The sequence below is a fragment of the Caretta caretta genome, chromosome 15, assembly GCF_965140235.1.
Source record: "Caretta caretta isolate rCarCar2 chromosome 15, rCarCar1.hap1, whole genome shotgun sequence".
In the NCBI taxonomy this organism is placed as follows: domain Eukaryota; kingdom Metazoa; phylum Chordata; order Testudines; family Cheloniidae; genus Caretta; species Caretta caretta.
Window position 1 is genome coordinate 370,474 of NC_134220.1, and position 60,948 is coordinate 431,421.

The 60,948-nt window shown below is 54.1% G+C and overlaps 1 protein-coding gene and 1 long non-coding RNA gene across 4 annotated transcripts; one reads left to right on the forward strand and one right to left on the reverse strand.

Annotated features, from left to right (window-relative positions):
• Nucleotides 1-7,254: 7,254 nt before the first annotated feature.
• Nucleotides 7,255-50,583, reverse strand: SEC14L2 (SEC14 like lipid binding 2). 3 transcript variants are annotated; one of them, XM_048821291.2, is made up of 12 exons: nt 50,430-50,583; nt 37,649-37,724; nt 30,749-30,792; nt 29,889-29,948; nt 29,576-29,764; nt 27,908-28,003; nt 24,954-25,014; nt 24,222-24,305; nt 19,224-19,330; nt 18,828-18,967; nt 18,188-18,357; nt 7,255-9,703 (listed from the first exon to the last, which is right to left on the reverse strand). In XM_048821291.2, the coding sequence occupies exons 1-12, from the start codon at nt 50,481-50,483 to the stop codon at nt 9,549-9,551; spliced, it is 1,236 nt and encodes a 411-aa protein (XP_048677248.2). In that variant the 5' UTR covers nt 50,484-50,583; the 3' UTR covers nt 7,255-9,548. The 3 variants fall into 3 exon arrangements, with proteins under 3 accessions (XP_048677248.2, XP_048677250.1, XP_048677251.2); XM_048821293.2 differs by lacking the exon at nt 50,430-50,583 and adding an exon at nt 38,756-38,887; XM_048821294.2 differs by lacking the exon at nt 18,188-18,357.
• Nucleotides 50,584-50,638: 55 nt separating this feature from the next.
• On the forward strand, nt 50,639-60,361 carry LOC125622842 (uncharacterized). The gene is made up of 3 exons (XR_007352826.2): nt 50,639-50,727; nt 52,290-52,360; nt 59,754-60,361. It is a non-coding gene; the product is annotated as an uncharacterized LOC125622842 (long non-coding RNA).
• The last annotated feature ends 587 nt before the right edge of the window (nt 60,362-60,948 follow it).

The following is a 60,948-nucleotide window of genomic DNA, read 5'->3' on the forward strand; positions in this document are numbered from 1 at the left end:
TGGGGCTGGCGGGGCTCGGGCCCTGGGATATGGGGCTGGGGGAGCTGGGACTGGCCGGGCTCGGGGCCTGGGACATGGGGCTGGGGGAGCCGGGGCTGGCCGGGCTCGGGGCCTGGGATATGGGGCTGGAGGAGCTAGGGCTGGCCGGGCTCGGGGCCTGGGATATGGGGCTGGAGGAGCTGGGGCTGGCCGGGTTCGTGGCCTGGGATATGGGGCTGGAGGAGCCGGGGCTGGCCGGGCTCGTGGCCTGGGATATGGGGCTGGAGGAGCTGGGGCTGGCTGGGTTCGTGGCCTGGGATATAGGGCTGGGGGAGGTGGGGCTGGCCGGGTTCGTGGCCTGGGATATGGGGCTGGAGGAGCTGGGACTGGCCAGGCTCGGGGCCTGGGATATGGGGCTGGAGGAGCTGGGACTGGCCGCGCTCGGGGATGGGGCCTGGGCCCTGGGGGCGGAGGAGCCGGGGCTGGCCGGGCTCGGGCCCTGGGAAATGGGGCTGGAGGAGCCGGGACTGGCCGGGCTCGGGCCCTGGGACATGGGGCTGGAGGAGCCGGGGCTGGCCGGGCTCGGGCCCTGGGACATGGGGCTGGGGGAGCCGGGGCTGGCCGGGCTCGGGGCCTGGGACATGGGGCTGGGGGAGCCGGGGCTGGCCGGGCTCGGGGCCTGGGACATGGGGCTGGGGGAGCCGGGGCTGGCCGGGCTCGGGGCCTGGGACATGGGGCTGGGGGAGCCGGGGCTGGCCGGGCTCGGGCCCTGGGACATGGGGCTGGGGGAGCCGGGGCTGGCCGGGCTCGGGCCCTGGGACATGGGGCTGGGGGAGCCGGGGCTGGCCGGGCTCGGGCCCTGGGACATGGGGCTGGGGGAGCCGGGGCTGGCCGGGCTCGGGCCCTGGGACATGGGGCTGGGGGAGCCGGGGCTGGCCGGGCTCGGGCCCTGGGACATGGGGCTGGGGGAGCCGGGGCTGGCCGGGCTCGGGCCCTGGGACATGGGGCTGGGGGAGCCCGGGCTGGCCGGGCTCGGGCCCTGGGACATGGGGCTGGGGGAGCCCGGGCTGGCCGGGCTCGGGCCCTGGGATAGGGGGCTGGGGGAGCCCGGGCTGGCCGGGCTCGGGCCCTGGGATAGGGGGCTGGGGGAGCCGGGGCTGGCCGGGCTCGGGCCCTGGGATAGGGGGCTGGGGGAGCCGGGGCTGGCCGGGCTCGGGGCCTGGGATATGGGGCTGGGGGAGCCGGGGCTGGCCGGGCTCGGGCCCTGGGATATGGGGCTGGGGGAGCCGGGGCTGGCCGGGCTCGGGGCCTGGGATATGGGGCTGGGGGAGCCGGGGCTGGCCGGGCTCGGGCCCTGGGATATGGGGCTGGGGGAGCCGGGGCTGGCCGGGCTCGGGCCCTGGGATATGGGGCTGGGGGAGCCGGGGCTGGCCGGGCTCGGGGCCTGGGATATGGGGCTGGGGGAGCCGGGGCTGGCCGGGCTCGGGGCCTGGGATATGGGGCTGGGGGAGCCGGGGCTGGCCGGGCTCGGGGCCTGGGATATGGGGCTGGGGGAGCCGGGGCTGGCCGGGCTCGGGCCCTGGGATATGGGGCTGGGGGAGCCGGGGCTGGCCGGGCTCAGGGCCTGGGATATGGGGCTGGGGGAGCCGGGGCTGGCCGGGCTCGGGGCCTGGGATATGGGGCTGGGGGGGCCGGGGCTGGCCGGGCTCGGGGCCTGGGATATGGGGCTGGGGGGGCCGGGGCTGGCCGGGCTCGGGCCCTGGGATATGGGTCTGGGGGAGCCGGGGCTGGCCGGGCTCGGGCCCTGGGATATGGGGCTGGGGGAGCAGGGGCTGGCCGGGCTCGGGGCCTGGGATATGGGGCTGGGGGAGCTGGGGCTGGCCGGGTTCGTGGCCTGGGATATGGGGCTGGGGGAGCCGGGACTGGCCGGGCTCGGGGCCTGGGACATGGGGCTGGGGGAGCCGGGGCTGGCCGGGCTCGGGGCCTGGGATATGGGGCTGGAGGAGCTGGGGCTGGCCGGGCTCGGGGCCTGGGATATGGGGCTGGAGGAGCTGGGGCTGGCCGGGTTCGTGGCCTGGGATATGGGGCTGGAGGAGCCGGGGCTGGCCGGGCTCGTGGCCTGGGATATGGGGCTGGAGGAGCTGGGGCTGGCTGGGTTCGTGGCCTGGGATATAGGGCTGGGGGAGCTGGAGCTGGCCGGGTTCGTGGCCTGGGATATGGGGCTGGAGGAGCTGGGACTGGCCGCGCTCGGGGATGGGGCCTGGGCCCTGGGGGCGGAGGAGCCGGGGCTGGCCGGGCTCGGGCCCTGGGACATGGGGCTGGAGGAGCCGGGACTGGCCGGGCTCGGGCCCTGGGACATGGGGCTGGAGGAGCCGGGGCTGGCCGGGCTCGGGCCCTGGGACATGGGGCTGGGGGAGCCGGGGCTGGCCGGGCTCGGGGCCTGGGACATGGGGCTGGGGGAGCCGGGGCTGGCCGGGCTCGGGGCCTGGGACATGGGGCTGGGGGAGCCGGGGCTGGCCGGGCTCGGGGCCTGGGACATGGGGCTGGGGGAGCCGGGGCTGGCCGGGCTCGGGCCCTGGGACATGGGGCTGGGGGAGCCGGGGCTGGCCGGGCTCGGGCCCTGGGACATGGGGCTGGGGGAGCCGGGGCTGGCCGGGCTCGGGCCCTGGGACATGGGGCTGGGGGAGCCGGGGCTGGCCGGGCTCGGGCCCTGGGACATGGGGCTGGGGGAGCCGGGGCTGGCCGGGCTCGGGCCCTGGGACATGGGGCTGGGGGAGCCGGGGCTGGCCGGGCTCGGGCCCTGGGATATGGGGCTGGGGGAGCCGGGGCTGGCCGGGCTCGGGGCCTGGGATATGGGGCTGGGGGAGCCGGGGCTGGCCGGGCTCGGGGCCTGGGATATGGGTCTGGGGGAGCCGGGGCTGGCCGGGCTCGGGCCCTGGGATATGGGGCTGGGGGAGCCGGGGCTGGCCGGGCTCGGGGCCTGGGATATGGGGCTGGGGGAGCTGGGGCTGGCCGGGTTCGTGGCCTGGGATATGGGGCTGGGGGAGCCGGGACTGGCCGGGCTCGGGGCCTGGGACATGGGGCTGGGGGAGCCGGGGCTGGCCGGGCTCGGGGCCTGGGATATGGGGCTGGAGGAGCTGGGGCTGGCCGGGCTCGGGGCCTGGGATATGGGGCTGGAGGAGCTGGGGCTGGCCGGGTTCGTGGCCTGGGATATGGGGCTGGAGGAGCCGGGGCTGGCCGGGCTCGTGGCCTGGGATATGGGGCTGGAGGAGCTGGGGCTGGCTGGGTTCGTGGCCTGGGATATAGGGCTGGGGGAGCTGGAGCTGGCCGGGTTCGTGGCCTGGGATATGGGGCTGGAGGAGCTGGGACTGGCCGCGCTCGGGGATGGGGCCTGGGCCCTGGGGGCGGAGGAGCCGGGGCTGGCCGGGCTCGGGCCCTGGGACATGGGGCTGGAGGAGCCGGGACTGGCCGGGCTCGGGCCCTGGGACATGGGGCTGGAGGAGCCGGGGCTGGCCGGGCTCGGGCCCTGGGACATGGGGCTGGGGGAGCCGGGGCTGGCCGGGCTCGGGGCCTGGGACATGGGGCTGGGGGAGCCGGGGCTGGCCGGGCTCGGGGCCTGGGACATGGGGCTGGGGGAGCCGGGGCTGGCCGGGCTCGGGGCCTGGGACATGGGGCTGGGGGAGCCGGGGCTGGCCGGGCTCGGGCCCTGGGACATGGGGCTGGGGGAGCCGGGGCTGGCCGGGCTCGGGCCCTGGGACATGGGGCTGGGGGAGCCGGGGCTGGCCGGGCTCGGGCCCTGGGACATGGGGCTGGGGGAGCCGGGGCTGGCCGGGCTCGGGCCCTGGGACATGGGGCTGGGGGAGCCGGGGCTGGCCGGGCTCGGGCCCTGGGACATGGGGCTGGGGGAGCCGGGGCTGGCCGGGCTCGGGCCCTGGGATATGGGGCTGGGGGAGCCGGGGCTGGCCGGGCTCGGGGCCTGGGATATGGGGCTGGGGGAGCCGGGGCTGGCCGGGCTCGGGGCCTGGGATATGGGGCTGGGGGACCCGTGGCTGGCCGGGCTCGGGGCCTGGGATATGGGGCTGGGGGAGCCGGGGTTGGCCGGGCTCGGGGCCTGGGATAGGGGGCTGGGGGAGCTGGGGCTGGCCGGGCTCGGGCCCTGGGATAGGGGGCTGGGGGAGCTGGGACTGGCCGGGCTCGGGCCCTGGGATAGGGGGCTGTGGGAACTGGGGCTGGCGGGGCTCGGGGTGGGGGCGGAGTGGCTGGGGGAGGACACGGGGACCTGGCGAGGAGACAGCGGAGCTGACCGCTGCCCCTGCTGCCCTCCCAGGTTAGGGACACGAATTTTCAGACGGTCCCTAATTACCCCCTCCAATCCCTGCTCTGCGGCCCCGCCCATCCCGAGCGTGGGGGACTTCCGGGCGGAAGAAAGGTGCCTGCCGAGAGTTCCGGCCCTGGCAGCCACGTGACGGGGAAACGCGGCGTGGAACGGTCGCGGGCCACCCCGGAAGCGATGCGCCTGATAGTGCGCACGCGCACATATTTTTCCAGCGGGGGGGGCTGATGCAGCGCTGCCCTGGGGCTAGCGCCCCTCCTCCCCACTGTACGGACCCCCCCTTAAAGACCCCCCCACTGAGGTTGTTTGGAGGGGCCCCAGTTGCACGGAGCCCCTCCCCCCACAGCTCTGGGCCTGCGCGTGCGGGGCCGGGCCGGGTTGTGAGCCCGCAGGCTGGCTTGGGAGGGCGGGGCAGTGCCGGGGGGAGGGGGCGCGGGGATGCGGGTGCTTGGATGGGGGCGGGGGCTGTGGGGGGGTGAGGGGATGCTGGCTGTGTGTGGGGGGGATGCTGGCTGTGTGGGGGGGGGTGTGGGGGTGAGAAGATGCCCGTGTGGGTGGGAGGATGCCATTGTGGGGGGGATGCTGGCTGTGGGGGGGGTGTGGGGGTGAGAAGATGCCAGTGTGGGGGGATGCTGGCTGTGTGGGGGGGTGAGAAGATGCCATTGTGGGGGGGATGGTGGCTGTGTGGGGGGTGGTGTGGGGGTGAGAAGATGCCAGTGTGGGGGGGATGCTGGCTGTATGGTGGGTGGGGGGTGTGGGAGGATGCCATGGTGGGGGGGATGCTGGCTGTGTGGGGGGGTGGTGTGGGGGTGAGAAGATGCCAGTGTGGGGGGGATGCTGGCTGTATGGTGGGTGGGGGGTGTGGGAGGATGCCATTGTGGGGGGGATGCTGGCTGTGTGGGGGGGTGGTGTGGGGGTGAGAAGATGCCAGTGTGGGGGGGATGCTGGCTGTATGGTGGGTGGGAGGATGCCATGGTGGGGGGGATGCTGGCTGTGTGGGGGGGTGGTGTGGGGGTGAGAAGATGCCAGTGTGGGAGGGATGCTGGCTGTATGGTGGGGGGGATGCTGGCTGTGTGGGGGGGTGGTGTGGGGGTGAGCAGATGCCAGTGTGGGGGGGATGCTGGCTGTGTGGGGGGTGGTGTGGGGGCAAGAAGATGCCAGTGTGGGGGGGATGCTGGCTGTGTGGGGGGTGGTGTGGGGGTGAGAAGATGCCTGTGTGGGGGGGATGCTGGCTGTATGGTGGGTGGGGGGGGTGGGAGGATGCCATTGTGGGGGGGATGCTGGCTGTGTGGGGGGGTGGTGTGGGGGTGAGAAGATGCCAGTGTGGGGGGGATGCTGGCTGTGTGGGGGGTGGTGTGGGGGCGAGAAGATGCCATTGTGGGGGGGATGCTGGCTGTGTGGGGGGTGGTGTGGGGGCGAGAAGATGCCAGTGTGGGGGGGAAGCTGGCTGTGGCGGGAAGTCGGATGTTGCTGCAGTAGTAGCTGGTGCCAACCCCAAACATTCGCAATGAGGCCCCCCTAAGCTATGAGATTGGCTTAAACCCCCATGATATTAAACCAACGTGGGGGCTCTCTTGCTGCAGGGAGAGGGGAAGGACTCTCAGCTGGTGTGAGCACAAGGGCCAGGGCTGAAGGCAGGGAGCACAGAAGTCTGGCCACCTTGATCGTTTATGAACCCACCCCCCCAAATGAACAGACGAGACAGTGATCTGTTCAGCCATTTACTAATAAAGCCTGTGAACACCGAGAGATAGCACAAAATATATATTATTCCATCCTATAATTATCCATTGTTATTTCAAACCATCTCACCTCCAATGTTTACCTTGGCACATGAGGATTTGAAAGGGCAGGTGGGCTGGGAGCTAGTGGCTGTGATGGAGGCTCCAGATGGCTCCATCTTTTCCCCTTTCCTATGTGAATTTACTCTCATTTTTCAGAGTAGCAGCCATGTTAGTCTGTATCCACCAAAAGAAAAGGAGTACTTGTGGCACCTTAGACTAACCAATTTATTTGAGCATAAGCTTTCGTGAGCTACAGCTCACTTCATCGGATGCATACTGTGGAAAGTAGAGAAGATCTTTTTATACACACAGAGCATGAAAAAATGGGTGTTTACCACTACAAAAGGTTTTCTCTTCCCCCACCCCACTCTCCTGCTGGTAATAGCTTATCTAAAGTGATCACGCTCCTTACAATGTGTATGATAATCAAGTTGGGCCATTTCCAGCACAAATCCAGGTTTGTAAGGAGAGTGATCACTTTAGATAAGCTATTACCAACAGGAGAATGGGTTTGTGGGGGAGGGGAAGGGGAAGAAAACCTGGATTTGTGCTGGAAATGGCCCAACTTGATTATCATACACATTGTAAGGAGCGTGATCACTTTAGATAAGCTATTACCAGCAGGAGAGTGGGGTGGGGGAAGAGAAAACCTTTTGTAGTGGTAAACACCCATTTTTTCATGCTTTGTGTGTATAAAAAGATCTTCTCTACTTTCCACAGTATGCATCCGATGAAGGGAGCTGTAGCTCACGAAAGCTTATGCTCAAATAAATTGGTTAGTCTCTAAGGTGCCACAAGTACTCCTTTTCTTTTTGCAAATACAGACTAACACAGCTGTTACTCTGAAACCTGCTGGTAATAGCTCACCTTACCTGATCACTGTCATTACAGTGTGTATGGTAACACCCATTGTTTCATGTTCTCTGTGTATATAAATCTCCCCACTGTATTTTCCACTGAATGCATCAGATGAAGTGAGCTGTAGTTCACGGAAGCTTATGCTCAAATAAATTTGTTAGTCTCTAAGGTGCCACAAGTCCTCCTTTTCTTTTTACTCTCATTTTGTAACCTTTCTAGCCTGGAGCTTCTGTAAAGGTTGCAGAGCCAGCAGCCTCCGGATAGCCTTGCCACCTGCTAACAATCATGCTATGCTCATCGTCCTGTAAACATCCCTTCTAAAGACACACAACCTACAGAGCTAGTCATTCCCTGGAAGAAGAGACCTGGTCCCCCTTTAAGACTAGAGTTCCTTTTACCAGTGCAACCTATGTAAGGCACTGATGGGCCGACATAAGCTGGGCTGTATCACCCAGTATGGCCCACCTAGGATGGTCAGAGCCCGAGGCACAGATGGGGTGATACAGTCTAGGCTGCTTAGCCTCATAATGCCCACCCATCACATATTAACTTATTATTTTTCTCTACTGTCCATGATCCAAAGAATAAAAAGTGCCATATCTTTTCCAGCCAACTGAGTGAGTGCTGCAGCCTTCCTTCAAAACTTGGGAGGAATTTGTCCTTCATGAAATCCACCGGTTCCCCCTCTATGGTCAGTGCTTTCCCATATTGACACCATGCTTGGCTGTTCCAGAGATGTCCTCAAAAATCAGAGCTGCGCAGGGACTGTATCCCATCTTTGCTGTCTCTGGGATCTGCTGCACATACAATTTGCACTGGCTGTTTCTCTGTGTTCCAGAACACAGTGCAACTGCATGGGGGACCTCCACTTGCTTGTGGATGCTTGAGCCATCTTGGTTCCAATCTAGAGCTGGCTTTCTGATATGTCTTCGGCTCAGGCCTTTCCACTTGCTCCATTTGCACCCTAATGCAGTGTATAGTCTGCAGTGTATACCTGCTCCTGGCCTCCCCATGCAGTCTTTTTCCTACCCCACCCCCAGTGCCGCTCCCTTTCCCCCGTGGATGGGGATCAGGTCCCGCAAGCTGAGGGTTGGGAAGTCAGTGAAATGAGCAACAGCTGCATTCAGAACCAATGTCCTCATTGCACGTAACTCTGGGCCAGCTGAGGGGTCAGGAATTCAGTGGCCCTGGATCACCCCACCATCTCTTGATGCTGACCTGGAAAATGAGATTGCTGAAAGCTTTGCTGGGTGTGTCTCTCATGGGAACCTCCCCTCCTAGTGCCCCAGGATGGGCTGGAGGTGGCTTTACCATTGGCAGGGGCTAGGCTTCCTGCTGGGACTGAGGGAGTGAGAGGCCAACCATGAGTTTCCTTCCCACAGGGGGAAGATAGGTCAGGCCACCTTCTAAATGCCTGGGTCCTCCTTAAAGTGCGGTGACATGTGTTTATGCCTCAGACCAGCCCTGGGGGCAGGGAGGGGGGCATGAGAGGTGACATTGCCATCTCTGGGATTTGCTCTGTATTATTGATTTTAACATGAAGGGGAAGATGCCCCAAACAAGCCCTTACATCCCACTTTCCCTCCCCCTTTGTCTGTGCTTCCCAGGCCCTGCCCCTTCTCCCTACTGTGATTTGCTTTCTCAAGTTGCCCCACTCCCTTGTAGCTGATTGGTCTTTACGGATCCCTGCCCCTCTAGGGCACACTGGGCCATGGAGCCCAGTGCAAGCCTCACTACAGTGCTATGGGTAGCAATACCCCCTGGGACCGTGGAGCCTGGATCTGCTGGCCCCAGGGAAGCTCCAGCCCTTCGTAAGGTGTGAATGTTAATGAGCAAGGCAGTGAATTACACAAACAAGTGTTGGGGAAGTTTTCAGAGGGGTGGGGAAGAAGGGGCACCCTGCCCTCCTGAAAAGCTCTGCTGGCCTGGATGGCCAGGGCCCTGCCACCAACACCAGCTGCTACCACCCCAAGACTTCGGCTCTCAGCTGTTTCACCTCACTATGCTGTAGGGGACATGCCAAGAAGTGCCCCTTTTCCACCCTGTTTTCAGCTCAGCCCAGGTGGAGGGCAAACCTACTGATAATAGAAGGGGTTTCCCTCCAGAACACCCCATGACCCTCCCACTAGCTCCAGATGCTTAAAGCCTGGAGTTCAGATCAGGGACAGATTAACCTGGCAGATGCTGGCTAGATTGGCAGCCTGAACTGGTGCATGTCAGGGCACAGAGTGCTAGATCCCAGACCCTGGCCATGCTGATATTGACTCCCCAGCTCAGTTATGTTCATTCTCGGCAACTGCAAAGAAGAGATGGGAAACCTTCCACCCTGTAGTATCCATTCCCCTGCCTACAAACACCCCCTCTATGCCCCACGGCCAACCCAGGGCGAGGGAATGCCCGAAAGAACACTCCAGAGAAGCTGCCTGAACATTCTAATGGCAACTAGCAGAAGTTCTCTGGAGAATGGTTCCACTTTCACTTCCCCATGGGAGCTGGCTGGCTGGGTCTGGGAGAAGCCCTGGGTTTGCTTATGAGAAAGAGCTGGGAGTGGGGCTGGTGATGGGGGTCAGACGACGAGGGGGCTCTAAGAGCTGTCACTGGCGGACATCATTAAGGTCCAACTCATTCATGGTCTCCTCCAGGTGCTGGATCTGCTCCTCCGACTTCTTGTCTGGCAGCAGAACCTCCACTGTGTAGCTGACTTTCTTGGCATGGAGGTAGCTGTAGGTGTTGTCAAACCGCAGAACGTCTGAAGGAGGAGGGGAGAGAGGTTATTCCACATTCAGTGCAAAGAAGAGATCCATGGGCCCTGCCCCTAGCTGGACAGAACCAGACCTGTGAATGTGTGTAGTTATTTTGCCCATTAGTGGCTGGAGGATACAGATCTGGGAGATATCAACTCCCCAGAAGAAGGTTGCATTAACACCCTGTTGGTAGTAAATATTCATAGAACAGTTTTTAAACTAAGAGCTGGGGGAAAGCCGACAGGTGTGGAGGAGCACATGGTTCGGCCGGAGGTATCCCTTAGGGGAGGATCTATTAATGGAGATTCTCTATGTCCTAGTAAGGAGGAGAGGATGGAATATAATAAAATATGGGTAGGAGCTGATGAGAAACAGTCAAATTAAAAAGATTCCTATTCAACTACATCATGTAATAGCAGACAGCTAAAAAGTGACACGTTTTTAAAGTACTTATATACCAATGCTGAAAATCTAAATAATACGATGGGTGAACTAGAGTGCCTCGTATCAAATGAGGATATTGATATAATAGGCACCACAGACACTTGGTGGAAAGAGGATAATCAATGGGACACAGTAATACCGGGTACAAAATATACCGGAAGGACAGAACAGGTCATGCTGTGGCGGGAGTGGCATTATATGCGAAAGAAAGCGTAGAATCAAATGAAGTAAAAATCTTAAATGAACCCAACTGTACCACAGAATCTCTATTAATAGTAATTCCATGCTCTAATTATAAGAATATAGCAGTAGGGATAGACTACCAACCCCCTGACCTGTATGGTGATAGTGACTGGGACATGCTCAGGGAAATTAGAGATGCTATAAAAATAAAAAAAATAATAATAGGAGATTTCAACTATCCCCATATTGACTGGGTCCATGTCGCCTCAGGACGGGATGCAGAGATAAAATTTCTTGATGCCTTAAACGGCTGCATCTTGAAGCAGCTAGTTCTGGAACCCACAAGAGGAGAGGCAATTCTTGATTTAGTCGTAAGTGGAGCACAGGATCCGGTCAAGAGGTGACTATAGCTGGACCGCTTGGTAATAGTGACCATAAAATAATTGAATTTAACATCCCTGTGTCGGGGAAAACACCACAGCAGCCCAAGCATTTAATTTCAGAAAGGGGAAACTACACAAAAATGAGGAAGTTAGTTAAACAGAAATTAAAAAGATACAGCACCAAAAGTGAAATTCCTGCAAGCTGCATGGAAACTTTAAAGAAACCATAATAGAGCTCAACTGAAATTTATACCCCAAATTAAAAAACTTAGTAAGAGAACCAAAAAAGAGCCACGGTGGCTGAACAACAAAGTAAAGGAAGCAGTGAGAGGCAAAAAGGCGTCCTTTAAAAAAGGTTTCAGAGTAACAGCCGTGTTAGTCTGTATTCGCAAAAAGAAAAGGAGTACTTGTGGCACCTTAGAGACTAACCAATTTATTTGAGCATGAGCTTTCGTGAGCTACAGCTCACTTCATCGGATGCATCGAAAGCTTATGCTCAAATAAATTGATTAGTCTCTAAGGTGCCACAAGTACTGCTATCCTTTAAAAAGTGGAAGTTAAATCCTAGTGAGGAAAATAGAAAGAAGCATAGACTCTGGCAAATGAAGAAGAAAATATAATTAGAAAGGTCAAAGAAGAATATGAAGAACAGCTAGCCAAAGACTCAAAAAGTAATAGCAAAATAAATTTTAAGTACATCAGAAGCAGGAAACCTGCTAAACAACCAGTGGGGCTGTGACGAAGTAGGGAGTGAGGAGGATTGACCTGGGGATTTTGCATGGGAGTTTTGCAGTTACTGTCTGCATTGGTGATGGGATATCAGGGTGTGACTTCACTTGGGGGACGATACCTGAGCATGTAACCTGAGCCCAGGAGGGGGATGGGGCCAGGTGACACCTTCTGCCCGGGGAAACTGGACAAAGGCTGGAGGAGAGGCTGGAGGGGGGTTTTCAGTTTGGAGCTGGCTGGGGAAATGGAGGGAGGCCAGAATTGGGTCTGGCTCCCTACCCCCCAAGATGGACCTGACTGAGGGATCCTGTTGTCTGTACCTACAAGCTCTGTTTTGGACTATGTTCCTGTCGTCTAATAAACCTTCCGTTTTACTGGCTGGCTGAGAGTCAGGTGGAATCTCAGGAAGTGGGGAAGGTGCAGGGCCCTGTCTCCCCCAAATTTCATGACAGGGGCCACTGGACAATCGAGACGCTAAAGGGGCACTCAAGGATGACAAGGCCATTGCGGAGAAACTAAATGAATTCTTTGCATTGGTCATCATGGCTGAGGATGTGAGGGAGATTCCCAAACCTGAGCCATTCTTTTTAGGTGACAAATCTGAGGAACTGTCCCAGATTGAGGTGTCATTAGAGGAGGTTTTGGAACAAATTGATAAACTAAACAGTAATAAGTCACCAGGACCAGATGGTATTCACCCAAGAGTTCTGAAGGAACTCAAATGTGAAATTACAGAACTACTAAGTAAAAAGAAAAGGAGTACTTGTGGCACCTTAGAGACTAACCAATTTATTTGAGCATGAGCTTTCGTGAGCTACAGCTCACTTCATCAGATGTTTACCGTGGAAACTGCAGCAGACTTTATATACACACAGAGAATATGAAACAATACCTCCTCCCACCCCACTGTCCTGCTGGTAATAGCTTATCTAAAGTGATCAACAGGTGGGCCATTTCCAGCACAAATCCAGGTTTTCTCACCCTCCACCCCCCACACAAATTCACTCTCCTGCTGGTGCTAGCCCATCCAAAGTGACAACTCTTTGCATAATCAAGTCGGGCTATTTCCTGCATAGATCAAGGTTTTCTCACATCCCCCCCACCCCCATACACACACAAACTCACTCTCCTGCTGGTAATAGCTCATCTAAACTGACCACTCTCCAAGTTTAAATCCAAGTTAAACCAGAACAGCTGGGGGGGGGGGGGGTAGGAAAAAACAAGAGGAAACAGGCTACCTTGCATAATGACTTAGCCACTCCCAGTCTCTATTTAAGCCTAAATTAATAGTATCCAATTTGCAAATGAATTCCAATTCAGCAGTTTCTCGCTGGAGTCTGGATTTGAAGTTTTTTTGTTTTAAGATAGCGACCTTCATGTCTGTGATTGCGTGACCAGAGAGATTGAAGTGTTCTCCGACTGGTTTATGAATGTTATAATTCTTGACATCTGATTTGTGTCCATTTATTCTTTTACGTAGAGACTGTCCAGTTTGACCAATGTACATGGCAGAGGGGCATTGCTGGCACATGATGGCATATATCACATTGGTGGATGTGCAGGTGAACGAGCCTCTGATAGTGTGGCTGATGTTATTAGGCCCTGTGATGGTGTCCCCTGAATAGATATGTGGGCACAATTGGCAACGGGCTTTGTTGCAAGGATAAGTTCCTGGGTTAGTGGTTCTGTTGTGTGGTATGTGGTTGTTGGTGAGTATTTGCTTCAGGTTGCGGGGCTGTCTGTAGGCAAGGACTGGCCTGTCTCCCAAGACTTGTGAGAGTGTTGGGTCATCCTTTAGGATAGGTTGTAGATCCTTAATAATGCGTTGGAGGGGTTTTAGTTGGGGGCTGAAGGTGACCGCTAGTGGCGTTCTGTTATTTTCTTTGTTAGGCCTGTCCCGTAGTAGGTAACTTCTGGGAACTCTTCTGGCTCTATCAATCTGTTTCTTTACTTCTGCAGGTGGGTATTGTAGTTGTAAGAAAGCTTGACAGAGATCTTGTAGGTGTTTGTCTCTGTCTGAGGGGTTGGAGCAAATGCGGTTGTATCGCAGAGCTTGGCTGTAGACGATGGATCGTGTGGTGTGGTCAGGGTGAAAGCTGGAGGCATGCAGGTAGGAATAGCGGTCAGTAGGTTTCCGGTATAGGGTGGTGTTTATGTGGCCATTGTTTATTAGCACTGTAGTGTCCAGGAAGTGGATCTCTTGTGTGGACTGGACCAGGCTGAGGTTGGTGGTGGGATGGAAATTGTTGAAGTCGTGGTGGAATTCCTCAAGGGCTTCTTTTCCATGGGTCCAGATGATGAAGATGTCATCAATATAGCGCAAGTAGAGTAGGGGCTTTAGGGGACGAGAGCTGAGGAAGCGTTGTTCTAAATCAGCCATAAAAATGTTGGCATACTGTGGGGCCATGCGGGTACCCATAGCAGTGCCGCTGATCTGAAGGTATACATTGTCCCCAAATGTGAAATAGTTATGGGTAAGGACAAAGTCACAAAGTTCAGCCACCAGGTTAGCCGTGACATTATCGGGGATAGTGTTCTTGACGGCTTGTAGTCCATCTTTGTGTGGAATGTTGGTGTAGAGGGCTTCTACATCCATAGTAGCCAGGATGGTGTTATCAGGAAGATCACCGATGGATTGAAGTTTCCTCAGGAAGTCAGTGGTGTCTCGAAGGTAGCTGGGAGTGCTGGTAGCGTAGGGCCTGAGGAGGGAGTCTACATAGCCAGACAATCCTGCTGTCAGGGTGCCAATGCCTGAGATGATGGGGCGCCCAGGATTTCCAGGTTTATGGATCTTGGGTAGTAGATAGAATATCCCAGGTCGGGGTCCCACAGTATGCCAACATTTTTATGGCTGATTTAGAACAACGCTTCCTCAGCTCTCGTCCCCTAAAGCCCCTACTCTACTTGCGCTATATTGATGACATCTTCATCATCTGGACCCATGGAAAAGAAGCCCTTGAGGAATTCCACCACGACTTCAACAATTTCCATCCCACCACCAACCTCAGCCTGGTCCAGTCCACACAAGAGATCCACTTCCTGGACACTACAGTGCTAATAAACAATGGCCACATAAACACCACCCTATACCGGAAACCTACTGACCGCTATTCCTACCTGCATGCCTCCAGCTTTCACCCTGACCACACCACACGATCCATCGTCTACAGCCAAGCTCTGCGATACAACCGCATTTGCTCCAACCCCTCAGACAGAGACAAACACCTACAAGATCTCTGTCAAGCTTTCTTACAACTACAATACCCACCTGCAGAAGTAAAGAAACAGATTGATAGAGCCAGAAGAGTTCCCAGAAGTTACCTACTACGGGACAGGCCTAACAAAGAAAATAACAGAACGCCACTAGCGGTCACCTTCAGCCCCCAACTAAAACCCCTCCAACGCATTATTAAGGATCTACAACCTATCCTAAAGGATGACCCAACACTCTCACAAGTCTTGGGAGACAGGCCAGTCCTTGCCTACAGACAGCCCCGCAACCTGAAGCAAATACTCACCAACAACCACATACCACACAACAGAACCACTAACCCAGGAACTTATCCTTGCAACAAAGCCCGTTGCCAATTGTGCCCACATATCTATTCAGGGGACACCATCACAGGGCCTAATAACATCAGCCACACTATCAGAGGCTCGTTCACCTGCACATCCACCAATGTGATATATGCCATCATGTGCCAGCAATGCCCCTCTGCCATGTACATTGGTCAAACTGGACAGTCTCTACGTAAAAGAATAAATGGACACAAATCAGATGTCAAGAATTATAACATTCATAAACCAGTCGGAGAACACTTCAATCTCTCTGGTCACGCAATCACAGACATGAAGGTCGCTATCTTAAAACAAAAAAACTTCAAATCCAGACTCCAGCGAGAAACTGCTGAATTGGAATTCATTTGCAAATTGGATACTATTAATTTAGGCTTAAATAGAGACTGGGAGTGGCTAAGTCATTATGCAAGGTAGCCTGTTTCCTCTTGTTTTTTCCTACCCCCCCCCCCCAGCTGTTCTGGTTTAACTTGGATTTAAACTTGGAGAGTGGTCAGTTTGGATGAGCTATTACCAGCAGGAGAGTGAGTTTGTGTGTGTATGGGGGTGGGGGGGATGTGAGAAAACCTGGATCTATGCAGGAAATAGCCCAACTTGATTATGCAAAGAGTTGTCACTTTGGATGGGCTAGCACCAGCAGGAGAGTGAATTTGTGTGGGGGGTGGAGGGTGAGAAAACCTGGATTTGTGCTGGAAATGGCCCACCTGTTGATCACTTTAGATAAGCTATTACCAGCAGGACAGTGGGGTGGGAGGAGGTATTGTTTCATATTCTCTGTGTGTATATAAAGTCTGCTGCAGTTTCCACGGTAAACATCTGATGAAGTGAGCTGTAGCTCACGAAAGCTCATGCTCAAATAAATTGGTTAGTCTCTAAGGTGCCACAAGTACTCCTTTTCTTTTTGCGAATACAGACTAACACGGCTGTTCCTCTGAGAACTACTAAGTGTAATCTGTAACCTATCATTTAAATCAGCTTCTGTACCAAACGACTGAAGGATAGCTAATTTGATGCCAATTTTTAAAAAGGGATCCAGAGGTGATCCCGGCAATTACAGGCCGGTAAGCCTGACTTCAGTCCCGGGCAAACTGGTTGAAACTATAGTAAGGAACAAAATTGTCAGACACATAGATGAACACAATTTGTTGAGGAAGAGTCAACAAGGTTTCTGTAAAGGGAAATCATGCCTCACCAATCTGCTAGAATTCTTTGATGGGACCAACAAGCATGTGGACAAGGGTGATCCAGTGACTACAGTGTACTTAGATTTTCAGAAAGCCTTTGACAAGGTCCCTCACCAAAGGCTCTTAAGCAAAGTAAGCTGTCATGGGATAAGAGAGAAGGTCCTCACATGGATTGGTAACTGGTTCACAGATAGGAAACAAAGGGTAGGAATAAATGGTCAGTTCTCAGAATGGAGAGAGGTGAATAGTGGTGTCCCACAGGGGTCCTTACTGGGCCCAGTCCTATTCAACATATTCATAAATGATCTGGAAAAAGGAATAAGACAGTGAGGTGGCAAAATTTGCAGAGGACACAAAACTACTCAAGATAGTTAAGTCCCAGGCAGACTGCAAAGAGCTATAAAAGGATCTCTCAGAACTGGGTGACTGGGCAACAAAATGGCAGATGAAATTCAATGTTGATAAATGCAAAGTAATGCACATTGGAAAACATAATCCCAACTATACATATAAAATGATGGGGTCTAAATTAGCTGTTACCACTCAAGAGAGATCTTGGAGTCCTTGTGGATAGTTCTTTGAGAACATCCACTCAATGTGCAGCGGCAGCCAAAAAAGCCAACAGAATGTTGGGAATCATTAAGAAAGGGATAGATCATTGGACAGAAAATATCAGATTGCCTCTATATAAATCCATGGTACGCCCACATCTTGAATACTGAGTGCAGATGTGGTTGCCCACTTCAAAAAAGATATATGGGAATTGGAAAAGGTTCAGAAAAGGACAACAAAAATTATTAGGAGTATGGAATGGCTTCCATTTGAGGAGCGATTAATAAGACTGGGACTTTTCAGCTTGGAAAAGAGACAACTTGGGAGGGAAATAAAATCATGACTGGTGTGGAGAAAGTTAATAAGGAAGTGTTATTTACTCCTTCTCATAACACAAGAACTAACAAGAACTAGGGGTCACCAAATGAAATTAATAGGCAGCAGATTTAAAACAAACAAAAGTATTTTTTCCATACAACGCAGTGTCAACCTGTGGAACTCCTTGACAGAAGATGTTGTGAAGACCAAGACTAGAACAGGAGTCAAAAAAGAACTAGATAAGTTCATGAAGGATTTAAAAAATAACTAAATAAGTTCAATGGCTATTCGCCAGTATAGGCAGCGATGGTGTCCCAAGCCTCTGTTTGCCAGAAATTGGGAATGGATGATGGGATGGATCACTTGATTACCTGTTTTCTTCATTCCCTCTGGGGCACCTGGCATTGGCCAGTGTCGGAAGACAGGATACCTGGCTAGATGGACCTTTGGTCTGACCTAGTATGGCCGTTCTTATATTCTTATTTAAATGGCCACGTATTAAATAGTTCTATATAAAGAGATTAGATACAACTTTGCAGGAGTCTGACTGCTCCTTCTTTGTATTTAATTCAGCAGAATGGGTTCCCAGGGAGAGCCCAGGAAACTCCTCCTGGAAATCCTGCTGAGGTACTAGTTTACAGAGTAATCCCAGCAAAGGCTACTTATCACCCGAATGGGTTTCTGGTTGAACTGGCTGATTCTGTTACATGGGTAAGATCAGGCAGACTAATGAGCGAAGCGTTCTGTATCTGTGATGCAAGCTGATGTGGCCTTTAGAGTTATTCAGGCTTAAATAGATGCATTTTTCCCACGTCATCCACCCATTCCCCAGCCCACATGAAGTGGTGTCAGTGACACCTTGGGCCAGAAGAGGGCAGAAACTTGCTCTGAGGGTGGCATTTCCAGCTGGCAGATTAACCTGCAGCTGGAGGGAAGCTCAGAGATTGGCCCTGAAATTAGTGTCTCAATTACCTGGGGAATTCTCTGTATTTTCTTTCCATAAATGCTGGCAGAGATGGTGCCCCTTAGGTCCCAACTCCTCCCCCCAGCAGATTCAGCATGATCTCTGTGGCCAACAGATGGGGAAGCTCCCAGCAGCAAAGGAGAGGGAACCACTTACAGATACCGGCCACGGAACAGGTGAGGGAGCCGTCCTCGGGCACCAGGTGGGCATTGTAGCGTTGGTTTGGAAGCACCTCTGTCATCTCGCCAGCTCTCTGCCGCTCCCCGATTCTAGTCTTCAGATAGACCCCAAAGCCCACGTCGGCCCCTTCGGACATGAACTGCCACCTGACGGGATGAGGCCGTAGACACGGGGCTCCCATGACCCTTTCCCCTCATAACCACCCCACCCCAATACAATGAGGCGGGTCTAGACCGTGGTACCACCCTGCAGCCTGTGGAGCTGACCCAGACCTTGCCATCCATCCTCTCCTAATACAGTGGGGCTAACCCTTGCTTCAGTAACTACCCCCACGCACACTCAGTGGGCTCACCCTGACCGGAGTGTCATGCCCGGGTAGTTGGTGTGACCCAGAACTCATTAAGCTTAGATAGCTCATCTGACCCAAGCCTTGGTACCTTCCTACCCCACCGCCGTCTGTGTAGGTGGGCTGGCCCAGGTGGCTGGGGTGACCCATGTCTTGGCACTGCCCCCCGCCCCAATTCATCCTCACACAGCCCCTGTTATCTGCTTGCCCCAGGCAGGGCCCATGTGTTGCTGGTAGCTCCGGGGACAGCTCTACACCAGCTCTCCCTACCTGAGGACGCAGCCTGGGAAGAGGATCTCATACTCCACCTGGTGGGAGGAGCCCCGGTTCACTACCACCAAGTGCTCATACTGCTGCTTCAGCTGGTCCCGCACGTAGTACTTCTTGGGGATGTCACCGCCGTAGTTAATCTGGAACGAGCAAGAACCAGGCCCTGAGCAACGAGGGCATCGCCCCCGGCATCACCCCCACCCTGGGATCACAGACACAAGATGACCAAGAGGACTCCTGCATTGGAGGCCAGAGGCCTCTCCCCTGCCACGTCTCCCACTGGGGCTCCCCAGCTGGTGGCTGCACTAGAAGAGCTGGGCTGTGACTGGAAGAGCAGTGGCTGACACCCCAGCATGCGAGTGGGGGATGCTGGTGTTCAGGATGGGGTCATTATACCTTGGTCACACACTTGGGGTTCTGGTCTGGATCCCGGAGGGTTCCCCCGTACACCACAGGAATCTCCTCGGGGACGATGTACTTCTGCAAGACCTCCTTCCAGTTTGCTGGCAGAAGAGAGAGGAGCACAGAGGTTACATCTGCAGGAGCCGCGCTCTGTGGCTAGCGAGCTGGAGTGGGAGTTAGGGGGACCCTCTCCTCTGCTGGGATCACAGGGCGGAAGGGAACACAGGTACCTACAGCACACTGAGCTCCTTGGGGTGGGGGAAACAGAACCAAAGAGGTGAGGGATGGAAAAGATCTGTTTGCGCTTCCAGTCCCTCCCCATGTCTTTCCACCCCAGCATGTGAGCGCTGGGAGTGGTGATGCCATGGAGCTAGGGTGGCACAGTTTCTGGCGTGGTGGAGAATGGCTTGGCGCATAGCAGACCCGCTCATTAGCCGTCCCCCACCCCTCAGCCGAGACAAGGAGAGGAGGGGTGGAGACAAGTAACGCTCTCTGCGCTGCAGGAATCCTGCCAAGGAGCTGAGATAACCAAAGGAAATGGAACCAACGTCAGCCTTGTAGTTTGACCATGTCTGGCCAGCTGAGCTGAGAAGTGCAGGGAGCTCAGCACAGAGCACGCGGGGGTTAGGAGCCAAAGGTTAGTCCCTGGCAGCCATCTCCAGTGCCCACATGTGCCCGTATCACAAGCATGACAATGCTCCCACAGCTGCTCTTAAGGGGGCATTTCTGTGTCAGTGACACACAGAACACACAGAACTAAAGGCCAGGACAGTGATGGCTGCCGAGCTTGTCCCTGCTCCAGAACAGGCCAGGCCTGACCCAAACGTTTGGCTCCACTCTCTGCCTCGTGTCATCAAGTTACAGCCTGGGTCCAGAGCCAGCCTGGGCTAGCAGAAATCGAACACCATCCTCATGGCCAATGGCTGGAGCGAGCTGGCGGCTCTCAGCCCAGCCCCGTCTGACACAGGTGTGTGTATAGTCCTGTGACAGTGGGGACAGATCAGAGGCACTGGCCAAGGTGCCTTATTAGCATAGGACGGTGTTACCCCAACAGTGCCTGGCTCTGGCTCTCTGTCTCTGCCTGGACCCCTGCCTAACCCAGCCTGCCGGTTTAGAGAACACCACCGGCTCCCTTGGGGGCAGTCTTAGCAGACAGGCTAATGACTGAATGGGCCATGGAGAGTGACCACCTGGCTTCCACTGGAGGGGCTACGCCTTCAGCTCGGAGGAGAAAGGCAGTGAGCTCTTAGGAGGAAGGTGCTGGAGTGGGACTCAGGAGAGCTGGCTTCAATTCCCAGCTCTTGGGCAAGTCACTGAGTTTCTCTGGCTCTCAGTGTCCCCCCACATGAAATAGGGCTGAGAATGCCCCGCTTGGGTTTGGCTTGTCTGTTCAGACTGTAAACTTTGGGCCGGGGCCCTGCTGGTCATTAAATAATAAGAGTGAAGCTCGAGGTGCATTGGCCACAGTTGTGGACTCCACTCCCTGTGGCTCTCAAGCCAGTGTCACAACATGAAATGCACTGTTTGGATTGCCATCTGCTGATGCACATTGAATGGGGCTCAAATGAATGATGGCTTTTTGTTTCATAGAATCATAGAATATCAGGGTTGGAAGGGACCTCAGGAGGTCATCTAGTCCAACCCCCGGCTCAAAGCAGGACCAATCCCCAACTAAATCATCCCAGCCAGGGCTTTGTCAAGCCTGACCTTAAAAACTTCTAAGGAAGGAGATTCCACCACCTCCCTAGGTAACGCATTCCAGTGTTTCACCACCCTCCTAGTGAAAAAGTTTTTCCTAATATCCAACCTAAACCTCCCCCACTGCAACTTGAGACCATTACTCCTTGTTCTGTCATCAGCTACCACTGAGAACAGTCTAGATCCATCCTCTTTGGAACCCCCTTTCAGGTAGTTGAAAGCAGCTATCAAATCCCCCCTCATTCTTCTCTTCCGTAGACTAAACATCCCCAGTTCCCTCAGCCTCTCCTCATAAGTCGTGTGTTCCAGTCCCCTAATCATTTTTGTTGCCCTCCGCTGGACTCTTTCCAATTTTTCCACATCCTTTTTGTAGTGTGGGGCCCAAAACTGGACACAGTACTCCAGATGAGGCCTCACCAATGCCGAATAGAGGGGGATGATCACGTCCCTCGATCTGCTGGCAATGCCCCTTCTTATACAGCCCAAAATGCCATTGGCCTTCTTGGCAACAAGGGCACACTGTTGACTCCTATCCAGCTTCTCGTCCACTGTAACCCCTAGGTGCTTTTCTGCAGAACTGCTGCCAAGCCATTCGGTCCCTAGTCTGTAGCTGTGCATGGGATTTTTCTGTCCTAAGTGCAGGACTCTGCACTTGTCCTTGTTGAACCTCATCAGATTCCATTGCTCCCTGTGCAGGAAACGGCATCACCAGTGGCATAAGCAGTGCCAGCCTGGGAAAAGGGTTTGTTAGCCCAGTGGCAGCACAGAGCCAGCTGAAGAAGCGGTCACACTGGGTTTTGTTTCAAGAAGAAAGCTAAGAAGTGAAGAAGGAAATACACAGGTCACAATATTAAGGTGCCCCTGGCTCACCTGACTGTTTCCCTTTAATAGCAATGGACTAATGATCTCACATTTCTTTATCCTTTTAACACAAGGGTTCCAAGTAGGGCTGTCAATTAATCACAGTTAACTCACACGATTAATGCAAAAAAGTTCATGCGGATTAAAAAAAAATCATGATTAATTGCAGTTTTAATCACACTGTTAAATAGAATACCAATTGAAATGTATTAAATTTTTTTGGATTTCTTTTACATTTTCAAATATATTGATTTCAATTACAACACAGAATTCAAAGTGTACAGTGCTCACTTTGATTATTTTTTATTACAAATATTTGCACTGTAAAAATGATAAACAAAAGAAATAGTATTCACCTCATACAAGTACTGTAGTGCAATCTCTTTATTGTGAAAGCGCAACTTACAAATGTAGGGCTTTTTTGTTACATAACTGCACTCAAAAACAAAACAATGTAAAACTTTAGAGCCTACAAGTCCACTCAGTCCTACTTCTTGTGCAGCCAATTGCTAAGACAAACAAGTTTGTTTACATTTATGGGAGATAATGCTGCCCACTTCTTATTTACAATGTCACCTGAAAGTGAGAACCGGCATTCGCATGGCACTTTTGTAACTGGCACTGCAAGGTATTTACGTGCCAGATATGCTAAACATTCGTATACCCCTTCATACGTCGGCCACCATTCCAGAGGACACGCTTCCATGCTGATGACGCCCATTAAAAAAATGTGTTAATTAAATTTGTGACTGAACTCCTTGGGGGAGAATTGTATGTCTCCTGCTCTGTGTTTTACCCACATTTTGCCATATATTTCATGCTATAGTAGTCTCGGATGATGACCCAACACATATTGTTCATTTTAAGAACACTCTCACTGCAGATTTGACAAAACGCGAAGAAGGGACCAATGTGAGATTTCTAAAGATAGCGACAGCACTCGACCCAAGGTTTAAGAATCTGAAGTGCCTCCCAAAATCTGAAAGGGATGAGGTGTGGAGCATGCTTTCAGAAGTCTTAAAAGAGCAACACTCCAATGCGGAAACTACAGAACTCGAACCATCAAAAAAGAAAATCAACCTTCTGCTTGTGGCATCTGACTCAGATGATGAAAATGAACATGTGTTGGTCTGCACTGCTTTGGATTGTTATCGAGCAGAACCCGTCATCAGCATGGACGCATGTCCTCTGCAGTGGTGGTTGAAGCATGAAGGGACATGTGAATCTTTAGCGCATCTGGCACGTAAATATCTTGTGACGCCGGCTATGACAGTGCCATGAGAATGCCTGTTCTCACTTTCAGGTGACATTGTGAACAAGAAGCGGGCAGCATTATCTCCTGCAAATATAACAAATGTGTTTGTCTGAGCGATTGATTGAACAAGAAGTAGGACTGATTGGACTTGTAGGCTCTAAAGTTTTACATTGTTTTGTTTTTGAATGAAGTTATTTTTTGTACATAATTCTACATTTGTAAGTTCAACTTTCATGATAAAGAGATTGCACTACAGTGCTTGTATTAGGTGAATTGAAATATACTATTTTTGTTTTTTACAGGGCAAATATTTGTAATAAATATAAAGTAAGCACTGTACACTTTGTATTCAGTGTTGTAACTGAAATCAATATATTTAAAATGTGGAAAAACATCCAAAAATATTTAAATAAATGGTATTCTATTATAATTTAAAAGCATGATTAATTGTGATTAATTTTTTTAATTGCTTGACAGCTCTAGTTCCAAGGGCTTTACAGACTATGTACTGTACATCACTGCACCAGCCTCTGGGGAGGACAGCTGTTTATAATCATTCACAGCACCACTAAGCAGTCCTGCAGGACAGGTAGTGAAGGGGGCGTGGGGGAGATTTAGGGAGACAGGGTGTAGCCCTGCAAACTGAAACTTGGCCAGGAGGGTGGATCAGTTTACAAAGACACCCGCAGGCAGTTAAAACACACCAGCTCGATTTTACATTTCATCTGAAATATGGTACTTCCAGCAATGCGCTGCCCCCTAGTGCCACGCAGGGGCAAGCTCTGCCACCAAGTCACTCACACCCGCCTGAGTCTTCCTGGGAGGTCTCCCATCCAGCTGCTGATCAGCCCCAGCCCCAGCCCCGCTGAGCCAGTGAGATGTACAAAGACGCTTTGAATGGGTTCATTTATCCTGCCCAGCATCATGATCATCATGAGGCCCTCCATGCCCAAACAGAACAACTGTCTGTGAATGGTGGGACTGGGGCATCAAGTAGGCCACAGGAAGCGGCAGTCTGGTGATGTCCCTGCACTGAGCAGAGGGGGTTAGACTCGGGCTGGGCAGCAACTTCCCATTAGAAAAGGGGCTCTGGGACTGGGGGCCTGGTCATTTTGGGCCCATGAGCTAGGCTGGAAGCAGTGGTGCAAGGCAGGGAAAGAGGGCAGGGTCAAACTCACCTCCTAGGACGACAATCTTCTTGCGGGTGTCTTCGCTCAGGAAGTGCTTGATGAGGTTGTAGGCCACAGGGAAGAGCTTGGGAGCTGCAAGGATGGTACAGAGAGAACATAGCATCATGGGCAAGAAATCCTTCACACCATCCTCTCACCCTGGCCTTCCACCTCCAGCACCACCCCCTGCCAGGGATCTGCAATGCCTTCCTCACGCCTCTCACCGATCCCTGCCATGGAGTGCCAGTGTTGTACCAATGTGATAGAGATGGGAGAACAACATACCACATGGCCAACAACATGGTGCATCTCTTGGGCTGACAGTGGTGTTTCCTACTGGGCCATGGCACAAACAACCATGCTTCCCCAGCTGGGTATCATAGAATCATGGAATATCAGGGTTGGAAGGGACCGAGGATGTCATCTAGTCCATGCCCCTGCTCAAAGCATGGCTAATCCCCAACTAAATCATCCTAGCCAGGGCTCTGAATCCCTGTACCCCAGGTGGCAAAGATAGAGGGTCTGCACAGAGCACCCTCCAGACTGGGTGTTCTGTGTTTCTCTCCCTTGGGGGGCAGAGACATGCATGCAGTATCTCCTGCAAATGCAAGTCTGCTGTCTCAGCTCACACATGTATATTGATGCGTGTGCATGCATGTGTATGTGCGTGTGCATGCAACTGCACAGTTGGGCGGGGAGGGGAAGCATGCAAGCCTTGTCCTGCATTGCGGTTAAACCCACCTTTAATTACAAACAGGCGCTTCAGGGTCTCAGGATAGTTCTCCTCAAACATGGACAGAAGCTGTGAATCCAAAAGAGCTTGTCAGTCAGGGAGACAGAAACCTAGCCCAAGCCCTCCCTGCCTCCAGCCAACCCTAGTACCTCATGTCTGGGACCTTGCCTCAGCCCCCGCCAGCAGCCCTGGGCTGTAGTAGCAAACAGCTGTTCGGGAGGAGACAGAACCAGACCCACACCCCTCCCCAGAGCCAGATCAGAAACCTGCACAAAGCTTGCAAAAAGAAAAGGAGTACTTGTGGCACCTTAAAGACTAACCAATTTATTTGAGCATGAGCTTTCGTGAGCTACAGCTCACTTCATCGGATGCATACTGTGGAAACTGCAGAAGACATTATATACACAGAGACCATGAAACAATGCCTCCTCCCACCCCACTCTCCTGCTGGTAATAGCTTATCTAAAGTGATCATCAAGTTGGGCCATTTCCAGCACAAATCCAGGTTTTCTCACCCTCCGCCCCATCCCCCCCACACAAACTCACTCTCCTGCTGGTAATAGCCCATCCAAAGCTTGCAATGATTTCAGATAAGAGACAGCCCTTCCCAGTCTCTTCCTTCCCCTCCAGGGCTTCTGCACCAAGGGACAGTTGTTCTGGTTGCTTTAAACCCCAGTGACCCTCTCGTCCCCCAATCTGAATCTCCCCCCGCCCATGCCAGAAACAGAGAGCAACAGAAATCAAAGAGCAAAGGCCAGTCATAAATACAGAGAAAGGACCAACAAGCAATTCAAATCCCAGCTCCTCAGGAAAGAGGGGTCAGTCTAGGACATAAACTCACTAGCTCTACTATCATGGGGGGGAGGGGGGAGAAAAGGGGCCAGTGCACCTGTGACTGGCCAGTTGACCCCTCCCTGTCCCCAGCTGGGCTTAAGAGAGGGCACCTGGGCCCTAGAGGGGAGGGGACTGGGAGAATTGGCCAGCTGGCTGGGAAGCAGCAGGTAGAAAGAGCTGTGTGGAACACTGCTAGCGAGAACTGGCCACAGCTCAAGGCCCCTGAGGCGTTTAAGGCTCAGGCAGTGGCTCCTTGGCAAATGGGGAAGATCCAGCTTATCTGGGGAAGTCGAGCCTGGGCTCAAGAGGGTTGGTGGGGGAGGGTCGATCCCCCCTGGCAGGGAAGCCTGGGGAGTGGGACACTGGGGAGCTCTCTTGGGGACACCTGATGGGGGCTGTGGAGACTGGCCACTCTCAAGTGGATGGCCTGGAGAGCGGGGCCTTGCATCGGGGGTGAAAGGAACTGGGAACAATGTGCTGCTATGGAGTTGGTGGGTGGATGGTGGTGATTCCCCTGGAGTGGGGAATGGAGAAACCACGGCACCTTTGTGTTTACTGTGCACACTGGAGAATGGCTTTAGGGGAACTACTGCACTGGTGTATGTGAGCAAGCTACACAGGTGGGCTTGGTAGTACACGCTGAGAGACAATATTCCTTTCAGGGATACTGAAAGGGAAACTGAGGCTAGGCGTGCCTGTTGTGTCACAACCTGCTCGTGAAGGGTTCCCACGGCAGGGTCACCAGATGACGTCTGCAGAGAGGAGGAAATTTACCCCTGTGCAGAGGGCTATAGCACCTGTAGGGCTGAAGCGAGACTCATGCAGTGCCCAGGCCTTAAGCAATAGCCCTCTGCATGGGGTGGAATTTGACCCCGAAAGAATAACACCGTTAAAGCCTTTCCATGCTTATTAGAACCCCACAACCATAGGGGAAAGCATATCTCACGATTTCTACAGCAATCTCATGGTTTTGGGGCCCCGACATGATTTTTCAAATGGTGGGGGATTGGCCAGTATTGAAGGATAAAACAGAATCATTCCAAACCAGCTATGCTGGAAGACACTGTCAGTATGACCAACCAGTCAAGAGTGAGATCTCCCAAAATCATGAGATTTAAAAAAATAACTTGGAATTATTTGTATTTGCTTTCTGTGTTTCTTTGAGCCTTTAGGGTTCAGGTTTTTTTCCACTGCCATAAGGGCCAGAAACTATTATTTTGGTAAATGAGAGCTGAGATTCTCACATATTCCCAAGACTCCAGGAGCTGGGGCTTTAAGAAAAACCACCAAAGACTACAAGAAACACAATAAAACTGTGAGAGTTGGCAACACTGGAAAACTACCCAAACTCCATGGATTTTGTAGGAACAAGAGAAGCAACCAAAGTCAGCCTTAAGCACCTCAAATCTAGAAGATTGGAGAGCCAAGGTAAGACATCAAACACTCCACTGAACGCATCCAGGAAGCCCTTCTAAAACTATCCAGCCCAACCTTCCAATCCAGACACTTATCCAAGATGTAGGTGTGTGCGCACTGCAATCAGGAGGTGTAATTGCAGCATGTAAGGCATACCCAAGCTAGGTTTGATCTAGGTACATCAAAGCTAGTTTGCCCAGGCCCCCGGGGTACACACTGGAGCAGCTGCCAGCTTCACTGCTATTGCTACTCGAGCTAAATCAAAGCTACATCTGCATATGCTGCAATCGCACCTGCTGACTGCAGTGCGGCCATATCCTTTCTCAGCTGGGCTAGTTAACCTGATAACCAAAAGAAAGGCCCTCAGTGCAAACATCTACTGCGGTATCTGTGATCCTGTCATATCCTCAATAAAAGAATAATGCTGGGTCTGGCCAACGCCAGTGTAATCCGTGAAAGTCCAGTTGGATTCCTTCCCGAGAAAGGAACCACCAACCACATCTTTTAGCCTGTAGACGCTTGTTAACAAAGAGGGGAAGATCTATTTGCCTGCTTCATAGACCTGAGGACTAACCATGAAAATCACCATGAAGTGAACTTGGGGGGGGAAAGCATATGATCTGAGGAAACCCATGCACCAAACCATTCGGCAGGATGGAGAATAAGCAATATGTAAACAGAGACCCCCCTCCCCCAAGCCCTACCTCCTCACCTCTCCGTACGCCTCCACGGCTGGCTTCCAGAGATGCTTCAGGCCCAGCCCCTCGCAGTCATAGATCATCATGACCGTCTCAACCCTCTTCCCCAGCTGCAAGAGAACAGAGCAAGATGATTCAGACGGACGCCATTCCGGCCGTCTGCAGGGTAACGTCCCAGGGAAACACACTGCCATCTTCAATCAAGACTCTGTTTTACTGTGTGACGGATGGTTTTCTCCTATTCACTTCCTGCTTGGGCCCTGAGGCATAGTGCCTTTCTGCATGACCCCCTGCATGACCTGTCATCCTGGCAGAGTGGTGTATAGTGTTAGGATATAGATATTCAGGCCTGTCTGTAAAGGCCTATACTCTAAGAATTTAGGTGTATCCCTATCACTTGGCTAGTTAGAGGTATAAAAGAAAGAATCAAAATCACTGTCTGCCAGTGTAAGGGCCTTCTCTTACTGTGACAGTCTGAGGCCCTGTTCTTAGGCTAAGGCCTTTGGCTAAGCGACAGAGGCAGCCGTAAACTGGGAAGTGAATGGTCACATCCTCACATTCCAAACTAGTCACATTGAAATAAGGTGCTATTGGGCTGTTAGGAATTTAATCCTGTCCTTATAGTGCCTATCACCTCCAGAGAAAGGGAAGTGCCTAGAAGCTGTAAAAGGAAATTGAGGTTGATAGTTTTCTGTCTGGTAAGAACTCACTTATCAATAGACACAGCTGGGAAACTCTTATGTCTTTACAGATGTAGTTGTGAAATCCTCACTTCTGTATTGTTTTGTCATTATAGTTCCCACTTTGCTATTGTTTATTGGCATGGTCTCTGTCTGGTTCTGTGATTGCTTCTGTCTGCTGTATAATTAATTTTGCTGGGTGTAAACTAATTAAGGTGGTGGGATATAATTGGTTAGCTAATCCATGTTAGGATTGGTTAGTTAAATTTTAGTAGAATGATTGGTTAAGGTATAGCTAAGAATATTACTATATAAATTAGGGGCAAACAGGAAGTAAGTTGGGATTTGAAAATAAGGAAAAAGGAACTTGTATTTAGCTTGCTGGAAGTTCACTCCAATAAACATCGAATTGTTTGCACCTTCGGACTTCGGGTATTGTTGCTCTCTGTTCATGCGAGAAGAACCAGGAAAGTGGGAGAGTGAAGGAATAAGCCCCCTTAGGGCCCCAATGCTCCAGCGTGGTGACGGGGCACTGCAGGAGACCCTGTCCTTCAGGGGGCCATCTGAGATTCCAAAGCTGTTCCAACATGTTGGGCTGTTAACACCCGAAGTCCTGAGCATATTCCAACACAGGCAGGTAACGTATATTCTGCCTCCCTGAATTCCACCCACTGTTTCAACTGGACACTGTTTTCTTCTTCACTACCTGCTCTGAGATGTTCTGCAGTGTTGCTGTGTGCTGTTAAACAGCTGCTCTCTTCCATCCCAGAGGTGGCTACATTTCAGTGGTGGGCAAAGTGACCCTGGTACAGAGAGCCTGTAATGCATTTCAGTTACTAGGATCCTAGCCCAAGTCCGAATGCAGGTTTCTCCTGAGCCCTACTCCAGTTTAGGACCCTAGATCTCAAGACAGAAAGCCCCTGGCCGCTCCTACAGGCTCCTTCCTGCCCTGGGCTCCCCAGGCCCAGATGACAATGATTCATGGAGGCAGTGAGGTCTCACCTTCTGGGTCTGCTTGTTACACTCCTGCAGCAGCATCTCGCAGTCACGGTACTTGTTTTTGAGCAGATCTTGTTTGGAGGCTGATAAGAGGATGCCTTTGGCATCGAGGGGCCCAATGATCTCATACCAGACGGGACAGCCATCCTGGTCATACCCACACATCCCCCCAGACATGTACTTCTGAATCACCTGCACAGAAGAGACACAGGCCTTAGATTCCCTCCACTAAGCTCAGCTGTTCACAGGCCACACCCAGAACAGGTGCGGAAATCCAGCCCTGAAGACAGGAGGGAGAGGGCAAATGGGGACTCACCTCCGGGGGGTGCCAGCTGATGATGTTGTCAGCATCCATGTGCTTCCGAACCTCAAGGTACTGTTAAAACAAACCAGAGGGGAGTGGTTGAGAATGGGGGGGAAACAGTCTGGGTCACTTTCAAGCAGGGACAGGGACAGGAAATACAGCAATCTGTGTACGTCTTCCACCCTCCTCCGATAAACACTGACATTGTGGAACAAAACTCAGCAAGGCTGGGAGCGACGTATGGATTACACAGCTGCAGCATCGGGAAAGATCCTACATGTAAGTGACAGCTTCTGCCCAAGAGGAACTCAGGACTGGAATTGGGGAGGGAGCAGGGGGCTGCACATCAAGACTGTGGGGCATCAGCAGAGCTGGGTGTGTGTGGAGGGTGAGGCTGGAGCAGCAGGCTGGGTTGAAGTGCACCCTCTGCACTGTGCTGGGGACTCAGGGCTGGAACAGCAGGTGGTCCCTTCTGGCCTTAAACCCCCTGTGACTCTGTGACAAGAAGGGGTGTACTGGGGTGAGGGGGTGGGGCAGCAGGAAGTGAGGAAGAGAGGGAAGGAATGTATATCTTGTTTAAAATATAAGATAAGAGCAATCAATTAAATAAATACTTCAAAGACTTCTGGTGTAAGCAGGACTCTGTGGAACCAGAGGCTGGGAGTGCCTGCCATGTAGCTAGGGGGCCTGGGCAGGTTTATCAATGGCTGCACACATGGGATCATGGGCTTGGATCCTGTTGGAATCAGCATGTGTGTACAGAGGGGTGGGCAGTGCAAGGGCATAGGGCTTGGGGACTGTTTTTGTTCTCTCCCCCACCCCCTCTTTGGGATGTAGAAACCCCAGGAATGGGGGTTGGGAGGCTCTCTTACCTTGCGGACCATGGCCTCAGATTTCTGCAGGTCGAAACATCGAGCTGCAACAGAACGGGGAGGTTATGCTCATGGCCAGGCCCATTCTGTTATTACCCATCTGAAAAGCTTGCCCCAAGGAGTTCCTGCTGGTGAACGATGCCAGCAGGGCAGCACTGGAGGCTGGAGCACAGCGCCAGTAAGGTACAGGAGTAGCAGGGAAAAATCAGCCCCCGAATTGTTCCTGGCCCCTCAACCAGAGGGACTGAACTCCTGGGATCAGTCCACGTGACCCATTCAGTCCATGGCTTCTCAGCTGAGCTACCACTATTGGAGTGAATAGCACCAGCTAGGGTGGCAATTTGTTTTATGTGGATATCTGCCTGCTGCACACTGGGCTGAGACCCACCAACTCATTGCGCACAAGCCACCTGCCTACCATCAGATGCTGATGAGTTCCAATCCCCACCACCACTACCTGGGCTGCATCCAAACCAAAGACCTGCAAGAGAAAAGCTCCTTCCCATTATTATTCTGCAGCCAGTGATGCCAGCAGGGAGTTGTGCAGAAGTCACTGACTGCTGGACAGTTCTGCTGAGGTTCCACAGGATGGAATAGACTCCATCTCCCTCAGCTGAGTTAGCTCTGCAGAGCTAGCAGGAACCAACAGGAGGCCATGCTTTCCAGTCATGGAAGCCAGGAGCTCTGAGTCTGATACATGCAGGGACCAGCAAGGGGCCTGGATTAGGATGGCATGCCCCTTTAAGAGCTAGAGGCCTCGGACCAGCCAACCTTAGTTACCAAGTAGACACACCTGAGCAGAAACCAGGCGATTCCCCTATAAGATACTCCTGGGGAAATTCTGCACCACTGCATATGAACAGAATTTATGTCCCGCACAGATTTCTTTGCTTCCCTGCAGAAAAATGACTTTCTGCCAGGGAAGCTGTGATGGAGTAGGGAATATTAACCTGGTAATTTTGCATGGGAGTTTTACTAGTTTACTGTCTTCTGCTAACACAGGGCGTGCCTCTGTTTCCCTGCGGTACTGCACCAATACTAGATGGTGATGGGAAATAGGGGTGTGACTTCACTGAGGGATGATCTTGATGGCCAGCATTGGTGGCTGCCCTTCATAACCTGAGCCCAGGAGCGGGTTGGGGCCAGGTGACACCTTCTGCCTGGGAAACTGGACAAAGGCTGGGGGTGTGGCTAGGTGAGGCAGCAGGAAGGGGTTTCAGTTTGGAGATGGCTGGGGAGATGGGGGGAGGCCCAGAACCTGGGTCTGGGCTCCCCACTCCCCAAGAGGCATCTGACTGAGGACCCCCCCTGCAGAGTCCCTTTGCACCCAGAAGCCCCCAACAATCCCCTGTACCTACAAGCTATGTTTTCTGTACCTACATGCTATGTTTTAGAGTGTGTTTCCGTCGTCTAATAAATCTTCTGTTTTACTGGCTGGCTGTTGGTCATGGTGAATTGCAGGAAGTGGGGCGTGCAGGGCCCTGACTGCCCTACACTCCATGACAGAGGCAAAGGGAAGCCACAAGAGCGACTCTCCTCAGTAGTATGTGTCGGGTGCCCAGGGCAGCCGGCAGAGCGGTAAATCACTGCAGGGTAGGAGGTGGGACTGGGGAAGACCTGGCTGGTGCCTCCTACCCTGCGCTGGGCTGGGCAGGACAGAATTTCCTCTTCCCCTGCATCAGACCCACCCCCAGATTTCTCCCCCAGCTGTAGGAAGCTCTGCAAACTGCCCCCCCTCCCCCACAAACACACACCCACGTGCGCTTCCTGTACCTATTGCTCCTCAGCTGCAGGGGGGGATCCCTGAACAGGGAGCTGCTAACCCATCCACCCAACCCCCGTGCATCCAGACCCCCTCATACCCAGACCCTCCCACTGAGCCTCACCTCTCTGCACTCAGAACCCCCCCCAATGAGCCCCACTCACCCTGCACCACCCCAACAACCCACCCGTACCCCCACCCTACCAAGCCCCAACCAGCTGCACCTGGATCCCCACCCCACTGAGCCCTACTCCACCAGCATGAGGACCCCCACACTGAGCTCCCTACACCCAAACCCCCCTGCTGAGCTCTATCCCTCCCAGACACCCTTCCTGCTGAGACCCAATTACCTTCACTTGGACCCCCCTGCAGAGTCCCTTTGCACCCAGAAGCCCTCAACAATCCTTTGTCCATCCAGATCCCCCCTACACCCGAATCCCCCAGTGAGCCGCCTGCACCCAGATTGCCCTACACAGAACCCTCTCTACTCACACCTGGATTCCCCCACATTAAGGCCCTCCACACTTGGAGCCTGGCCTTGCTGTGCCTGCCTGCCCACATCTGGTGAACCTGGCACAGAGGGGCAGGGCCCTGAGGTGGTTTCTGGGACAGGCCCAGGCCTTGCACTATGTCAGGGTTGGGTGCAGCCTCACTGCTGAGTCCGTGTCCCGGAGGCAAGCTGCACAGTGATCTCCCACCTCTATGCAGCCAGTGGCCTGTGCTCCCCAATGCCATGCTGGAGCCCCCTCTCCCCCCACCCCCAGCCAGCAGGCTCCGCTCCTTAGGAGGAGAAGCTGGAGCCTAACCCCAGTGTTAGGATGTAGATATTCAGGCCTGTCTGTAAAGGCCTGTACTCTAAGAATTTAGGTGTATTCTTATCACTTGGCTAGTTATAGAGGTACAAAAGAGATAATCAAAATCAACTGTCTGCCAGTGTAAGGTCCTTCTCTCACTGTGACAGTCTGAGGCCCTGTTCTTAGGCTAAGGCCTTTGGCTAAGCAGCAGAGGCAGCCATAAGCTGGGAAGCGACCGGTCACCTCCTCACATTCCAACCTAGTCACATTGAAATAAGGTGCCATTGAGCTGTTAGGATACACTCCTGTCCTGATAATGCCTATTGCCTCCAGAGAAAGGGAAGTGCCTAGAAGCTGTAAAAGGAAACTTAGTTTGATAGCATCCTGTCTGGCAAGAACTCACTTATCAATAGACACAGCTGGGAAACCCTTATGTCTTTATAGATGTAGTTGTGAAATCCTCACTTCTGTATTGTTTTGTCATTATAGTTCCCACTTTGCTATTGTTTATTTGCATGGTCTCTGTCTGGTTCTGTGATTGTTTCTGTCTGCTGTATAATTAATTTTGCTGAGTGTAAACTAATTAAGGTGGTGGGATATAATTGGTTAAATAATCATGTTACAATATGTTAGGATTGGTTAGTTAAATTTCAGTAAAATGATAGGTTAAGGTATAACTAAGCAGAACTCAAATTTTACTATATAGTCTGCAGTCAATCAGGAAGTAAGGGGGGGAATGGAAACAGGGAATGGGGGGGGGAATTGGAATCATGTTTGGCTAAGGTCAGGAATGGGAACAGGGGCACAAGTGTAAGGCTCTGTGGTGTCAGAGCTGGGAAGGGGGACACTAAGGAAGGAAACTGGAATCATGCTTGCTGGAAGCTCCCCCCAATAAACATTGAATTGTTTGCACCTTTGGACTTTGGGTATTGTTGCTCTCTGTTCATGCGAGAAGGACCAGGGAAGTAAGTGCATGAAGGAATAAGCCCCCTACCACCCAGGCTCAAGGGAAGGAGACTGGCCTGTGGTGCAGGAGTGCACAGATCAAAGGCTTTGCAACACCCCTCCCCCCTTAATAGCTCCCTTTATGATCTCTCTTGGAGGGGCTGCTAGGGCTTAAATCCCCTGGGTTCTGTGCCAGAGCAGCTTTACCTCACCTCTGCGGGAGAGAGGGTGAACAGTGAGCTCCTTTTATCACAGAAAGCTCCGTCTCTTGCCCTGTCTCCAATCACAGTGCTTAGCTGCTTTGTAAAGTCCAACAGGCAGAGCCTTCGTGGGAGCTTGTCAAGGGGGCGAATCTGCCCTAAGAAAAAGCTCTGCAGCTATCTCCCAAGCCCTGCCGCGTTTGCCGGGGCAGTGCCCCAACTGTCTGGGCTTTATCCCTGAGCTCATGCGAGTCGGTGACTTGTCAGCAAGTCCCAGCCTCCGGAGTCGAGAAGTGAGCTGTAGCTCACGAAAGCTCATGCTCAAATAAATTGGTTAGTCGCTAAGGTGCCACAAGTACTCCTTTTCTTTTTACACCTAAGTAAGGTTTCAGAGTAGCAGCCGTGTTAGTCTGTATTCGCTAAGAGAAAAGGAGGACTTGTGGCACCTTAGAGACTAACCAATTTATTTCAGCATGAGCTTTCGTGAGCTACAGCTCACTTCATCGGACGCATTCAGTGGAAAATACAGTAAGTTTCTGGCCCTTGGGTTTGTGGAGAATAGCCCGACACTCAGACCCCAATGTCCTCTAAAGGCTCTGAAAGCAGACGGCAAAAGCAAAAGAAGCAGAAAGTTGATTGGATGCAGGGGTGGTGCAGACGGGTTGGTCCTGCCGACGTGTTGGACGCTGGAGAGTCAAAGGGGATGAGGGAATATCTTTTGTTAGATCAGCGTCTGTTGGTGGGAGAGACACACTTTTGAGCTTGCATAGAGGAAGAGCTGTGTGGAAGCCTGAAAGCTTGTCCCTCACCGCAATACATTGATCCAGTGAGATATTACCTCAGCCACCTAGTTGCTCAGAGAGCTCATGAAGTCTCGTGATTTTGAAGGCAATTGTGTTTTTTAATTTAGTATTTGTTTAACACATGGGGTTGGCACCAGTGCTGTAGGGTACGGAACCAGTACTGCAGAATACTTGGCTTTGTAGAAACATGTGTTAAGACCCAACCTCATACGTGGATCATTATGTGACAGCCGCCATCTTGACCAGCCCACAGGTAGCCTCCTGAGCTAAGAACATGAGCTGCTGCAGCTTGAGCAAAAGAGCCTCAGCCCCCTAGCTGGGGCTACATCAGACTCAGATCAGCTGCAGGTCAGGCAGAGGAGGGGGCCCTCACACACACTCACCAGCTTGCGTCTAAGGTTACTGTCCCAGTCATGCACTCTTCTCCCCCTCCACACCCCCATGACAGCAGATGGATTTGAACCCATGACCTCTGGCATAGGAAGCAGGAGTCCTAAGCCAGCTGGTTTACGCTGGTGTCTGAGTGGATCCCAGAGACTGCAGAGGAAGGAGTTCCCTTTGCTATAATGCTGGTCCCAACACTGAGGTTTGTAAAAAGCCCTGTATTTTAATGACAGAACAATGTAAATCTGGGGCTAAGCGGCCTGGGCCCATGCTGTCCAGCTGGGTGCTTACAGAGCTGACCCTCCACCCATAAACTAAAAGCAGCCCACTGCTTGGACGGACTGATCCCCCCCCCCAGCCCCTCCTGCTCTCAGTGCTGGGAGTACTCCACACACCCTTAGACCAGAGCAGTGATCTCAGGGCCTTGTGGGTGTGTTTAGGGTCCTGGCTTCATGGGGCCAAGTAGAAAGATCCTGATCTTGGAGGGCCTCTCTTTGGGGCCTGCTACAGTGAGAGCCTGGGAGGTCAGAGCCGATGGGGGAGATATGCAAAGGTAGGAAGGGTGGATGGGCCAGCCAAGGAGAGGTAGGCACCTGCAGCCCTCTGTGCTTTTAGAAGCCTCCCCCTAGCACAGAGGCCAAGCAGACAGGACCCACAGAGCCCCTTGTACTGGGACTTGCCCTGGATCTGGCATTGCCTGGCCTCTGTGCAGGGGGATAGAAATCTCCCAGGTCAGGGCTGGACAAGACTCTGAATTTTGGACTTTTCAATACAGATAGCAGGAGAAAGTGGGAGGGAGGGAGTTCTCTGTGATAACAGAGCTCACAGTTCACTGCCCCACCCCCCCGCCAAGATAAGGCCCCTTATCCGGCCTGTGATATCGGCCTGATCTGTACCAACCCACCCAGATTCCTGCAGATGGCACAGAGCCATCCAGAATGCACCTGCAGGGGAGGGGAGGTCCAGGCCAGGGAAATAAAAGCTCCTTGACAGGACAGAGCCATCTTCACGCTGCAGAGAGATGTGCACCCTGGCAGCCAAGGCCCTGCTCTTCTCCCACAGGGACAGGCCCTTTCCCTGCCTCCCCATATGGATGCGCTCCCTGCCCATTTGTGACTCAAAGGCAAAGATGTCATGGCTGCCACTGGGATGCTGTTAGTCTTTCTTCCCTGCTTGGCTGTAACTGTGGAGTGTCCCACTGGTGCCCCCAGCTGGGAATCAGACCTGGGGATCCCTCCAGGACTAAGGCCCCATGTGAGAGGAGCAGCAGGGCTGGAAACACTCAGGCCTGGGTGCTCAGGAAGCCATGTGCCCCCACAAGCCAAGACAGCCCATTCATGCTCCAGACAGAGCAGGCTGGCTCTGCCATGGCCAGGGCCCAGACCTCTCACAGAGCTGAGCTCTTAGCCCTTTCCCCTCTGGGTTCCCTGCTGCAGGGCTGGCTCGGGCCACAGCTAATGCAACCAAGAAACGTGGCTAGCTCCCTGTGCCTGCTCACAGGGTTTGTGTATAACCCAAAACCGCAGCTGCCCCAGACAAAAGAGCAGCTTCTCCCTCCTCTGATCCAGTTCCCACACCTGAACCATCTTCCACTGCACTCAGACGACATCCCAGGGCTGCTTGGAGCCTGGGGTCTGAATCCTACATCAAAAGCTCATGAGTGCCCCTGTGGTGCTAAGGGATTGCCCCTTCCCCCTCCTCCCCGGGGCTCAGCAAGGGCATTCTCCCCCTCCCCGCCATTCCCTCCTCTTGTGCCCAAGGAGGCATTTCCCCCCTTCCCTGCTCAGTGGTGACACGCCCCACTCCCTCTACGCGACAAACCTAAAACACCCCAGGCAAAATCAGGCCCGTCCATTTTCTTCCTGTCTCACAGGAGTGGGAACAACAAGAAAGCTCTAGCAGTGGCTCAGTGCCTGCGGCTGATCTTGGCTCAAGGGCCTGGGTGCTGGGGGGGCAGCTAGGGCTAGCTTGGCTCCACACCGCATCTCCCCCCTCCCTCCAGCCCCCATTACCTCTGAGCCAGCGCAAGAGGAAGTAGTCGTCCTGATGGGGAAGGTAGGGCAGCACATCCTGGAGGTTCTCGCGGAACTGCAGAGAGAAGAGGAGCAGGGACGACATCATGGGCACTTCCCAGTGCAGGACCAGCAAAGCTGGAGGCACCAACTGGGCACTGCAGGGTTTGCAAGCTCAGTGCAGAGGCCAGGACTTCTCACTCAGCCCCCCATGACCCGCCCCGTTCATCCCCAGGTGCTGGGCCCTGGGACTCCCAAGGTTGATCCCACGGCTAGACTTTAGTCAAGGCAGAGGCAAGGAGAAGGTAGACTCCCAAGGGGCACGGTTGCATGCAGCTGCCCAGGAAGTGCTCAGCTGCCAGTCCACAGACAGCCCCATGCCTGCCCTGCCATCTGGCCAAGGCCTCTCACACGCCTGACCTGCTTCCCTCGGCCACAAAGACCAAAGGGCAAAACGACTGCTGAGCATGTCTACAGCAGGACGTGTCTCCTGCATGGGCCTTGTGCTGCTGGAGCTGGGGGCTACAGAACAGCAAAAGGCCTGAGCCCAATGTTTGAGCCCCAACTGGAGATGCTCAGACTGCAGTGACTTCCGGGGGGGTGGGAGGTGGGGTGTCTCTCCCTTACTGCCATCGCTTATGCTGCAGGCAGGGCTGGCTGCAGGCACTGAAGGAGTATTGGGGGGCGGAGGCAGGGAGCTGTCTAATAAGGAGCTCTTCAGCATGGTAGCATACCCTGGCCCCTAGAGATCAGGGCTCCAGGGAAGATGCTGTAGAGTGGAAGAGACCCATTAGGTCCCATCTAGTCCAGCTCTCTGGGCTGGAGACAGAGTTGTTCTCTGTCCAGTCTAGCTGCAGGGTCCCATGGGAGACATTCCCACCACCTCCCCGGCAGGCCTGTCCACAGCCCCGCAGATCTTGCTGGCAGGGTGTTTCCCTGCTGCTCCTTTCCAAGGCGTCACTCCAAGGGGGCATTCTTCTCCTTCCACCCCACCCCACGCAGCAGCCTATACAGTACAACTGCCTGTGTGGCTGACGTCTTTCAGACAACTGGCATCCCCCTCCCGCCCCCCCAAGTTAATATTTCAGTCCTGTGACCCACACCCACCCGAGGTCCTGTGCACTGGGCGTCAGGCTGGGACTCCAGTTGCTTTCAGCTTGGGTCTCTTGTTCGCAAGGGCCTTTCAGTGCTTTCATCGATCACGCTCAGCACGCAGCTCTGGTTTTCATGCTGCCACTGCCAGATCAAGGCCTTAGTCCTGATCGTCAAAGCCATGAGCCAGTGAGGAGCCAGCTCCATCAAGGACCGTTCCCCAGCAATCGCTCGTGCCAGAAGGGTCACGGCACTTGGGCAGCACAAGGGGGTTGTTACTGCTCCTGGGAATAGCCCTTGCATAAGGGGACTCCCCGGCCAGCATAAGAGATGTGGCGGGCAAAGGGGGCTTGGCCTCAGCCCTGGGGTTCTTGTAATTTTAACTGGGGGCTGCCCAGGCCCAGACCACCCTGGGAATAGGGGCAGACCAAAGGCAGTTCAAAGGCACAAGCAGGAAGCGAGCAAAGAAGAAGCAGGGCCACTGGTCACTCAGCCCGCTGCGCTCCTTAGGAAGTGCTGGCACAGAGCCCAGGCCCCAGGCAGGGGCGAGATGGGGTCTGGTCTGGCTGTGGAACCAAGCTCTCCATGAGATGAGCCTAACCCAGGGTCTGACCGTTCATAGGGGAAGTGTAAGGGATGAAGCCCTCCTGCCCTAGCCAGACTGCCAGTCACCACAACACTCCCCCATCCAGAGCAACGCTTCCCCAAACCACCCCAGAAAGAGCTTCCTGGAGGGGCCAAAGATACCATGAAGTCTACTGGGGACCTCCCTACACCTGGCCAGCTAACCAGCTCAACCCTGGACACGGCTGTGAGGGGAGCCAGGTGGGGTGGTGGAGCACGTCTAATGCCTTGCAGTGCTGGGCGCAGGGCAGCACATCCCACCCCGCGAGAGGGGATGCTTGTCATGCTCAACAAGGCTCCTTCTGGCCAAGTGAGGAACAGCATAGCTGAGCTGGAAGGGAAATGGGGGTCAGTGATACAGGGTAGCCCTGATCTCAGTCTCCCAAAAGGGGAGGCATTAAAGCAATCTTTAGGGGTCTAAAGAGGTCTCTAGGGTTCCTGAAGGGACCCTTCAGGTGCTGGCATAGGGCACAAAGACACGTGGATGGCGGCATGTGGGCAATTTGTGTAGGAGGCAGCATTTCTCTCCTTGGTTTGGCAGTCCTCTTCTGAATCACAGAGCTGATTCCTGTCCGATATATGGAGAACAAGGGCTTAGTGGCTGGGAATCGCTATGCACGCACCCCCGGCAGGCTGCTGTGCAGTACAACATTGCCACCAGTTTGAGAGGCAGCAGGGGAGCCCCAGCAGGTGCCTTGGTCAATGGCAAACCCAACACGGGGGTGCAAAGGACAGGGGAGGAATCAGTCCCAAATAACAGATATGCGAGTTAAGCCTGAGCCTGCAGATCAGCTGATCCCCCCCCCCCCCCTTCCACGACACACACCGGGGTCAGCCACAGCCGCACCAGGGCAATGAATAGCATAAATCTCAGAGGGGCACAGCACTCTAGGTCCTTCCCTTCACTTCTTAATGGGGCTGGTTAGATTATTGTGGTATGAAATTAGGTGTAATTAAATCTGAGATTAATTCCTTTGCCTTGAGAACAGCACCCCGGAGGAGCATTGTGAAGGGAGGATAGGATGAAAGCCCATCAGTAGCTCCGGGAAACAGGAGAGGAGAATTTCTAAAGATCTGTTGTCAATTAATGCTGTGCCCAATCTCTGATTCCTTGAACCAAAGATATTGCACAAAAGAGATTTCAGTTACATGCAACTATGCATCAGATCAGACCCTCTGCAGAGAATATAACACTTCTCAGTTTGCAAAACTTCCCCGACCTTCCCAGTGCTTAAAATCCATCTCTCTCTAATTCGACTGTCCATCTAAAATACCCCCTCCATCCTCACTGATCTCATCCTAGTCTGCCTCTTATAATATAAAAACAAGAGGACCTCCCAAGACATTAAAAGGCAACACAGCTAAAACTGATAGGAGGAAACACTTAAAATGTCTAATTTATCTCTCTGGAGCTCGCTGCCACAAGACATGGGTGAGGTAAAGAGTTTGATAGGGTTTTGAAAAAAGAATAAGGTGTTTATAGTGATGATCAGAAAGAATATAAATGTGTAAAGGAGATCAACCTTCCTGCTCCAAGATGTAACCGCACACCCATAAATCTGTGGCTAGAAATGGCCCCCAAATGGGCTTGTTATTCTTAAGGTCCACATTTTCGAGACTGTCCCTGATTTTGGGTGTCTGACTTGAGACATGGTTTTCCAAGTGCTGAGCACCCCCAACCTCATTTGAAACCAAGGGAGCTTCAAGCCCCCAGCATCCCTGGAAATTTGGCCTCAGATCTCTCAGCGCCTACAGTCTGGGAGGGAACTTTGGAAAATGTGGCATTATTGTCCCTTATGGAAGGGTTTTGATACCTGCCTCTGAAGTATCTAGTGCTGGCCACTAGTTCAGTGTCCTGGCTCTAGCAGAGGTTCCTTGGGTCTGTTCCAGGCGGGCAACTCCTCCGTCCTGCTACAGCCTGAGTCAAAAAGGCAGAGGAGTCTCCAAATTGCCCCTGACATTACGACACATGGCAGGTTCCAGCTTCACCTCAAAGGGAGAGATTTGGACATCCCCAGCCTGTCTTTTGGGGTCTTGGTTTGTTTGAAGTTTGTGTCTACACGTTTAAAATCAAATGTAAGCAGTAGCACAAGGTGTTGGCTTGACAACCCTGCAGGCCCTACGTTTAGCCACAGAAGAGGTCAAACAGCCAGCAACAGGATAAATTGCCCCCTTAGAATCATAGAATATCAGAGTTGGAAGGGACCTCTGGAGGACATCTTCCCTGGTCTACACTAGGACTTTAGGTCGAATTTAGCAGCGTTAAATCGATGTAAACCTGCACCCGTCCACACAATGAAGCCCTTTATTTCGACTTAAAGGGCTCTTAAAATCGATTTCCTTACTCCACCCCTGACAAGTGGATTAGGGCTTAAATCGACGTTGCCGGCTCGAATTTGGGGTACTGTGGACACAATTCGATGGTATTGGCCTCCGGGAGCTATCCCAGAGTGCTCCATTATGACCGCTCTGGACAGCACTCTCAACTCAGATGCACTGGCCAGGTAGACAGGAAAAGAACCGTGAACTTTTGAATCTCATTTCCTGTTTGGCCAGCGTGGCAAGCTGCAGGTGACCATGCAGAGCTCATCAGCACAGGTGACCATGATGGAGTCCCAGAATCGCAAAAGAGCTCCAGCATGGACCGAACGGGAGGTACGGGATCTGATCGCTGTTTGGGGAGAGGAATCCGTGCTATCAGAACTCCGTTCCAGTTTTCGAAACGCCAAAACCTTTGTGAAAATCTCCCAGGGCATGAAGGACAGAGGCCATAACAGGGACCCGAAGCAGTGCCGCGTGAAACTGAAGGAGCTGAGGCAAGCCTACCAGAAAACCAGAGAGGCGAACAGCCGCTCTGGGTCAGAGCCCCAAACATGCTGCTTCTATGATGAGCTGCATGCCATTTTAGGGGGTTCAGCCACCACTACCCCAGCCATGTTGTTTGACTCCTTCAATGGAGATGGAGGCAATACGGAAGCAGGTTTTGGGGACGAAGAAGATGATGATGAGGAGGAGGTTGTAGATAGCTCACAGCAAGCAAGCGGAGAAACCGGTTTTCCCGACAGCCAGGAACTGTTTCTCACCCTAGACCTGGAGCCAGTACCCCCCGAACCCACCCAAGGCTGCCTCCTGGACCCAGCAGGCGGAGAAGGGACCTCTGGTGAGTGTACCTTTTAAAATACTATACATGGTTTAAAAGCAAGCATGTGAAAGGATTACTTTGCCCTGGCATTTGCGGTTCTCCTAGATGTAGTCCTAAAGCCTTTGCAAAAGGTTTCTGGGGAGGGCAGCCTTATTGCGTCCTTCATGGTAGGACACTTTACCACTCCAGGCCAGTAACACGTACTCGGGAATCATTGTAGAACAAAGCATTGCAGTGTATGTTTGCTGGCATTCAAACAACATCCGTTCTTTATCTCTCTGTGTTATCCTCAGGAGAGTGAGATATAATTCATGGTCACCTGGTTGAAATAGAGTGCTTTTCTTCAGGGGACACTCAGAGGAGCCCATTCCTGCTGGGCTGTTTGCCTGTGGCTAAACAGAAATGTTCCCCGCTGTTAGCCACAGGGAGGGGGGAAGGTTGAGGGGGTAGTCACGCGGTGGGAGGAGGCAAAATGCGACCTTGTAATGAAAGCACGTGTGCTATGTATGTAATGTTAACAGCAAGGTTTACCCTGAAAGAGTGTAGCCACTGTTTTATAAAATGTGTCTTTTTAAATACCGCTGTCCCTTTTTTTTTCTCCACCAGCTGCATGTGTTTCAATGATCACAGGATCTTCTCCTTCCCAGAGGCTAGTGAAGCTTAGAAAGAAAAAAAAACGCACTCGTGATGAAATGTTCTCCGAGCTCATGCTGTCCTCCCACACTGACAGAGCACAGACGAATGCGTGGAGGCAAATAATGTCAGAGTGCAGGAAAGCACAAAATGACCGGGAGGAGAGGTGGAGGGCTGAAGAGAGTAAGTGGCGGGCTGAAGAGAGGGCTGAAGCTCAAATGTGGCGGCAGCGTGATGAGAGGAGGCAGGATTCAATGCCGAGGCTGCTGCAGGACCAAACCAGTATGCTCCAGTGTATGGTTGAGCTGCAGCAAAGGCAGCTGGAGCACAGACTGCCACTGCTGCCCCTCTGTAACCAACCGCCCTCCTCCCCAAGTTCCATAGCCTCCACACCCAGACGCCCAAGAACGCGGTGGGGGGGCCTCCGGCCAACCAGCCACTCCACCACAGAGGATTGCCCAAAAAAAAAAAAAGAAGGCTGTCATTCAATAAATTTTAAAGTTGTAAACTTTTAAAGTGCTGTGCTTAAAGTGCTGTGTGGCATTTTCCTTCCCTCCTCCACCACCCCTCCTGGGCTACCTTGGTAGTCATCCCCCTATTTGTGTGATGAATGAATAAAGAATGCATGAATGTGAAGCAACAATGACTTTATTGCCTCTGCAAGCGGTGATTGAAGGGAGGAGGGGCGGGTGGTTAGCTTACAGGGAACTAGAGTGAACCAAGGGGCGGGGGGTTTCATCAAGGAGAAACAAACAGAACTTTCACACCGTAGCCTGGCCAGTCATGAAACTGGTTTTCAAAGCTTCTCTGATGCGTACTGCGCCCTCCTGTGCTCTTCTAACCGCCCAGGTGTTTGGCTGCGCGTAACCAGCAGCCAGGCAATTTGCCTCAACCTCCCACCCCGCCATAAACGTCTCCCCCTTACTCTCACAGATATTGTGGAGCACACAGCAAGCAGTAATAACAGTGGGAATATTGGTTTCGCTGAGGTCTAAGCGAGTCAGTAAACTGCGCCAGCGCGCCTTTAAACGTCCAAATGCACATTCTACCACCATTCTGCACTTGCTCAGCCTGTAGTTGAACAGCTCCTGACTACTGTCCAGGCTGCCTGTGTACGGCTGAGCCATGGCATTAAGGGGTAGGCTGGGTCCCCAAGGATAACTATAGGCATTTCAACATCCCCAACAGTTATTTTCTGGTCTGGGAATAAAGTCCCTTCCTGCAGCTTTTGAAACAGACCAGAGTTCCTGAAGATGCGAGCATCATGCACCTTTCCCGGCCATCCCATGTTGATGTTGGTGAAACGTCCCCTGTGATCCACCAGAGCTTGCAGCACTATCGAAAAGTACCCCTTGTGGTTTATGTACTCGGCGGCTTGGTGCTCCGGTGCCAAGATAGGGATATGGGTTCCGTCTATAGCCCCACCACAGTTAGGGAATCCCATTGCAGCAAAGCCATCCACTATGACCTGCACATTTCCCAGGGTCACTACCCTTGATATCAGCAGATCTTTGATTGCGTGGGCTACTTGCATCACAGCAGCCCCCACAGTAGATTTGCCCACTCCAAATTGATTCCCAACTGACCGGTAGCTGTCTGGCGTTGCAAGCTTCCACAGGGCTATCACCACTCGCTTCTCAACTGTGAGGGCTGCTCTCATCTTGGTATTCATGCGCCTCAGGGCAGGGGAAAGCAGGTCACAAAGTTCCATGAAAGTGCCCTTACGCATGCGAAAGTTTCGCAGCCACTGGGAATCGTCCCAGACCTGCAACACTATGCGGTCCCACCAGTCTGTGCTTGTTTCCCGAGCCCAGAATCGGCGTTCCACAGCATGAACCTGCCCCATTAGCACCATGATGCATGCATTGGCAGGGCCCATGCTTTCAGAGAAATCTGTGTCCATGTCCTGATCACTCACGTGACCGCGCTGACGTCACCTCCTCGCCCGGTATCGCTTTGCCAGGTTCTGGTGCTGCATATACTGCTAGATAATGCGTGTGGTGTTTAATGTGCTCCTAATTGCCAAAGTGAGCTGAGCGGCCTCCATGCTTGCCTTGGTATGGCGTCCGCACAGAAAAAAGGCGCGGAACGATTGTCTGCCGTTGCTCTGACGGAGGGAGGGGCGACTGACGACACGGCTTACAGAGTTGGCTTCAGGGAGCTAAAATCAACAAAGGGGGTGTCTGTACATCAAGGAGTATTTCAGGCAGGACTTCACGGAGGGTTCCAATAAGAAATGGTGCACCTAAGTTATCGTTCTTATTGGAACAAGGAGGTTAGCCTGGCCTCTGATTGATACATGGCTAGATTTACCTCGCTGCACCTTCTCTGTGAGTGACTGCAGTGTGACCTAGAGGAATGAGTCCCCTAGACAGGGGAGGAGGCAAATGAGTACAAAACAAATCTGGTCTATTTCTTGTTTTGACCCACTCCATCTATCTTTTACATCTTTGGCTGGCAGCAGACAGTGCAGAAGGACTGCATGCCATCCACATCTCATGGCTGCTCGGCAGAAGATGGTACAGTACGACTGCTAGCAGTCCGTATCGCCTGCCCGCTCACCATAAGACGATTCAATAGGACTGACTGCAGGACTAAAGAGAATGACCTGGTCAAGTCACTCCAAATTTAGTCCCTGCACCCATGTCTGCCCAGGCGCTCCCAGCCGACGTGGCCAGGAGCACCTCGGACATGACGATGACGGCTACCAGTCGTACTGTACCGTCTGCTGCCACAAGGCAAGGGGTTGCTGCTACTGTGTAGCAATGCCGTACCGCGTCTGCCAGCACCCAGGAGACATAGGGTGACGGTTACCTGAGCGGGCTCCATGCTTGCCGTGGTATGGCGTCTGCACAGGTAACTCAGGAAAAAAGGCGCGAAATGATTGTCTGCCCTTGCTTTCACGGAGGGAGGGAGGGAACGGGGGCCTGACGATATGTACCCAGAACCACCCGCGACAATGTTTTAGCCCCATCAGGCATTGGGATCTCAACCCAGAATTCCAATGGGCAGCGGAGACTGCGGGAACTGTGGGATAGCTACCCACAGTGCAATGCTCCGGAAGTCGACTCTAGCCTCGGTACTGTGGAAGCACTCCGCCGAGTTAATGCACTTAATGCACTTAGAGCATTTTCTGTGGGGACACACACACTCGAATATATAAAACCGATTTCTAAAAAACCGACTTCTATAAATTCAAACTTATTCTGTAGTGTAGACATACCCTTAGTCCAACCCCCTGCCCAGAGCAGGACCAATCCCATCTAAATCATCCCAGCCAGGGCTTTGTCAAGCCTGACCTTAAAAACCTCAAAGGAAGGAGATTCCACCACCTCCCTAGGTAACGCATTCCAGTGTTTCATTGCCCTCCTAGTGAAAAAGTTTTTCCTAATATCCAACCTAAATCTCTCCCACTGCAACTTGAGACCATTACTCCTTGTCCTGTCATCTGCTATCACTGAGAATAGTCTAGATCCATCCTCTTTGGATCCACCTTTCAGGTAGTTGAAAGCAGCTATCAAATCCCCCCTCATTCTTCTCTTCCGTAGACCAAACAATCCCAGTTCCCTCAGCCTCTCCTCATAAGTCATGTGTTCCAGACCCCTAATCATTTTTGTTGCCCTCCACTGGACTCTCTCCAATTTCTCCACATCCTTCTTGTAGTGTGGGGCCCAAAACTGGACACAGTACTCCAGATGAGGCCTCACCAATGTTGAATAGAGGGGAACGATCATGTCCCTCGATCTGCTGGCAATGCCCCTACTTATACACCCCAAAATGCCATTGGCCTTCTTGGCAACAAGGGCACACTGTTGACTCATATCGAGCTTCTCGTCCACTGTAACCCCTAGGTCCTTTTCTGCAGAACTGCTGCTGAGCCATTCAGTCCCTAGTCTGTAGCGGTGCATTGGATTCTTCCGTCCTAAGTGCAGGACTCTGCGCTTGTCCTTGTTGAACCTCATCAGATTTCTTTTGCCCCAATCCTCCAATTTGTCTAGGTCCCTCTGTATCCTATCCCTACCCTCCAGCGTATCTACCTCTCCTTCCAGTTTGCTCCCCTTCCCCCTCACTACTATGCAAATGTGCCAGGAATTCACCTCTTGGTGTGAGGGATGGTTCAGTCTCTTGCCCAGGCACAGACATGCCAAACCCACAAAAAAAACCTGCCAAAATTGGGCTTATTTTTGGCTTAATTTGCTTGTGAGTTGCTTGTTGACTAGTAGCTTGTTGCTTCTTTTTTTTTTCTGATCAGCTCCCAGCAAGCAGGGGCAAGGGTGGGAGAGTCAGGGTTGCACAGCAGGCCCACCACTGTCCCCGACTGCACACCATGGGGATCTAATCACATAGAGTGTTGGGGTTTTTAGGGATTGGCTTTCTGGGGGCTTGTTTTGAAACGGGATTAGCTTGATTTTTGGCTTATTGTGAAAGTCAGGGTGGTTATTTACCGCATTAAAGTTGGCAACTGTGGCCAGGCAGTCCTTCATACCTCTGCTGAGGCTTAATCATTCTGGGTTTCATGTGGACACTTGTCCGCTAGAAACCAGGCTGCAACCCACCGATGCATTTCACAGGGGGCCCTGCGCGGCCGTCAGACAACAGTGGCTCTCAATTGTTAATGAGCTGGGATCTTGGGATCCATGTTCCATGATCCTTTAAAGGAAGATACACGTCGTTGTTTGGAATGATGCAACAGATCATCAAAACCAACTGAACTGCATCCAGAAATAAATCAGTGTGCAATCGGATTCTCCCCTGCCCTGCCCCTCGTGAGATCACTGACACGTGTGCAAGAGGGCTGGGGGGGTGAAATGCTGCCCAGAAACTTTGCCGAGGAGTCAATGGCCATGCAAGGTACAAGAATCAGGCTCCCGAGTCTAACACCAGAAACCTTTCCTATGCCAGCCACCATAGCCCTGTGAAATCTGTGGAGCTGAGACTTCCTCTGATGAATGCAGATTTCAATGGGGAAGGTAGCCATCTTTGAATGCTGTTTCAGGGTGACTTTCAGGTGATCTTTAGGGGAGCTATGAATGTAGTTCTACACTAAGTTACTGTCACTTGGATTTGTTTACTTTCTAGACAGATAGGAGGACCTGCTTGTGTACATGATGATTAGTTGAGATCCTTCCCTCACTCCCACACAAACACACCACAGAAAGCTCCTGGGATGTCCCACTCTTAACCCATGGCCTCCCTCTCCCTTGAATGCCAGGAAGTGGGGTGAGGGAGAGGTTTCCCTGCCAGCCACCATCCCTCATTTTCTTTTTATTTTAACTTGAAAGTTCCATTGAAACGGACAGGAGGAGTCATGAAAACCAGCTGAGAAGAATGCAAAATAGAACTGTTGATAGCACACGGCACTTCTAGGGCTGCCAAGGTTCCCCAAGCACTAATGAATACCCTCCAGAGAAGTAGGGAAATAGAATTGTCCCTATTTTAGAGCTGGGGAAACTGAGGCACAAAGGTTAAGTCACTTGCCATAGTCCACGCAGGTAGAGCTAGGAACAGACTCCAAATCTCCCAGGACCCACTTGCACACCTTATCTACAAGGTTATTCTTTATCCTTTAGAGGAACAGATTTAAATCCCTATAGCATATGCGCTCTTCAAATGCAGTGGGGGCTGGTTCTCCACCGCCTTGTGCCATCATTAGCGCCTATGCCCAGAGCATGTAAAAATGGTACTTCCCGCTCATGCTGCACACCTGGCTCAAGGCAGTGGGGTCCACAGGAAGGGGCGCAGAGGAGCACACTGGGGGTGGGTGCAGTTTGCCTTCATGCACAAATCCCTGCCTGTACATACACTGAAGTAGGTGCTATACGACAAAGCCACGTTTTGCTCCCCCAGACTGACAAAGGCCCATTCAAAGCCGACAGCTCTTCCCTCCGAACACACTGGGGAAGAGGTTCTCCCAACCCAGCTGAGCAAACTCCCTTGCTCCCTACAGGGAGCTCTGAGCCAGTGGTTGCCACCAGCAACGCTCAGGCTTCCCAGGTATTTGTAATAGTGGCGCGGGGCTGTATGTAAGTATGGATCCAAGAATGCTGGATTGCAGAACAGGGGCCTTTTCCTTTGGCACCCCCTCAGCCCTCTCTCCCCTTCCTGAGGCCAGTACAGATGGGTCCAAGTTAGCATCAAAGGAAGAGCAGTTTCACAAAAGGCCCCCACAGGGGCATGCTGGGACAGAGACTAGGAAAGAGCAAGTGTGTGCAGAAGGGCAAGGGAAAGAAAGATGGGAAGCAGGGATGAAAGGCTCACAGGAGGCAGGAAAGGCTCACGGTTTACAAGGAGGGGAACAGAGAGGGGGCAAAGAAGCAACCATGTGAGTTAAGCCACTTCTTCCTGGCTGGCCTTGCAAGAGGCACTATGATATGGGGAAGGAGCACAGGCTGTGGAGGGGCTCAGAGCTCCTTTCTCTCCAGGAGCTGCAGGGAACAAGACCTTAGGCTTCGCTGTGCAAAGGCCCAGGTTCTCCTGTCCAGGGAGGAATCGCACTGCGGGAACGGTGCGGGCTGCGGGGAAGCTCCCAGCCGCTCCGTGAAGGAGGCGCCCTGGAGAGCAGGGTGCTGGTACCTTGTGCAGCGACCCCGCCGCCGCGCGCTCTCATTCAGAAGCTGCTTAAGGAATAATTGCTGAGCAATCAGCCCGCGGCCGTGAGCCTTTTCCGCCAGACGCAGGCCAGGATACTCCCTCGCGCCCAGCCCCCTCTGCTAGCCGCCAGGCAACCACGGGCCCACCTAGGGCCCAGCAGCGTCCCCGTCCCTGCTCCGGGCCCGTCTCGGGGTACGGGGGGGCCCTGCTCCTCGTCACCCGGAGAGCTTCCTCTGCCCCGGCTGCGCAGGCTGGAGGGAGCTTACCAGGGGCTCGGCGGCCCCCAGCCCGACCACGCTCCCGGAGCGGGTCCCTCGGCCAGGGCAGCCGGGGCTGCACTCACTGCCCCGGAGCCTCCCGCGCGAGTCAGCTCCCGCCGCCGGCCTGGGCTGCTCCGGGCACCCGACTCCCCCGGGGCTGGGGCCGAGGAGCGGGAGGGTCCTGCGGAAGCTGGGCGCAGGGAGATCCGAAGTCTCGCTTACGGCCTGCGGGCGAGGCCAGGCAAACAGCCTCGGGGCAGAGCGGCGCTGTCTCCAGTCCCTTGCGCCGCTCGGAGACCCCTGCTCCGGCCTCGGTGCTTGTACAGCGCCCAGCACCGGGATCCCCGCGTCTCGAAGGCGCGGCACCCGCGGGGAAGACCAACACCGCCCCGGCGGGAGGAAGTGACCGGCGTTGCCGAGAAGAGGGACCAGATCTCACCTTGGCTAGCGCCTCCGCCTGCGCGGGGCTCAGGTCTCCCACCCGGCCACTCATGGCCCCGCCGGCGCCGGTCCGCGGCCGCAGCCTCCTGCGCCCGGGCAGCCCGGTCCCGAGCGGAGCCTCCTGCGCCTGGCTGCGAGCCCCACCCCTTAAAGGGGCCGCTCCCCGCCGCCCGCCGGGCCTCGGACACGCCGGGAGCGCGCAGGGGGCCGGGCTGGGCCGGTTTTGCGGGCAGGAGAGGGAAGTGTAGCCGCAGAGGCGTTGGGCAGCCGCCCCCGTGCGTGGCTGGCACGGTCGGGTAAGTCCCCTGCCCCTTGACGACCCGCGATAATAGACGTAACTTCTGTGCCTCTGGCCTTGGACTCTTGCTCTGTTGCCCAGTTTGCCCTCTCGGTCTCTGACTCTGCCCTGCCTGGGCACAGCTGCTGCCAAAAGCTTTGATGGTCCCTGCAGGAGTGTGTTTGCACTGAGAAGAGGTGGCAGATTTTGATGCCAAGTTTTTGTTTTGTTCCTTTGGATCAAAATTATGAATTCACCCAGAGATCCCCCAGTGTCTGCGCCACCAACACACAGGACATGCCCCACTCCCCAGACACAGCTGCCTTTGAAAACCTTTGTCCCAGGCCAGAGTTCTCCCCCTCCCCTTTGTCGTTTTTATTTTGCAGGCACACTGTTCCCTCGCAGTCTCCAGTCAAAGAACCCAAGGAACAGGAGGTCTCTCAGCAGCCCCTGAGCCGTGCACTAGGGTCCTGACCCTTGGTTGGCGGCTGAGCTAAAGTCCGTGCAGCTTAGAGGAGGGGGAGAAGAGAAAAGCAGCCCTATGCCACCTTCCTGCCTGAGTCTGAGGCCCTCCAGGGAGCAGGGCAGGGAGTCTGAGGCCCTCCAGGGAGCCCCTGGCACAAGCTAGAGCAACCAGGGGGCTGCTCTAACTTGTGCTTAGCTGCAGTGGTACCCAAAGCCCCATTCTAGAAGCCAAGAAGAGTGCAGAGGGCACTTCCACCATTGTAGGTTGTGATTGCTCTCTATGGCAGGAGCTGTCTTCTTTGTTATTGCTCTGTACAACACCTGACACAATGGGGTTCCTTGACTGGGGTTTCCAGGCGCTACAAATAGTTAAAAATATCAAAACACCCTCTCCCACAGTTATGCCCTGTGCTGGAAGCTGCAAGTTCTGAGCCATTCATCTGGCTCTGCAGTAGTCAGGCCAGGGGTGACTGGCTATGCAGCTTCTTTACTCCTGCAGAACTGGGGTACGTGAGCTACAGTGAAGGCCAGAATCAGGGTCTAGGTCCTTCTGTAGCTATCAAGCAGCTTCTAGACTCAGGCCCCAAGTGCTAGAGAGGCCATTTCCAGGCACCGGGGAGCAGGGTTGGGGTGTCCATGGCAGAGACACCAGAACTGCATCTAGCCTGGCAATCATCAAAAATTCCTGCACCATTGAGCTAGAGCCGGTGCAGCTGCCCAATGGACACACTAATGTGGACTGAACCCAGGTGTTTTAGCCCCATGGTATCTAACCTGGTACCGGCTTTTATTGTTTGTATTACGGTAGCACCTAGAAACCCTTATCATAGACCAGACCTCCATTATGCTAGGCCTGGTGCAGCTCCTTCCATAGTCTTCTCCCACCTTTAGCTTCTTACCTGCTGCCCCCACACCCAGATGTGTGGAACAGATTCCCACTTCAGAGCAACCCCTCCCTTCCCCACTTCAAATCTTGCCTGGAAGCCCTACTTCACCCAGGAATGCTTCAGATGTTGATGTTTGTGCTAATAACCTGCCCACGGCCTCCTGTCCCCGAACAGCTGTCTCCTGTCAGGTCTTGGCGTGTCTCATCTGTGTTTGTCTGATCTCTCCTAGCTCCCAGTTTACCTTCGGCCACAAGCAGGGTTGTCATCAGTTCAAGGATGGCACTTAATGGCTTACAGGAGGTGAGGGTATCACAGCACTATCAAAAGTATTAATATTTATAAGGGAGCAGAGAACTAGGATCCCCGCCTCCTGGGTTCAATTCCCAGTGGCTCACAGAGTCACTGTGTGACCTGGAGCAAGTCACGTAGAATCCAGGCCTTGGTTTCCCTATTCGTTTCTAGTATGGGAGGCTCATGGTAGAGCTGGCCGAAAAGTGCAAGAGCATTTCTGCAGATGTTTTTTCAAAAAATGTGGCACTTTCCATTTTAATTTTTTTCTGACCTCTTGATGAGTGGGATCGAGAGGCTCAGCTGCGGTGCTGGCTGGAGTTGGGGTGGCCAAGGCCATGGCTGAGGGGTGTTTGGCTAGAGCAGGGGGTGAGGGTCCCAGTTTGGGGGGCCCAGATGGAGTGAGATAAGTGGCGCATTAACCCTCATCCTAACCTAACCCTAATGTGATTCCCTTACCCCGTATCCAGAAAGAGCCCTGTTCCCCAGCCACAGGCCTCTGAGGTCACCGTCTGTACCCAGAGTGACCCTGCCCCCTCCCCCAGGCCTCTGTGAGCTCACTGCCACGCTCCTGTACCCAGAGTGACCCTGCCCCCCTCCCCAGACCCCTGTACCCAGAGTGACCCTGCCCCCCTCCCCAGACCCCTGTACCCAGAGTGACCCTGCCCCCCTCCCCAGACCCCTGTACCCAGAGTGACTCTGCCCCCCTCCCCCAGGCCTCTGTGAGCTCACTGCCATGCCCCTGTACCCAGAGTGACCCTGCCCCCCTCCCCCAGGCCCCTGTACCCAGAGTGACCCTGCCCCCCTCCCCATGCCTCTGTGAGCTCAGTGCTACACCAGGGAGCAGGATCGGGGCGCGGGGGCTGGCCTCGCTCCGCCCAGCACTCCTGTCGGGGTGGCAGGAGCACCAGGCAGGTGGTGCGGGGCAGGGCCCCGGGCTGGACCCCACTCCCCAGACTCTATTTCTGGGGAAGCTACTCTGTTACCCTTATGCAGCCCAGCGGCTCTAACAGGAGCTGATGCTGTTAATGGATACTGGCCCCTGCCATGTGACCGGGACATGGGCTACAAGCAAGTTCGGTGCCCACTGGATTCCCCTTCGGAAGAGCTACTGCATCCACCCCGCGGCTCTACGTCCCAGCCACCCAGAAGATCCATCCTATGGCAGGAACACATGGCGATTAACCAACGCCAAGGAGGAGAATAGCTCTGAGAACGCCCAGAATGCGGCTGCCAGGTCCTGTGTTGGCAACATTGCACAGCCACTAACAATGGGAAACAGCAGCAGCAAATCCAGGCCCCACATGGTGCATCAGCCTCAACGGCCAAACAGGCCCCTGCAGACAGACGAGAGAAGCAGTCTTTCCATTGGGAAGCCATGGAGGTTCACAGATGGGAACTGTTTTCCAATGTCCCATCAAGAGGCAGCTCAGTTTTCTCATCTGTCAGGGGATGTAGTCGCCTCTTGTGTGTGTTTGCAGCTGTGGGGCTAGGCTGAGGTTAGGATTTAGTTGCATTTGATTTAAAAAAAGAAAACAAAGCTGGAACTGTAGCCATTGGCATGAGTGGATAGTTTCCCTGCCCTGGAACAGGTCCCACCTCCTGGGTCTGCTCCTTAGTAATAGGAAAGGGCAAATCTGACAGAGACGTCTGAACTGGCTGGAAGGGAAACAGATCCAACCTCCTGCAAAAGAGGCACTTCGGCGCTGCAGCTACTTGGTTCTCCCAAATGTAAAGGGCCGCCCCCAGAAAGGCATTCTGGGAAAAAGAGTGGACCTAAGAGAGCGAGCCAACAGTGAGGTGCTAGCAGGAACCAGGGAGCTTTCCAGGAAGGGGTCGTTTCTCTCTTATGCTGATTGTTGCTCTGTCACTGTGGGTGCAACCTCTTGTCACCTCAAGCTACGGCAGGTGAGTGGAGCGAGAACACACAATTCGTCTTTCACCAGAGCTTCTGGGAATCAGCCACTGAAGATGGTGCAGCTCCACGGGGTACCCTGGAGCAAAGCTTGGCCTTTGGCCGCCACTTGGAGCCAGCGGAGGGCTGGGGTAACCCATCCAGGCTTCTAGTCCTGTTTCCTCTGGGTTCTCTGTTGAGTGACTGTTTCCCGTTATTGATGTGGAGGGGGGTGGGGGGACTGCGGGTATAGACTGCAGGGGTTGGCTTATTATTTCCTCTTTGACTATTCTAATCATTCAGGGCGGCAGCAGGGTAAGCAAGGATGGTCACCGGTGTCATGGGCAAAGGGCAAGCAGCACCCCCATTCACTCTCTGGGCCACCTCCTCAGGTGTCAGCCTTGAGCCTTTTCCTCTCCTGGGGCAGAATCCTGCCGTTCTCCCGCACCTGGGCTACAGCACCCTATGTGTTACCATGCTGACTGAGTGCAGCACCTGCGGTTCTTCCCTGCAGGAGTCTGACCGGGGTGAACAGTGACCCCACAGCTGGCTTAAACCAAAGTACGGTTGTTTTAACAGTAGGAATAAAGCATTTAGAGAACAATGCTTTTAAAGCAGTCCACAGGCATGGCTTATCCTATCCTCCTGGTGACCTAGACTGGAGTGGGCAAACTACGGCCCAGGAGCCACATCCAGGGGCATCCAGACATTTTAATCTGGCCCTCGAGCTCCCGCCAGGGAGCAGGGTCCAGGGCTTGCCCCGCACTGGTGCTCCAGGCAGGGAGCAGGGTCAGGGGCTTGCCCCACTCTGCGCAGCTCCCGGAAGCAGCAGCATGTCCCCCCTCTGGCTCCTATGGGTATGGGGCAGCCGGGGGCTCTGCACACTGCTGCTGCCCCAACTACTGCCCCTGTAGCTCCCATTGGCCAGGAACCATGGCCAATGGGAGCTGCGGGGCGGCACCTGCAAAGAGAGCAGTGTGCAGAGCCACCTGGTCACACCTCCATGTAGGAGCCAGACGGGGGACATGCCGCTGCTTCTGGGAGGTGCTTGAGGTAAGCAACGCCTGGAGCCTGCACCCCTGATTCCCTCCCGCCCCCCAACCCCATGCGCAAGCCCTGATCCCCCTCCCGCCCTCCAAACCCCTCAGTCCCAGCCCTCCTGCACCCCAAACCTTCAGCCTCACCCCACAGCCCGCACCCCCAGACAGAGCCCTCACACACACCCCCGCACCCACCCCTCTGCCCCTGTCCGGAGCCCCCTCCCGCACCCTGAACTCTTCATTTCTGGCCCCAGGGCCTGCACCCCCAGCCGGAGCCCTCACCTCCTCCCACATCCCAACCCCAAATTTCGTGAGCATTCATGGCCCGCCATACAGTTTCCATACCCAGATGTGGCCCTCAGGCCAAAAAGTTTGCCTACCCCTGACGTAGACAGACCTGGCTTCTTCGTGCCTGTGTCTCAGACTGGTTCCCCCCTCTCTTAGCAGGGTTCCCTTTTAAACAGCTATAGCCCTTTTGTTCTTCTGTGTTCCCAAGCTCTGGCCCTTCTGATCCTGCAGGCTCTGCAGCAGGTTGAACCAGACTCCTCCGAGCCACTGGCCCTGCCACTGTTCCTTACCACCCCTCATGTATTTGCCAAGGGGGTGCCTCATCTTGAGCCAGTCTTTCCCTTCCCCCTTGTTTTTCCTTACAGCCTCCTATAAAACAACACCAATACGTTCCTGTAGTGACATCCCAGGAGCCAGCCCAACATACTGCATGCATCAGTTGTTAGAGAACAGCTCCAGTTCTGCCACAGTCTCATCCGCGAAGCGGCGAGAATCACGCTGCATGGAGGCGGGAAGGTGCCGTGGGATGGGCTCGCTGCAGGCCCTGAGCTGGCAGCGTGAGTTGGGATTAGGAGGTTTGGGGAGGGCCTTCCACGTGCACTGATGTGGCTTGGGTTAGGGTGTAGCCTCACAGCTTATTGCACCTGGCCCACCCAGGGATGTTATGCGGGTGCCCAGGCAATGCCCACACAGTGTTAATCAAGATGGGGAGAAACTCTTACTGGACCAGCGAGGAAACCAATTGTGGGATCAGGGACCCAGCTCTTTCCCTGGTGCCTGTTGTGAGTAGATAGGGAGAGGCCGTGTCTAGATACAGGTCAAGGGCTGGCTGTTTCTGGCCCATCCCTCAGCCTGGGCACACTCGCAGGGCTGCCGGGTGTCTGGTTTCCAACCGGAACACCTGGTCGAAAAGGGACCCTAGCGGCTCCGGTCAGCACTATTGACTGGGCTGTTAAAAGTCCAGTTGGTGGTGCAGCAGGGTTGGCAAGCTCTCTGCTTGGCCCCACATGGTTTCCAGGAAGCAGCTGACACCCTCCAGCTCCTAGGTGGAAGGGCAGCCATGGGGGTTCCGTGTGCTGCCCCCGCCCTGAGCACCAGCTCTGCAGCTCCCATTGGCCAGGAATTGCGGCCAATGGAACTGCAGTGGTGACACCTGTGGGTGGGGGCAGCACGCGGACCCACCTGGCCGCCCCTCCACCTAGGAGCCACAGGGACATGTTGCCACTTCCCCAGAGCCCACACCCTCAACACCCTCCCACACCTCAACCCCCACCCCATCCCAGAGCCCCCTCCTGCACCCAGAATCCCTCATTTCTGGCCCCACCCTGGAGTCCGCACCCCCAGCCCAGAGCCTGTACCCTCTCCTGCACCCCAACCCTCTGCCCCAGCCCAGAGCCCCCTCCCACACTCCAAAACCCTGGCCCCTCCCCCCACCCGGAGCCCCTTCTGCACCCCAAAATCCTCATCCCTGGCCCCACCCCAGAGCCCACACCCCAGTTGAGGCCCACATCCCCTCCTGCACCCCAAACCCCTGCCCCAGCCTGGTGAAAATGAACGAGTCAGCAAGGGTGAGGGAGAGTGAGCAACAGAGGGAGGGGGCGGGGCCTCAGAGAAGGGGTGGGGCGGGTCTCTGGGCAGGGGGGTGGCGAAAGGGTATTCAATTTTCTGCTCCTAGAAAGTTGGGAATCCTACACGCTGGGCGCTCCATTGCTCGTGGGCAGGGCACTGGCGGGGTGACTGTGAGCAGCGGCATGTGCTGGCTCCTGCAGAGTGTGCTGTCAATAACCAAATCACAGACGTGGCCCTGGCCCCGCTCATGTCCCTGAGGCTGGGCTCCTCCTTGGCCTCTTCCCCGTGAGTCTTCTAGGCTGAGCGTCTGCACGCTGCCCCCATAGAGTGCAGCACAGGGGGCAGAGGGTCAAACCAACTTCACGCCACATTTGTGCCTTTGGATTATGAGCTGGCTGGGGGCTGGCAGGGTCATTGGTGTAGATGAGCAGCTGCAGAAGTGCCCCGATTTACAGTCGCTTCATGATGGCTCCCTAGGAACCCCCTCAGGGGCACACTATGGCCCTCACCCCTCATGCCCTCAGTACATCCAGGGGAATTCTGTCCCAGCCTCTCATCGCACAGGTCTGGCCCTCTATGCTGCTGGAGTGGCTATGGGGTGCCCTGGCTTACTCTGAGTGTGGAGCGCCAGCCTCAGGACAGGCCCAGAGTGATGTGAACTGGAGCTGTGCTGCCAAATAGTATTGGAAGGCATTTGGGAGAGCTAGCTCCCTCCGGTTGGGCAGCTGCCGAGTTTGCAGGCGCAGCCTGGCTTTGTCTCTTCTGTGCACCTGCGGACATGGAGAAACATAGCAGAGGATTAATGGAGTGAAAATTTTCTGTGGCTCCAGCCCAGACACGGATAAATCCCCTATCAAATTCCATCTGAGCTTTGCCTCCATCAGGAGAATTGGGTGCTTTGGCCCAAATTCTGTCTCTCCGTTCCTGCACTTGGCTAAGGGATGAAGGAGGAAGAGAGGCAAAGGACCAGCTTGCACCTCCTGAATGCTCCATTCAACCAGAGGTCTTCCCAGCCCGCAGTGCACAGTATCTTAGGGCTTGGCTACACTTGCGAGTTACAGCACAATAAAGGAGGCCCGGGTGCCCTAGCTCACTACCGTCCACCTGGCAAGGCACGTAGAGCGCTCGGACTCCGTGGCTAGAGCGCTCCTGGTGATCCACCTCGGCGAGTGGAATAACGTTTGCTGCGCCCCCGCTGGAGCGCCACGGCGCCAGTGTGGACGCCCTGGTCTGTTAGTGCGCTCGGATCGGCCTCCAGACATGTCCCACAATGCCTGTGCTAGCCACTCTGGTCATCACTCTGACCTCTACTGGCCTGCCCTCAGGTGACCACCCGTTAGACCCACCCTTTACATTCTCTGGGAATTTTGAAAATCCCCTTCCTGTTTGCTCAGCCAGGCGTGGAGTGCTCTCAGCGCATCTTTCCAGGTGACCATGCCGCCGCGCGCCAGACGATCCCGAGTAAGGAGCAAATGCGAGGTGCTGGACCTCATCAGTGTTTGGGGGGAGGAAGCTGTCCAGTCCCAGCTGCGCTCCAGCTGCAGGAATTACAATACATTCGGGCAGCTATCAAGGGACATGATGGAAAGGGGTCATGACCGGGACGCAGTGCAGCGCAGGGTTAAAGTGAAGGAGCGGCAGGATGCCTACCGCAAAGCCTGCGAGGCAAACAGCCACTCCGGTGCTGCCCCCGTGACCTGCTGTTTCTACAAAGAGCCAGACGCGATACTTGGGGCCGACCCCACCTCCACTCTGAAGACCACCATGGACACTTCAGAGCCCAGTTCAACAAGGCAGGAGGAGGAGGAAAGTGGGAGCGAGGGTGCTGAGGCGGAGGAAGACACCCCGGAATCCCTAGATGCATGCAGCCAAGAGCTGTTCTCAAGCCAGGAGGAGGGTCGCAGCGGTCAGTGCCTGGGGAAGGACAAACATCAGAGGAGGTGCCCAGTAAGCGGCTTTTATTTTGGGAAGGAAGTTATTCGGTGCAGGCTCTTGGGGCAAGGAGGGTTAGGGCTGCATGCATGCCTAGATGCGGAATAAGGCGTTGATGTGCTCTCTCACATCGCGGTAATCGGCCTCAGTGATCTCTTCAAAGGTCTCATCCAGAGCTTGGGCAATGTGCTTGTGCAGGTTTCTCGGGAGAGCCACTGTGGTCCTTGTCCCAGTAAGGCTAACATGTCCGCACCACCGTGCCGTGAGGGGCAGAGGGACCATTGTTGCACACAGGCAAGCTGCATATGGGCCAGGGCGGAATCCACATAGCAGCAGAAGACCCTCCCTTGCTTCCCAGGTCACCCTCAGCAGCGAGATCTCTTCCAGGCCGAACTCCTGTGGAAAATGAGGGGACAGTGTTCAGTATAGGGCCCCCCTGCCACTGTTGGCTCTCCCTAAGGCACAGAAACCCAGAGGACAGTACGGCCATGAAACAATCAGTCATACTTGATCCTGTGCTTACTCACCATTTTGGGGCTCCCGTGGGTTATGTGCGCTCACTTTGGGATCGGCAAATTATGCTATTGTGTAGACTGTGCTTGCCCTTAAGTAGGGGGGAATCATTGCTCTGTCTGGTGTGAACAATGCTGCCTCTGTTAAGTGTTGCATTTTGCCTTTACAGATGCAACCTTGAGATCTCAGCCATCCATGTTATCACCGGCCGAAAGACTCCAAAGAATCAGAAAGAGGCCATGTAGAAGCAAGGAAGACATGTTACATGAAGTAATGCAGCATTCAAGTAATGAAAATCAAAAAGTGCAGGAGTGGTGGGACAGTGAAAGGAGGATCCGCCAGCAGAATGAGGCGTGCCGGCACAAAAGCACAGTGCTCTGGCAGCAAAGCACGGAGCGGCTGATAAGCATAATGGAGCGCCAAGCGGACTCGATCCAGGCGCTCGTAGCCATGCAGGCGGAGCACTACCGTGCCCGACCCCCCCCACAGCGCTTGTCCAAAACTTTCCCTTGTGCTCCCATGTCACCTCCAACCCACTTTCCCCAACATCCGGGTTCTGACCGCCACCAGCTGCCTCCAACACCTGTAGCTTCACCACCCAGCCCTGAAAACTACGACCCTGACCCACTGCACTCAGCCCCCCTCAACATGCCTTATAGCCATCCTGAAGTGCAGCGCTCATTGTACAGCACTCCAGACAGGAAGGCTGAGTGTGATAACGACATACACAAATCTGTGATTGGACCCCCCACGCCACCCCCTTGCCCTTTCTGTTTCCCAAGCAGTTGTGTTTCTTTTCAATAAATGAATTTTATTTTCAATACTTGGATTTTTTCGCTTTGAAAACATTCTTTATTACTGCATAAAGTAAAAGATACCTTAGCCCAGGAAAGAAACAGGCACTGCAAGTCAGCGTAGCAAACATAGATTCCTACTAACATTGAAACCACTGCACTTCACTCCCGTGCACGGCACCAGACGTTACTGGTGGCTTTCAGCCTCAAATTGCTCCCTCAAGGCATCCCTAATACTTGCAGCCCCACGCTGGGCCCCTCTAATAGCCCTGCTCTCTGGCTGTTCAAATTCAGCCTCCAGGTGTTGAACCTCCAAGGTCCATGCCTGAGTGAATCTTTCACCCTTCCCTTCACAAATGTTATGGAGGGTACAGCATGCGGATATAACTGTGGGGATGCTGTCATCGGCCAGGTCCAGCTTCCCATACAGAGAGCGCCAGCGGCCCTTTAAAGCACACTCCACAGTCATTCTGCACCGGCTCAGCCTGTTGTTGAACCGCTCCTTGCTGCTGTCAAGGCTCCCTGCGTAGGGTTTCATGAGCCACAGCATTAAAGGGTAAGCAGGGTCTC

Bases quoted from the DNA above. Each gene is read 5' to 3' on its own strand.
- SEC14L2 (XM_048821291.2), bottom strand. From the start codon at position 50,483: ATGAGTGGCCGGGTGGGAGACCTGAGCCCCGCGCAGGCGGAGGCGCTA. The intron at 30,793-37,648 runs GTAATGGGGGCT...GTTCTGTTGCAG, and splicing joins CCTCTTGCGCTGGCTCAGAG to CTCGATGTTTCGACCTGCAG. The intron at 25,015-27,907 runs GTGAGGAGGTAG...TTGGATTCACAG, and splicing joins CCGTGGAGGCGTACGGAGAG to CTTCTGTCCATGTTTGAGGA.